This window comes from Lolium perenne, chromosome 5 (genome assembly GCF_019359855.2).
Source record: "Lolium perenne isolate Kyuss_39 chromosome 5, Kyuss_2.0, whole genome shotgun sequence".
Lineage (NCBI taxonomy): Eukaryota > Viridiplantae > Streptophyta > Magnoliopsida > Poales > Poaceae > Lolium > Lolium perenne.
Genome location: NC_067248.2, coordinates 134,768,263 through 134,840,351, shown reverse-complemented (window position 1 = coordinate 134,840,351; position 72,089 = coordinate 134,768,263). Strand labels below are relative to the sequence as shown.

Genomic DNA, 72,089 nt, shown 5'->3' with positions numbered 1-72,089 from the left:
GCCCTAGTGACAAGCATTAAGCATAACAAGTTGCAACAATATCATAAAAGTACCATCTACGGATACTAGGCACTATGCCCTAACAATCTTATGCTATTACATGACTAATCTCATCCAATCCCTACCATCCCCTTCAGCCTACAGCGGGGGAATTACTCACACATGGATGGGGAAAACATGGCTGGTCGATGGAGAGGCGTCGGTGGTGATGATGGCGATGATCTCCTCCAATTCCCCGTCCCGGCGGAGTGCCAGAACGGAGTTTCTGGTCCCGAGACGGAGTTTCGCGACGGCGGTGGTGTTCTGGATGTCTTTTGGAGATTTCGTCTAACCCCCGTGCGTTTTTAGGTCGAAGCCCTTAAGTAGTCCAGAGGGGGGCACCTGGGGCTGCCCGAGGCGTCGCCACCATAGGGCGGCGCGGCCCAGGGGCTCACCGCGCCGCCTTATGGGGTTGGCGCCTCGTGCCCCCCCTTCTGGTCTTCTGGCTCCGTCCCTCTTCTATGAAAATAGGCCCATTGGAATTAATCTCGGGGATTTTCCTGAAAGTTGAGTTTCTGCACAAAAACGAGACACCAGGGCAATTCTGCTGAAAACAGCGTTAGTCCGTGTTAGTTGTATCCAAAATACACAAATTAGAGGCAAAACAATAGCAAGTGTTCGGGAAAGTAGATACGTTTTGGACGTATCAGCGGCAAAGGAGGCAAGGGCAAGAACAAGGAAAAGGATGAGGACGGTTCCGAGGTGATGGACGAGGAAGATGCTTCGCCGGATCCCAAAGAGGGCTCCGTAGCTAATAAGTCCAATCCCTTCGTCAAAAAGAGTGTCGGAGCTTACCACACCTTCCTCGGAAGTCCGACGGTCTGGGCTAATAAATCAGCCCTCCGGATCCTGAATGCTACAGTTCCGGCTGTGTCGCAGTACATCAAGTGGTCGGAAAGTCCCTGCACATTCGACAGGGCGGACCACCCGACCATCATCCCAAAAGAATGCTATGCCCTGGTTGTGAGTCCCCGCATAGATGGGTTTGACTTCTCCAAGTGCCTTATGGATGGTGGAGCCAGCCTGAATATCATGTACCTAGAGACTCTGGAGAAGATGCAGTGTAATATCCCAGGTTTAGAGGCAAGAAAAAGAGAGAACACGAGAGTGTGCATTGCATTCATGCATAGAAAATCTGGGGGATTTTCGCGCGTTCATCTAAAACCCAAAGTGATCGAGGTTTCTCTTGTGTCGATGGAATTGATGTGTGTCATCCACACAAGTGCGATAAATTTTGACATGACCTTTGTTGATTTATTATGTTTTCGAGGGAAATAGTTTGAATTCAAATTCAAATACGGAAGACAGAATTCAAACAAGATCTTGAATTGGAATTTGAATTCTAAACAATTATATAAATACAAAGTAAATATAAATATAAATGAGAAACAAATATCACAAATAACAATTTACATAAGTATTATTACAACACCTATCAAAATATTACAAGTTACACCAGAAATATGAGAATACAAAATGGAACTAAAAGAAGATAATAAAAAGAAAACCCTAAACTAATCTTGCTCTTCTCCAATTCCCCAACATCTTCTTTTCCTGCAAAAGTAGACAAAAACAAAAGAGGGTTGTTGATTGGTTAGAATGTATGCATCTCCTGAGGAGATGCAAATTTAATGTTGGAGCTAGTACTTAGGAAACCTGGGAACTAGTCCAGATTTCCTAATATTCACTGGAATCATCAAGTTAAGTAAGTAGGCAACACTTTAGAAGGCAACAGGAGACAATCAGAGAACATTTATTCCCATTCCATCGAAGGCATCAACGAGGCATCATCATTTCAGGCAGCTAATCATCATATCTTTAGGCAACAATGACAAATAATTGATAGTCAGCTAAGCAGACAAAAGGCAACAATTTATCAAGTGACTAATGTCAAATTAGCACTAGCTCCTTATAGAAAATTAAGCCACAATCTTTTCCATTTAAATTTGGATTCTATATTGACATGAAATGGTCAATATGAACCAAGCCAAACTATTTAGAAACCATCAGGGGAAGCCCACATGAATTATACACTTGGATGTAACAAAAATAAATGGCCAGTACAAGATAAGGACAACCTGACATTGCTTGCACAGGGAAGAAGAGAAGATCAACTTTGTAGCATACACTAGGTGGCAGGAGCACTCACACAAGCAGCTTACACCACACATGCATAGCATGTGCTGTCAACCATTCCATAGCAGTATAAAGGCCAAACACCAGTAGCTGCACTGGTGGTATTTCTCACACACCAGCTGCACTAGTATCTCAACGAGTAACCATCAGATATCATCAAGAAAACAGTTGATCCACAAGAACACCACCAGCCACTATAACAACATGTAGCAGATCAAGAAGCTAGGAGGAGGAGGCTACAACAAGTAGGTTCAATCAGATTCTGAGGAACAAGCATGCCACAAGAAGAAGATCAATCCACAGTCCAGAAGGTCAAGATCTACACAAACAGTAGGTTGATCCATCAACCTAATAAAAGCATGTGTTCTTAGCCTTTGCATCCTGGGGAAAAATAAAAGGGTAATATGCATAGGAAGCAGATCCATCTACCCTTCCACTAAATTTTCATCTAGGAGGATTGGAAGGATTTATTTATCTCAGTATTGCATAGAGGTGCTATGCAAGAATCATCACAGAGAATAACAAGCCACATAAAAGCATCTGTTCTTATCCAAGAATTTGCCTCAGCCTTTGCATCATCGGCAAGGCTACAAGATCAAGCATATAATCTGTTCTTATCAGTTTATATTTAGAACCAGAGAAGCCATCTATGAGGGCAGCTAGATTCATAAATACAAGCCAGCCATCAAGTAAATAATTAAGCACAAGTATCTGTGTATATCAAGCATACATTATATAGTAAATATATGCCTGGGTGAAGGAATCATCCAAACAGGGGCATCATCAATATATAGCAACTGGTAGAGCAGTCCATCAACTTGATACATGAAATTACTTGGGGTCCAGAAAATGAATTCCAGGCCAATCAAGTAGTGCATAGACACAATCAAGCAATATTAAACAAGCAAATAAGCTCAACAGCAAGCCAGCAATTAAGTACTGTTGGGAAATCAATAGTACATGTTCCATGCATATATAAGCCACTAAGAAGTAAACAAGGGTATCACTAAATTGCCTTAGTCAACAAGCATCAAGTATTACCCTAGCAGTAGCAAAGCCAATAGCAGGTAACAAGCTCACATAAACCACAAATAATTTAATAATAGCATAATATAGATGGCCAGCAGCCAATTGATTTAAGCCAACAAACTGGAGCACTTAATGTGTACCAAGATCAAACCAGTAGCAAACATATTTGCATCTGATATGGAGTTTCAGTATAGTAAGTATTCAGTTCCGACAGCAACGCAAACCAGCAAAGTATATAGATATAACAAGCAGTCAATTAAGCACTCCAACAGTGTAGACCCGAGCTTTAACAGCTCCAGCTATAGTCTGTAGTAACAGCTAAGAGCTTTGCCAACTAGACCAAGCAGCAATATTGCAACACATATCACTATGACCAAAGACAGGGGAGTAAGGAATGATTTAGCTCACAGCAATGTAGAGAAGTAGATGCAGTAGGCGACGCCGGGGTTGCGTCGGTGACACCGTCCAACCGGCGTCGGGGACGAATTTGTCACCACACCACCAGACCACCACCATCACGAGCAGTACATCACTGACACCGTCTCACGATCCATACCAACCACAACACCGCACCACCATTACATACCCACCGCAGTATAAAATAACTAGAAGAGGTTAACAGTGGCAGAGAGGAGGAGGCGGCAGGGGTTTGCTAGAGATAAAGGAGGGCGACCACGAGGTGGCGCTAGAGCAGCACCAGCACGCAGGGCGCCGGAGTTGCAGCTACTGCTGCCATCCCGCCAGCGCCTGGGAGCGTCGCTATCGGAGACAAGTGAGGGGAGTAGAGGGCATCCAGACAATGGAGGGCTGAGGAGGAAGACTTCACCGGAATCTCGCTGGCAGACGGCAGCGCTAGGAGCGGCCGGCGATGGCCGGACATACAGGAGGCGGAGTTAGGGTTCCCGGGTCGTGGGCGAGCGACCGAGGCCAGGGGGAATAAAATCGAACGGGGGATCTGGTAGAGCTCGTCAAGGGAAGTAAGTGCCCCATCGCGGCGGCGTTGGAGTTGGCCGAGAGCGGCCAGGAAGCGGCGGCGGAGCCTGGCAGGTGCGAGAGGAACAGAGAGGAACGAGAGAGGGGAGAAGAGTGCTGGGGGTCGGTGGCCAAACGGGCTCGGTCCACTCGACCTAACCCGACCAGGTTGGGGCCGGACCTGGTTGACCAGGCCTTGGGCCAAATCATTGGGACATTTGGTCCAATATTTTTCCTTTTCTTCTTTATTTCCTTTTCTATAAGATTTTATCATTTAACAACAAATAAATAAAAGTGAGTAACAGACAATTACCTCTATAATAATATATAACAAATCATTTAAAAACTGAAGGAACAATAATTTGGAGTTTCCTCTAAATTTTAAAAAAGAGTAATTTTAAATCTTAAGCAATTAAAACCTAAAAACTACGCATATAATTTCTTGTTTCAATTCTTCACATGAAGAAAATATTAAATAATACTTCACCTTAAGATGCCATATAAAACGACAATTGTTTCTTAATGGTTATGTTTAATCACATGAAAATTCTAATTGACCATTACTTCAATTAAAACCCTAAACCCTAATAGTATTTATCATATTTAAGTCTTTTGAAAATAATATAGTGTTAAATCCATTATTACTTCTATCTCCAATTTAATAATAATCTCTACCAATTATCATGTTAATAATGAAATCGAAATTTAGAAACCCTAATTCTAATATAAACAATAATCTTGGTCCCATCATTTTATGTGATCATCCTAAAATAGTTCCAATCCTAAAACCCTAGGGGTTTAGCCCATGTGAACATAGCCACTTATTATTTACATGTAAGACCTTAATAAACAACCAAGGAGTGCATACTCATGATCCACTAAAATAAAACTAGGTACAATTCACATGAGACCATCATTTCATGTCTTTATTTCTGGTTAACACCTATATGATCCACTAGTGCCACCTAGATATAAACCCTAGCTTGATACCACATGTTAGCACTATTGATCACCATTCCTATATACCACACCATTGGAATCCTCCTAAACCATCAAACCCTAGAAGAACCATGGAGATCAATCCTAGTACCAATAACTTGTGTAGTAATATATATCACATGCTCCTATTCCACTGAACCCTATTCAGGAAGTGATAAACCATCTAGTTTAGAAGGCATTAATCATTACTTAGTGAAGCAAATGTGAAGCCATAGTAAACCCTAACTTATAGCAACACGTTGACCATCATTCTTTGATATGATACCCATAATTAACCATAGTAATAAATTTGCTAATACTTGTTATATATAGACCAGTTCTATTTAACAACCCAACTAGTTCCTATTAGTGAACTAAATGAATCCAATAATAAACCCTAGAAAGCCATAGCTCCTATGTATAGTAGTTCATATTCTTATTTAATCTGTTCTTCAAAAGTTATTCTTTTGAAGTACAAATGTTAATCAAACCATAGAAGCCATAGTTATTATTTGAAATACTTGCTAGTTCTTAATTAACATGTTCTTCAAAAGTTATTCTTTTGAAGTATAGTATAAATAATCATCAACCATGACCTTTAGAACTTAAAATTGACCACTGTTCTTTACATATTGTTCCACCACTATTCTTTATGTATGTACTTGTTATGATGTCTTATATCACTTGATTATGATGCTAATATAACCAAACCCTAATAAGAACCTTGTTTGAGAATCATTCTAAAAGTGCAACACACCCTAAAGAAATCTTTACAACTCATCAATCTTAAATCATCGGGATCAGGTTACGCTCGGGACGATTGCATCTCATACTATGCATTATAGCATCTTTGACAGTTCTTTAAACATTGTCCTTACCGGACGATGATGGTATTTCAGAATTTGGAGTTATCACGTATCGAAGCTTTTGCCTGCATAATCTTGCAGTCAAGAAAGGCAAGTTCATCGCTTGCTCATGTCATTTGATTATTTGTATCAAACTATATGCAAAGTACTATACTTATCACTCATGCATTGAAAAGCAAAGTATTATTTTACAATTATGAATATGACTATGTGGTGGGCAATGGAACCATGGTATGTGTTGATATGGTGGAGGTTCCATTGCATGGGTACTACTCATCTAGGATTAATTACCAATGCCGTCCAGTGATTCTAGCGTCGTACAAACCGCGTTAACCATGAGATCTATAATGGCTCTGGGGAAGTGATACGTCTCCAACGTATCCATAATTTCTGTTGTTCCATGCTTATTTTATGACAATACTTACATGTTTTGCTTGCACTTTATAATGTTTTTATGCGTTTTCCGGAACTAACCTATTAACAAGATGCCACAGTGCCAGTTCCTGTTTTCTGCTGTTTTTGGTTCCAGAAAGGCTGTTCGGGCAATATTCTCGGAATTGGACGAAATCAACGCCAAACATCCTATTTTTCCCGGAAGCATCCAGAACACCGAAGAAGAGTCGGAGGAGAGCCAGGGGGCCACCAGGAGGGTGGGCCGCGCGGGCCAGCCCCAGGCCGCACCCCCCTATGAGGAGGCCACCCTGTCGACCCTCCTGCGCCGCCTCTTCGCCTATATAACCCCTTTCGACCTAAAAACACAGTACCAATTGACGAAACTCCAGAAAGACTCCAGGGGCGCCGCCGCCATCACGAAACTCCAATTCGGGGGACAGAAGTCTCTGTTCCGGCACCCTGCCGGGACGGGGAAGTGCCCCCGGAAGCCATCTCCATCGACGCCACCGCCTCCATCATGCTCCGTGAGTAGTTCCCCCATGGACTACGGGTTCTAGCAGTAGCTAGTTGGTATTCTCTCCTCCATGTACTTCAATACAATGATCTCATGAGCTGCCTTACATGATTGAGATTCATCTGATGTAATCGGTGTTGTGTTTGTTGGGATCCGATGGATGATACATTATGATTAGTCTATCTATAAAGTTTGTGAAGTTATTGTTGCTGCAATCTTGTTATTCTTAATGCTTGTCACTAGGGCCCGAGTGGCATGATCTTAGATTTGAGCTCTATAATTATTGCTTAGATTGTATCTACAAGTTGTATGCACATGTCACTGTCCGGAACCAAAGGCCACGAAGTGACAGAAATCGGGACAACCGGAGGGGATGGCGGTGATGTGAGGGACACATGTTTTCACGGAGTGTTAATGCTTTGCTCCGGTACTCTATTAAAAGGAGTACCTTAATATCCAGTAGATTCCCTTGAGGCCCGGCTGCCACCGGCTGGTAGGACAAAAGATGTTGTGCAAGTTTCTCATTGCGAGCACGTACGACTATATACGGAAAACATGCCTACATAATTAATAATCTTGATGTTCTTTCTTAATGCTTTGATTCCTATCAATTGCCCAACTGTAATTTGTTCACCCAACACTTGTCACTTATTAGAGAGTTACCACTAGTGTAGATCGCTGGGAACCCCGGTCCATCTCTCATCATTACATACTTGTTCTACATGTCATTGGAAGTAGTATCAACTATTTTCTGGTGCCATTGCTCTCATATTGCTATTACTGCTGTTGTGTTACTTTTACTACTGCTCTCATATTACTGCTACTTTCACATCACCCCTGTTGCTAGTGCTTTTCCAGGTGCAGCTGAATTGACAACTCAGTTGTTAAGGCTTATAAGTATTCTTTACCTCCCCTTGTGTCGAATCAATAAATTTGGGTTATACTACCCTCGAAGACTGCCGCGATCCCCTATACTTGTGGGTTATCAAGACTGTTTTCTGGCGCCATTGCCGGGGAGGCATAGCTCTACTCATAAGTTCACCTGGGGAGTACACTCTACCTCTCTCTCTGTTTTTATTTTGTTTTATTTTGTTTTATTTTGTTTTGCTTAGTTTACTTTTGCTTAGTTTCTTTTCGTCTTGTTTTACTTTTCTCATATACCCAAAAATCCATAAAAATTTGAAAAATCTAAAAATTAAAAACTGTTGTTATGGGAGAACCTACAACCTACTTGGAGCTCATAGAATGTTATAATAATTATAGGAAATCAAGAGCGGGTGAAGTAATGAGTGCTATGATAGAAAAAGTGAATACAATTGCTAAAATCTTGCTTAAACGCCATGATATAAACTGTTGCTCTCAACATGATACTAAACATCTTAAATTTCAATGTGGCTTTAGTGAGGAATTTTTAATTAAGAACTATAATCGGAATTGCTATATTCATTATGGGTTCGAAGAGGTAGAACAATTTGTCGTATTTATGGGAGCTTCTGAGATCGAATCCTTCATGGTTGAGAATTATGAAACTTGTGTTGTTTGTAAGGACCTTAAAGATTATGTCTCTTCTATCCTTAATTGTTGCATAGAATGCTTCAGTGATAATCCTTATATCATTGATTATAAAGAGAGACTCATTAATGCACAAGAATGCACTCACAATTTGCAGGAACCTGTGGAAGAAGAAACTGATGAACCTGAAAGCTCATTGGATGAAAAAGAGGAGGAAATTGATGAACCTGAAAGCTCATTGGATGAAAAAGAAGAGGAGAGTGATGAACAAAAGGAGGAAGAATGGATTAGCTACCCATGCCAACCTTCTAATGAGAGTAACTCTTTATCTCTTACACTATTTGATTGTCCTCCATGCTTACCGAAAGAGGTTGAATGTTATGTTCCTGTGGATTCTCTTGAATATTTCCCTATGAGTAAAACTTGTGAGAATAATTACGCTACTGTTATCTATGATAATGCATGCTACTTTGATAAATCTTATGATAATGCTTTGTTTGTGCCTGATGTCGAAATGCATGGTACTAAAGAATTTTGCTTGGCAAATGTTTATGATAAAGCTCTAGATGATGGTCCTATGTTACTTGATAATATTAATTGTACTACTAATGAAAATGGGATTGGAGAATTCTTGACTTATTCTATGAGTCCCATATCTCTTGAGATTGATCAATCATCATGTTATGTTATTGATAAAAGTGAGTTTGAAAGTTTTAATCCCGCTATTCTTGAACTTGATAAAAATTATATGTTTGGAAATCATGAAAAGTATGCTGCATGTGCTAGTTATATTGTTGAGTTTGTTCATGAAGCTACTGAAAACTATTATGAGAGAGGGAAATATGGTTGTAGAAATTTGCATGGTACTAAAACACCTCTCTATGTGCTCAAAATTTTGAAGTTGCACTTATTTTATCTTCCTATGCTTGTTACTTTGCTCTTCATGAACTTGTTTATTTACAAGATTCATTTTCATAGGAAGCATGTTAGGCTTAAATTTGTTTTGAATTTGCTTTTTAATGCTCTCTTTTGCTTCAACTCTTATTTCTTGCGAGTGCATCATTAAAGCTATTTGAGCCCATCTTAATGGCTATAAAGAAAGAACTTCTTGGGAGATAACCCATGTGTTATTTTGCTACAGTACTTTGTTTTATATTTGTGTCTTGGAAGTTGTTTACTACTGTAGCAACCTCTCCTTATCTTAGTTTTGTGTTTTGTTGTGCCAAGTGAAGCCTCTAATCGAAGGTTGATACTAGATTTGGATTTCTGCGCAGAAACAGATTTCTATCTGTCACGAATCTGGGCTGTTTTCTCTGTAGGTAACTCAGAAAAATATGCCAATTTACGTGCGTGTTCCTCCGATATGTACGCAACTTTCATTTGTTTTGAGTTTTCTGATTTGAGCAACGGAAGTATTTCTTTAAAATTCGTCTTTACTGGCTGTTCTGTTTTGGCAGATTCTGTCTCTGTTTTTTTTTTGCATTGTCTCTTGTGGACTTTAAGCAAGGCTTTCTACACGTGGAGAGCTGTAGCTAATGTTTTATTGAGTTCTTGCAATGTGTCACTACAGGACCAAGGTGGATTCAAATTTTTTGAGTACTAACCCCTCTAATGAAGTTTATGAGAAGTTTGGTGTGAAGGAAGTTTTCAAGGGTCAAGAGAGGAGGATGATATATGATCAAGAAGAGTGAAAAGTCTAAGCTTGGGGATGCCCCCGTGGTTCATCCCTGCATATTTCAAGAGGACTCAAGCTTCTAAGCTTGGGGATGCCCAAGGCATCCCCTTCTTCATCAACTTATCAGGTCACTTCTATTGAAACTATATTTTTATTCAGTCACATCATATGTGCTTTACTTGGAGCGTCTGTGTGTTTATTTTTGTTTGTTTGTGTTTGAATAAGATCGGATCCTAGCAATCCTTGTTTGGGAGAGAGACACGCTCCGCTTTTTCATATGAACACTTGTTCTTCGTTTTACTTTTAATGTTCAATGATAAAAGTTGGAAGCTACAATACTTATGGTTATTTGGTTGGAAACAGAAAATGCCTCATAATGTCTTGGATAATTTGACACTTGGCAATTTTTTTGAGCTCTCAAGTAGATCATGATTAAGTTTTTTCATGTAGTTTAAACCTATTAGTGGAGAACTACTGTAGAGCTTGTTAAAATTGGTTTGCATGATTGGTCTCTCTTAAGGTCTAGATATTTTCTGGTAAAAGTGTTTGAGCAACAAGGAAGACAGTGTAGAGTATTATAATGCTTGCAATATGTTCTTATGTGAGTTTTGTTGTACCGGTTCATACTTGTGTTTGCTTCAAACAACCTTGCTAGCCCAAAGCCTTGTACTGAGAGGGAATGCTTCTCGTGCATCCAAAACCTTGAGCCAAAACATATGCCATGTGTGTCCACCATACCTACCTACTATGTGGTATTTCCTGCCATTCCAAAGTAAATTGCTTGAGTGCTACCTTTAAACAATTCAAAATTTATCACCTCTGATTTGTGTTAATTTTTTATAGCTCATGAGGAAGTATGTGGTGTTTATCTTTCAATCTTGTTGGGCAACTTTCACCAATGGACTAGTGGCTTCATCCGCTTATCCAATAATTTTGCAAAAAGAGCTGGCAATGGGATTCCCAGTCCCAAATTAATTAAACTAAATAGACACTCCTCCATGGTATGTGATTGTTGGACGGCACCCAAAGGATTCGGTTAGCCATGGCTTGAGAAAGCAAAGGTTGGGGGGAGTGTCATCATAATAAAACTAAAATAAAAAGGCACTCCTTCATGGTATGAGATTGTTGGCAGGCACCCGAGGATTCGGTTAGCCATGGTTTGTGAAAGAAAGGTTGGAAGGAGTGCCACCCAAAAATAAAAATAATTCATGGGAGCCGCTCTTTGAAGGCTTGTCTGGCAAGGGGGTTAGAGTGCCCACTACCATTCGTTGACAACAACAAGCACCTCTCAAAATTTTACTTTTTATGCTCTCTTTATGTTTTCAAAACCAAAGCTCTAGCACAAATATAGCAATCAATGCTTCCCTCTGCGAAGGGCCATTCTTTTACTTTATGTTGAGTCAGTTTACCTACTTCCTTCCACCTTGGAAGCAAACACTTGTGTTAACTGTGCATTGATTCTTACATACTTGCATATTTGCATTCATCATATTACTTTGTGTTGACAATTATCCATGAGATATGCATGTTGAAAGTTGAAAGCAACCGCTGAAACTTATATCTTCCTTTGTGTTGCTTCGATGCCTTTACTTTGAATTTATTGCTTTATGAGTTAACTCTTGTGCAAGACTTTTGATACTTGTCTTGAAAGTACTCTTCATGAAAAGTTTTGCTATATGTTATCTATTTGTTAGCAACTATAGATTATTGCCTTGAGTCACTTCATTCATTTCATATGCTTTGTAATAGTATGATCAAGGTTATGTAAGTAGCATGTCACTACAGAAATTATTCTTTTTATCGTTTACCTGCTCGGGACGAGCAGGAACTAAGCTTGGGGATGCTGATACGTCTCCAACGTATCCATAATTTCTGTTGTTCCATGCTTGTTTTATGACAATACTTACATGTTTTGCTTGCACTTTATAATGTTTTTATGCGTTTTCCGGAACTAACCTAACAAGATGCCACAGTGCCAGTTCCTGTTTTCTGCTGTTTTTGGTTCCAGAAAGGCTGTTCGGGCAATATTCTCGGAATTGGACGAAATCAACGCCAAACATCCTATTTTTCCCGAAAGCATCCAGAACACCGAAGAAGAGTCGGAGGAGAGCCAGGGGGCCACCAGGAGGGTGGGCCGCGCGGGCCAGCCCCATGCCGCGCCCCCCTATGAGGAGGCCACCCTGTCGACCCTCCTGTGCCGCCTCTTCGCCTATATAACCCCTTTCGACCTAAAAACACAGTACCAATTGACGAAACTCCAGAAAAACTCCAGGGGCGCCGCCGCCATCGCGAAACTCCAATTCGGGGGACAGAAGTCTCTGTTCCGGCACCCTGCCGGGACTGGGAAGTGCCCCCGAAAGCCATCTCCATCGACGCCACCGCCTCCATCATGCTCCGTGAGTAGTTCCCCCATGGACTACATGTTCTAGCAGTAGCTAGTTGGTATTCTCTCCTCCATGTACTTCAATACAATGATCTCATGAGCTGCCTTACATGATTGAGATTCATCTAATGTAATCGGTGTTGTGTTTGTTGGGATCCGATGGATGATACATTATGATTAGTCTATCTATAAAGTTTGTGAAGTTATTGTTGCTGCAATCTTGTTATTCTTAATGCTTGTCACTAGGGCCCGAGTGGCATGATCTTAGATTTGAGCTCTATAATTATTGCTTAGATTGTATCTACAAGTTGTATGCACATGTCACTGTCCGGAACCAAAGGCCCCGAAGTGACAGAAATCGGGACAACCGGAGGGGATGGCGGTGATGTGAGGGACACATGTTTTCACGGAGTGTTAATGCTTTGCTCCGGTACTCTATTAAAAGGAGTACCTTAATATCCAGTAGATTCCCTTGAGGCCCGGCTGCCACCGGCTGGTAGGACAAAAGATGTTGTGCAAGTTTCTCACTGCGAGCATGTACGACTATATACGGAAAACATGCCTACATAATTAATAATCTTGATGTTCTTTCTTAATGCTTTGATTCCTATCAATTGCCCAACTGTAATTTGTTCACCCAACACTTGTCACTTATTGGAGAGTTACCACTAGTGTAGATCGCTGGGAACCCCGGTCCATCTCTCATCATTACATACTTGTTCTACATGTCATTGGAAGTAGTATCAACTATTTTCTGGTGCCATTGCTCTCATATTGCTATTACTGCTGCTGTGTTACTTTTACTACTGCTCTCATATTACTGCTACTTTCACATCACCCCTGTTGCTAGTGCTTTTCCAGGTGCAGCTGAATTGACAACTCAGTTGTTAAGGCTTATAAGTATTCTTTACCTCCCCTTGTGTCGAATCAATAAATTTGGGTTATACTACCCTCGAAGACTGCCGCGATCCCCTATACTTGTGGGTTATCAGGAAGCCAGCCGTATCTTTTCCCTTCTGCACGCCAACGGACTGGAAGAGCCGGCGGGGTGTTGGAGGCACTGCCGTAGGTTGGGATGGCCTTTTAAATCCCCATCCATTAGTGATGATGGCTCTACGATCTATGATGGATTGTCCAAAGTACACCGTGAGTAAAGCCGTATTATCGGGAGAAGTCTACTGGGGGTGTGCGGGTGGACAAAAGGGTGGGTTTGCAGTCGCGGAGAAGGCGGTGTGGGCTTGGATCTTACACCTGGCCTCACACCAAAGGAAGTGTGGACGAGCATGCTACTCGGTTGGCAACAAGGATAAGTTCTCTTATGGGAAAAGTAACGCACCTCTGCAGAGGATACTGAATTGTGACTGTCACTCCCTGTTCCGGGAAGGGAACTGCGAACGCGGCAGGAAAGGAACTCCACGAAGTTCTGGTTAACCTGTGAAGACTGATGGGCATAGTTTTCAGAATAAAATAAACCTTTTGAAGAAATGTTTATGAAAACTTGCATTGGCCTATGACTTTCTGGTCTATGGCTGTAGCTAGTGCATGATACACTTATTTCCTAATATGAACTTGCTGAGTACGCTCGTACTCATTCTATCCCATTTGAACCCCCTTCTTAGATCAAGGCACCGAAGGAGAAACTACCGTGGAACTCGAAGACAAAGGAGTCAACTGTAACAAGATGAAGAATCCAATCAAAGAAGTCAATGGAGTCAACTTCTGCACCAACTATAATGGAAACCTAGAATAGTAATAGAAGGGAACCTTTCCCTAATCCTAGCACCTAAGTAGCTAGATTTCTATAGCAAGCCAAGTAGCTCTTGAACTTAAGTTAGCAATAAGATAGACTACGAGTCGTTCTTCTGGAGCTTTATTTGAAGTTTTACCTCACTGTAAAGTAGGAGGTTGTGTTGATCTTATGTAAACAGTTCGTGTGTACTTCTATAGACATACCTTGGACTCGCATATGTTTATGTTGTACCACTCTGAGAGATGTAATATGAGTGGAACGGTGTTTCACTTGTATTATGTCAACGACTTGTGTACTACACCATGCAGTGGTACGCTGGGTCATCACATGCAGCTTACCAAGTAACAGCTCAAGCACAACACCACTGAGTTCCATGGTGTGGTTCCGGGTAAAAAAGCAAATTCTCTTGGCAACATCAGACTTCTCATAGCCTTCGGCGTTGTTAATAATTTCTGCGAAGAGATGATCACGTTTGAGGTTGTGCCCTTCAAGAGCTCCTACCACGTCATATTTGGCAGGCCCACCTACCACAAGTTCCACGCAAGGGCATGCTACATCTACAACAAGCTCAAGATTTTGGGTCCTAACGGTATGATTACCGTATCCAAAGATTACAAGAAAGCTCGAGAGTGCGAGCTGGGCGAAGCCGCTTTTGCAGAATCTGTGATATCTGAAGAGGAGCTGCAAGGCTACAAAGCCACGGTGGATCCAAAGGAGATGCATACCACCAGGAAGCAGATCTTCGAACAAAAAAACTCGTTCTAGGCCGTGATAGACACCAAGAAGGTCGATCTCAAGGTAGGAGATAGTTCCAAGCATGTGTCGGTCGGAGCCAGCCTGGACCCCAAATAGGAAGAGGCACTTGTTGAGTTCCTCCGAGCTAACATGGATATCTTTGCATGGCAACCTGCTGACATGTCCGGAGTACCAAGGGAACTCACCGAGCACTACCTCAACATAAATCCGGGTGCCAAACCAGTGAAGCAAGCTATGCGACGCTTTGGAGACAAGAAGCGTCACGCCATAGGGATAGAATTAGCAAAGTTACTAGAGGCAGGTTTTGTAGTAGAAGTTATCCATACTGATTGGGTCGCAAACCCTGTCCTTGTACCCAAAAAATCCTGAAATACTAAGAATATGCATCGATTACTCCGGCTTGAATAAGCATTGTCCAAAGGATCCGTCCCCCTTGTCGCGCATTGACCAAGTCATTGATTCAACGGCAGGGGCGGAACTTATGTGTTTTCTTGATGCATATTCCGGGTATCACCAGATCCAGATGAAGAAGTCCGACCAAAAGGTGACCTCGTTCATCACACCGTTTGGCACTTACTGCTACGTTACCATGCCTTTTGGTTTGAAAAATGCAGGTGCCACCTACCAGCGTACGATGCAACGGTGCTTGAAGGACTAGATTGGTCGGAACGTACACGCATACGTCGATGACATCGCGGTTATGACCCGGAAAGGATCCGATCTGATCAGCGACCTCACAGAAACCGTTGAAAATCTCCGACGGTACAAGATGATGTTGAATCCGCTAAAGTGCGTCTTTGGTGTTCCAGCCGGAAAACTCCTTGGCTTCATCGTGTCTCACAGAGGCATCGAAGTAAACCCGGAGAAAATCAAGGCAATCATGTGCATCAAAAGGCCAACTTGTCTCAAAGATGTGCAACGAATAACTGGTTGTGTTGCCGCAATTAGTAGGTTTGTTAGCCGTCTTGGCGAGTAGGCACTACCTCTTTACAAACTTCTGAAGAAAACAGACAAGTTTGTTTGGGACGACGCAGCAGATGCAACACTTCAGGGGTTGAAGGACATACTTACTTCCCCACCTATCTTGGAAGCTCCGGATGAGTCAGAGCCTATGCTCCTCTATTTGGCAGCTCCGGATGAGTCAGAGCCTATGCTCCTCTATCTGGCAGCCTCCAACAAGGTCATCAGTCTTGTTATCGTGGTGGAGCGAAAGGAAGAAGGTCATGAATACGGAGTCCAAAGGCCAGTCTATTACATTAGCGAGGTACTGACGGAATCAAAACAATGATACCCTCACTTTCAGAAGCTAGCCAACAGCGTGTTCCTAGGCAGCCGGAAGCTGAGACACTACTTTCAAGAGCATCCCATGACAGTTTTGAGCAAAGCTCCATTGTCAACCATTCTTAACAACTCAGACACAACAGGACGCATAGCAAAGTGGGGCATAGAACTATCTGCCTTCGACATCAATTACAAAGCCAGAACCTCAATCAAGTCCCAAATATTGGCGGATTTCGTCACTGATTGGACCGAGGCTCCAGATGGCGAACCCGAGCCGGAACCCGAAACTTGGGCCATGCACTTTGACGGATCGAAGCAACATTAAGGTTCGGGGGCTAGTGTTACACTGAAATCCCCCACAGGAGAAGAACTGCAGTACGTCCTGCAGATTTACTTTGAAGCTACAAATAACATGGCGGAATACGAGGCTCTAATACGCGGCCTGCGCATCACTAAGGAAATGGGATCAAACACATCATATGCTGTGGAGATTCCGACTTGGTGGCACAACAAGTAGCCGGAACCTGGAACGCCAGAAACTCCATCATGACGGCTTACAGAGACGAAGTTGATGAGATCGCCAGGTGCTTCCTCGGATATGAAGTCAAGTACGTCAGGAGAGATGATAACACAACGGTAGATATGTTGTCCAAGCTCGGTTCCGGCAGGAAACCCATTCCGTCCGAAATTTTCCTTGAGCATCTACGGATACCCTCGGTGAAGGGCGCTAACCCAGAAAATCCAGAGGTGGCAGTGTCTCCGGCTAAGGAGGTGATGGTAGTCACTCCGGCTTGGGCCAAACCTTTACTGGATTACCTCATTGACCGTAAAAAGTTGCCGAAAGACGAAGTCCTCGCACGATAGGTCGTCAGACAAGCAAGATCCTACACAATAGTTGATGGACAGCTCTACAGATGAAGCGCAAACGGGGTAATTCTGAAGTGCGTCTCAAATCAAGATGGCATCGAAATCCTCAGAGAGATCCATGCGGGTGATTGCGGGCATCATGCCGCTCCCAGATCCCTCGTTGCAAAAGCTTTCCGACAATGTTTTTCCTGGCTCACAGCAAAACAAGATGCTGAGAAAATTGTGAAAACCTGCTGAGGTTGTCAGTACTACGCTACTGAACCAAATGCTCCAGCCCAGGAGCTGAAGACCATCCCTATCACTTGGCCGTTTGCGGTCTGGGGGCACGACATGGTCGGAAAATTGAAGAAATCATCTCCTAGCTATTTTGAGTACCTCTCGGTCGCTATTGACAAGTTCAGTAAGTGGATCGAGGTAAAGCCAGTGAGAAAAGCCGATGGTGCTACGGCACTAAAACTCATCTATAGCCTCGTAGTGAGATACGACATCCCACGCAGCATAATCACAGACAATGGCACGAACTTCGCTCAAGGAGAACTAAAGGATTATTGCAACGACGTAGGAATCCAGCTTGACCTTGCATTTGTGGCGCACCCACAGTCCTATGGGCAGGTCAAGCGAGCCAATGGCCTCATACTAGCCGGAGTTAAACCTCGCCTTGAAGAACCGCAGCGTCGTGCAGCTGGAGCTTGGGCTGAGGAGTTAGATTCTATTTTGTGGAGCTTATGAACTACCCCTAACAGATCAACTGGATTTACCCCTTTCTTCCTAGTATACGGATCTGAAGATGTGCTTCCCTCCGGCATCATCCACGACTCCCCACGAATTTCCGCTTACAATGAAGAAACTGCTGACGAGGCTAGACAGTTATCTGTGGACCCCATCGAAGAAGCTCGGAAGTTAGCTGACCAACGTTCCACCATCTAATAGCAGAAACTCCGACGCTATCACAGCCGTCGAGTTCGAAACCGCTCGTTCAAGGAAGGTGACTTGGTCCTCCACCTTCGATAGGTGAAATAGCATAAGTTGCAATCTCCATGGGAAGGACCCTTCGTCATCAACAAAGTGCTGCACAATGGATCTTACTATCTCGTCGATTTCCGCGAGTTAAAGGATAAGCCTGCCAATTGGCACCGGAAACGCAAGTGAGAGGATCCGGATGACATATACGATGAAACAGGCCGCCCTTGGAATATAGCACAGCTACGTCCTTTCCACACTTAGCAATTTTCGCATTACATACTTTGTAATAGTTATGATACATGATCAATGAAATAAGGCATATGGTTCACTCTTTGAGTCTTTTACCTCCTTTAGTTATTCATTTTTGGATCGTGTATGTTTTTCCGACTAAAACCGCAGAGCTGGATGTTTCCGCCTAGACGTGTATAAAAGTTGTGATTTTCAAAATCGTCCTTGGGACGTAAGTTTAAGTTTTCTGGTGGATGAATTTTTCGTTGCGAACTTATGGATTCCTGGTAGTGACTTCCGGCACCTTGGCTGGGGGCTTGTTTCTGCGGTTATTGACAGATTGCCATTGGGCTTCGTCACCGATGGCGAGCATTTCCGGCTAAAGGTTTTCCGGCTCGAGGAAAGTCAAATGAGCAAGCCAGAAAATTTAGAAGCTAGCACTTGCTTTCAAATAACGAAACACACATATAATATTAAACGGATAGCAGGATAAGTTTTTTCTGCCCATGCGCTTGTTTCACCCTAGCTACTTAAGAATATTTAAGTGATATTACAAACCCTCGATGGGGCCAAAATGATGCATTGTTTTTCCGCAGGAATAAGTCTTTACTTCTCCTTGACCGGAGAAGACCGAGCTTCATCGTCAATTCGTGGTTTGTCTATCTCCGCTTCTTTAGCCGGAGAAGAAACCACCTCGTCGTCACTATCTTCAGCCCGTTTTTCCGGAGAAGAGGCGCCTGTATCGTTTCCCTTGGACTTGTTCTTTTCTTTGCAGCTAGTCCAGGTGAACTCTTCAGATCCGGCTGGCCTGGCCTCTGCCTCGCGCTGCTTCTCCCGCTCCGCCTCGAGAGGCTCGCCTTCAGGAAGCACGACCTTGTCGTAGAATTCCTCATGGCGAATGCGCCGAGCGATCCTTGTATCATAACCACTGCATGCGTCCAGAAGGGCATTTGCATCCGCATCCGGAGGAATTCCAGTAGTGGCCATATTGATGTCGAGAGTTGGAGCATGCGCTAGGCACATGGACAAGGACATCTGGGCAGCGCCTCGGGCGGAAGAAGATTGGCGATCGACAACCAGTTCTGGCAGAAGATCCATCCTTTGAATAAGCTCGCGGACGTTGCAGGTTCGACTATCTTTAATCGCCAAATTATGGTAGATTTTGCAGCAATTTGAGATTAAGTCCTTGCAATCGTCTCCGGCTAGCTGGATGAGATCATCGCGTGGAAATAGTTCACACTGGGTTTCATCATACCCAAGTGGATCTATAAAAATCAAAAAGTTAAACAGGTTGAGACATCGTTCAAAGGTACGGAGAACTGTTATGGTGGAAAGTTCCGGATAGTTACCCATGATATCAGCGTTGAGCAGGTCCCAACCTTGCTCCACTGTCTTCATATAGAACCGGAGGTGCTTGACCTCTTCTTGAATCTTTTTCAAGGTGTCGCTGTCCTTTCTCCTTTTTTCCACCAGAACAACATTCTCGAATGAACTCAGAATTCTTCTCAGCTAGTTGTTTCTCAACAAGCTCTCGTTTTTTCTCTGCCTCCCTCCAGCTTAGACTCCAGGTCTTTATAAGCGGAGCGCAGGGCCTCAAGTTCTGAGGAAGCAGTGGCTAGGGAGGTTGATGCACCTGTTTAAATAACAAAATCAGTTCAAAGTCGGAACTCTAGAATAATTCCAGGTTGGTCGGAAACGTACCTTGTGCCTCCGACAACTGTCTTTCTAGCTCCACAATCTTGTCCTTGGCGTCATTAAGTTGATCCGCCTGCCCAAGGGTTATGCGGCGCTGCAGAGATATGTTCTTGTGAAGCTCTGATACGTCTCCAACGTATCTATAATTTCTGATGTTCCATGCTTGTTTTATGACAATACCTACATGTTTTATACATACTTTATGATGATTTTATGCGTTTTCCGGAACTAACCTATTGATGAGATACCGAAGTGCCAGTTCCTGTTTTCTGCTGTTTTTGGTTTCAAAAATCCTAGTAAGGAAATATTCTCGGAATTGGACGAAATCAACGCCCAGCATCCTAGAATCCCACGAAGCTTCCAGAACACCCGAGAGCCACCAGAGGGGAGCCCTGGGGGCCCCACACACTAGGCTGGCGCGGCCAGGGTGTGGGCCGCGCCCCCCTATTGTGTCGTCGCCTCGTCAGCCCTCCGACTCCGCCTCTTTGCCTATATAAAGGTCCCTGACCTAAATCTTCGATACGGAAATGCCACGGTACGAGAAACCTTCCAGAGCCGCCGCCATCGCGAAGCCAAGATCTGGGGGACAGGACTCTCTGTTCCGGCACGCTGCTGGGACGGGGAAGTGCCCCCGGAAGGCTTCTCCATCGACACCGCTGCCATCTCCACCGCCATCTTCATCACCGCTGCTGTCTCCCATGAGGAGGGAGTAGTTCTCCATCGAGGCTAAGGGGCTGTACCGATAGCTATGTGGTTAATCTCTCTCCTATGTACTTCAATACAATGATCTCATGAGCTGCCTTACATGATTGAGATTCATATGAGTTTTGTATCACAATTCATCTATGTGCTACTCTAGTGATGTTATTAAGGTAGTCTATTCCTCCTCCATGATGTAATGTTGACAGTGTGTGCATCATGAAGTACTTGGTATATGCTATGATTGTGATCTCTTGTAGATTATGAAGTTAACTATTACTATGATGGTATTGATGTGATCTATTCCTCCTTTCATAGTCTGTCGGTGACGGTGTGCATGCTATGTTAGTACTTGGTATAGTTGTGTTGATCTATCATGCACTCTAAGGTTATTTAAACATGAATATCGAATATTGTGGAGCTTGTTAACTCCGGCATTGAGGGTTCGTGTAATCCTACACAATTAGTGGTGTTCATCATCCAACAAGAGAGTGTAGAGTATAGCATTTATCTATTTATTCTGTTATGTGATCAATGTTGAGAGTGTCCACTAGTGAAAGTATAATCCCTAGGCCTTGTTCCCAAATACTGCAATCATCGCTTGTTTACTGTTCTACTGCATCTGTACTGCCCGCAATATTCCCACCATCATCCACACGCCAGTTGTAGCAGCAAGCTATTTTCTGGTGTCGTTACTACTGCTCATATTCATTCATACCACCTGTATTTCACTATCTCTTCGCCGAACTAGTGCACCTATACATCTGACAAGTGTATTGGGTGTGTTGGGGACACAAGAGACTTCTTGCATTGTGATCGCAGGGTTGCTTGAGAGGGATATCTTTGACCTCTTCCTCCCTGAGTTCGATAAACCTTGGGTGATCCACTTAAGGGAAAATTTGCTGCTGTTCTACAAACCTCTGCTCTTGGAGGCCCAACACTGTCTACAGGAAAAGGAGTGTGCATAGACATCAAGCTATTTTCTGGCGCCGTTGCCGGGGAGGAAAGGTAAAAGGCACTCACACTCCGGATCTCGGCTACTAAGCTATTTTCCGGCGCCGTTGTAAGTGCTCGAAGCTATTTCCTTTAGATCCTGCAATTGCATCTTTTTGTTTCTTGTTTATCACTAGTTAGGCATAATGGAAAGCAACAATGAGCTTTTAAAACTATTTCCTGAGTTAAAACATGGATGGTTTGATGCGAAAATTAAAAAACCCATGGAACATATTAGTATGAACACTTTGAACACCATTGTTGCTAATGATATGGAAAATTCTAAGCTTGGGGAAGCTCGCTTTGATGAGCATGATCTTTTTAGTCCCCCAAGCATTGAGGAGAAAATTTACTTTGATGATACTTTGCCTCCTATTTATGATGATTATAATGATAGTAGTCTTTTGGTGCCGCCTGTTATGGAGGATAAATTTGATTATGATTATAATATGCCTCCTATATTTGATGATGAGAATAATAACAATAATAGCTACTTTGTTGAATTCGCTCCCACTATTACTAATAAAATTGATTATGCTATTGTGGAGAGTAATAATTTTATGCATGAGACTCATGATAAGAATGCTTTATGTGATAGTTATATTGTTGAGTTTGCTCATGATGCTACTGAAAGTTATTATGAGAGAGGAAAATATGGTTGTAGAAATTTTCATGTTACTAAAACACCTCTCTATGTGCTGAAATTTTTGAAGCTACACTTGTTCTATCTTCCTATGCTTGTTACTTTGCTCTTCATGAACTTGTCTATTTACAAGATTCATTTTCATAGGAAGCATGTTAGACTTAAATGTGTTTTGAATTTGCTTTGTTGATGCTCTCTTTTGCCTCAACTCTTATTTCTTGCGAGTGCATCATTAAAACTGCTGAGCCCATCTTAATGGCTATAAAGAAAGAACTTCTTGGGAGATAACCCATGTGTTTATTTTTGAAAGTGCATGGAGCCCCCATGCGTGGTTTTGGTAATTAATGACAATCCCTATGGACTAATGTTTGCATTGAGTTATATTTGTAGGAGTTGTCCATAGGCAATTGTTGAACCATTTGTTGGCTTCAAGGTTGCAATAAGAAGAATTTTATGAAGGATATCAAGTGTCAAGTATGTCTTGAAGATGAAGATGAAGTGAGCCCTCAAGTTACTTCAAGACATCAATATGATGAAGAATGAAGAATGAAGTGCAAGTTCAAGATGAGCCAACTCGAAGAGTTCATAAGCTTGAAGCTTGCCATGGAGAAATGAAGTGCAAGTTCAAGATGAGCCATCTCGAAGAGATCCTTTGCTTGAGTCTTGCCATCCATATGGTGATCATGGATATGTGAAGATGCGCCGAAGAAGAAGATCTCCCATTGTGGATTATGGGGGAGCAATCCACATGATGGTCATGGTTATGTGAAGATGCGCCGAAGAAGAAGCTCTCCCATGGTGGATTATGGGGGAGCAATCCACAAGACTTCGTCAAGCAAGCACAAGCAAGAAAGGCGTTCCATCTTGTTGAGGTCAAGATCATCGTCATCAAGCTCAAGTGGAATGCGCAAGTATAAGGTTTGCTCTTGATAGGGTTTCTTTCTCACCGGTCTCATAGTGTAGTCGGAGACCGGTTTATAGTTTAGTTGCCGTACTATCAAGAGGGCTCTCGAGTGAGTAACTCGATCGTATCGTTCGGAGAGAGCTCAAACCTTTGCATCCTTGCATCATCTTTCTCGGTTGTTATTTGGACCTTATCCATGTGATGTTTTAGAGCTTGTGCTTATTCTCATGACAAACTCTAGTTCATCGAAAACGGATTTCGCATAGATCACTTGTTGCGTTTTCGAGTTTGGTTCATCATCTTTCTTGGTTTTATTTGGATCTTATCCATGTGATGTTTTAGAGCTTGTGCTTATTCTCATGACAAGCTCTAGTTCATTGAGAATGGTTTTTGCATGGGCAACTTGTTGCATTTTCGAGATTGGAGGTTTTACCGGTATGTCTTTTTTAGATAGGTCAAACCTTTCATCATTTGTTTCTATCCTCTCTTGTTGTACTATGATGGTTTCCTGCATGATCTTGTAGAGCTTGTTCCTAGCTTCAAAACAAGCCCAAGATCATCAAAATCGGAGTCCGGATGCTAAAGTTATGCCCGTTTTAGTTTTGGTGTTTCTGCAGTTTTTAGGGGGGCGGATAATCCGGCCCGAAGGCCAATTCCGGGCAAATATCCGGCCCGAGTCCAGGGGCGATTTCGGGGGGCGGATAATCCGGCCCGGGGGCGGATTTTCTGGCCTGGGAGGCCCCAAACGGTCATATTTCGTTGGGAGGGGGTATATAAGACCCCCTTCTTCCTCCTTGGGCTGGTTGGTTCACTTTCTCTCTCTCCCCTCCATTGTTATACTTCAAAGCTTGCCCTAGTTCTTGATTCCTCCCATGATTCTTGTATATTCTTGAGGGAAAAGAGAGAGGAGATCTAGATCTACATTTCTACCAATCAAATCCACCTCTTTGTGAGTGGAACTCTCTAGATCTTGATCTTGGTGTTCTTTGTGAATTCATTTGTTCTTCCTCTCTTATTCCCCCAATAGCTTTTGTAGCTTTGTTGGAATTTGAGAGAGAAGGACTTGAGCATCTTTGTGGTGTTCTTGCCATTGCATTTGGTGCATCGGTTTGAGTTCTCCACGGTGATTCGTGGAGGTGAAAGCAAGAGAGTTGTTACTCTTGGGTTCTTGGAACCCTAGACGGATTCTAGGCCTTTGTGGCATCTTTGTGGTGTTCTTGGGGACTCCAATTAAGTTGTGGAGAATCTTCAAGGGCAAGGCCTTTGTGGCATCTTAGTGGTGTTCTTGGGGACTCCAATTAAGTTGTGGAGATTCTTCAAGGGCAAGGCCTTTGTGGCAATTTGTTGGGAGCCTCCAATTAAGTTGTGGAGATAGCCCCAAGCTTTGTGCGGGTTCGGTAACCTCCCTAAGGTTACATAGTGGATCGAGGACATCCCTCTTGGTGGGAATTCTCGAGGAGAATACGGTGGCCCTCGTGCTTTTGGAGTGACTTGTCCTCCACACCGCTCCAACGGAGAGTAGCACTCGCAAGAGTGTGAACTTCGGGCTACATCGTCGTCTTTCGCGTGCCTCGGTTATCTCTATACCCGAGCTCTTTACTTATGCACTTTACCTTGTGATAGCCATCGTGCTTGAAGTTATATATATCTTGCTATCACATACTTGCTTGTATTGCTTAGCATTAGTTGTTGGTGCACATAGGTGAACCATAGTATATAAGCTTTGGGCTTGACTAAGTAAACGCTAGTTTTATTCCGCATTTGTTAAGCCCATCTCGTAAAAGTTTTAAATCGCCTATTCACCCCCCCTCTAGGCGACATCTGTGTCCTTTCAATTTTGCTACAACAACTTTGTTTTATATTTGTGTCTTGGAAGTTGTTATAACTGTAGCAACCTCTCCTTATCTTAATTTTGTTGCATTGTTGTGCCAAGTAAAGTCTTTGATAGTAAGGTTCATACTAGATTTGGATTACTGCGCAGAAACAGATTTCTTGCTGTCACAAATTTGGGTCAAATTCTCTGTAGGTAACTCAGAAAATTCTGCCAATTTACGTGAGTGATCCTCAGATATGTACGCAACTTTCATTAAATTTGAGCATTTTCATTTGAGCAAGTCTGGTGCCTCTTAGAAATTCGTCTTTACGGACTGTTCTGTTTTGACAGATTCTGCCTTTTATTTCGCATTGCCTCTTTTGCTATGTTGGATGGATTTCTTTGTTCCATTAACTTCCAGTAGCTTTGAGCAATGTCCAGAAGTGTTAAGAATGATTGTGTCACCTCTGAACATGTGAGTTTTTGATTATGCACTAACCCTCTAATGAGTTTGTTTTGAGTTTGGTGTGGAGGAAGTTTTCAAGGGTCAAGAGAGGAGGATGATACAATATGATCAAGAAGAGTGAAAGCTCTAAGCTTGGGGATGCCCCGGTGGTTCATCCCTGCATATTTCAAGAAGACTCAAGCATCTAAGCTTGGGGATGCCCAAGGCATCCCCTTCTTCATCGACAAAATTATCAGGTCACTTCTCTTGAAACTATATTTTTATTCGGTCACATCCTATGTACTTTACTTGGAGCGTCTGTTTGTTTTTATTTTTGTTTTTGTTTGAATAAATGCTTGTGTGGGAGAGAGACACGCTCCGCTGGTTCATATGAACACATGTGTTCTTAGCTTCTAATTTTCATGGCGAAGGTCGAAACTGCTTCGTTAATTGTTATATGGTTGGAAACGGGAAATGCTACATGTGGTAATTGGTATAATGTCTTGAACAATGTGATACTTGGAAATTGTTGTGCTCATGATTAAGCTCTTGCATCATATACTTTTCACCTATTAGTGAAGAAATACATAGAGCTTGCTGAAATTTGGTTTGCATGATTGGTCTCTCTAAGGTCTAGATATTTTCTGGTAAAGGGTTTGAGCAACAAGGATGACGGTGTAGAGTCTTATAATGCTTGCAATATGTTTTTATGTGAGTTTTGCCGTACCGGTTCATACTTGTGTTTGTTTCAAATAGCCTTGCTAGCCTAAGCCTTGTATTGAGAGGGAATACTTCTCGTGCATCCAAATTCTTGAGCCAATAACTATGCCAATTGTGTCCACCATACCTACCTACTACATGGTATTTCTCCGCCATTCCAAAGTAAATTGCTTGAGTGCTATCTTTAAACACTTCAAAAGTTATTATCTCTTTTTTGTGTCAATGTTTTATAGCTCATGAGGAAGTATGTGGTGTTTATCTTTCAATTTTGTTGGGCAACTTTCACCAATGGACTAGTGGCTTCATCCGCTTATCCAATAATTCTGCAAAAAGAGCTAGCAATGGGGTTCCCAGCCCCAATTAATTAACTTTCATGAAAAAAATAGACACTCCTCCATGGTATGTGATTGTTGGACGACACCCGAGGATTCGGTTAGCCATGGCTTGAGCAAGCAAAGGTGGGGAGGAGTGTCATCTAAATAAAACTAAAGTAAAAAGGTACTCCTTCATGGTATGAGATTGTTGGCAGGCACCCGAGGATTCGGTTAGCCATGGTTTGTGAAAGAAAGGTTGGAAGGAGTGCCACCCAAAAATAAAAATGTTTCATGGGAGCCGCTCTTTGAAGGTTTGTCTGGCAAGGGGGTTAGAGTGCCCATTACCATTCGTTGACAACAACAAACACCTCTCAAAACTTTACTTTTATGCTCTCTTTATGTTTTCAAAATAAAAGCTCTAGCACAAATATAGCAATCAATGCTTCCCTCTGTGAAGGGCCATTCTTTTACTTTTATGATGAGTCAGTTTACCTATTTCCTCCCACCTCAAGAAGCAAACACTTGTGTTAACTGTGCATTGATTCTTACATACTTGCATATTTGCATTCATCATATTACTTTATGTTGACCACTATCCATGAGATATACATGTTACAAGTTGAAAGAAACCGCTGAAACTTAATCTTCCTTTGTGTTGCTTCAATGCCTTTACTATGAATTTATTGCTTTATGAGTTAACTCTTATGCAAGACTTATTGATGCTTGTCTTGAAAGTACTATTCATGAAAAGTCTTTGCTATATGATTCAGTTGTTTAACCATTGTCTCTACCATTGCTTTGAATCGCTGCATTCATCTCATATGCTTTACAATAGTATGATCAAGATTATGTTGGTAGCATGTCACTTCAGAAATTATCTTTTATCGTTTACCTACTCGAGGACGAGTAAGAACTAAGCTTGGGGATGCTGATACGTCTCCAACGTATCTATAATTTCTGATGTTCCATGCTTGTTTTATGACAATACCTACATGTTTTATACATACTTTATGATGATTTTATGCGTTTTCCGGAACTAACCTATTGACGAGATGCCGAAGTGCCAGTTCCTGTTTTCTGCTGTTTTTGGTTTCAGAAATCCTAGTAAGGAAATATTCTCGGAATTGGACGAAATCAACGCCCAACATCTTAGAATCCCACGAAGCTTCCAGAACACCCGAGAGCCACCAGAGGGGAGCCCTGGGGGCCCCACACACCAGGCTGGCGCGGCCAGGGTGTGGGCCGCGCCCCCCTATTGTGTCATCGCCTCGTCAGCCCTCCGACTCCGCCTCTTCGCCTATATAAAGGTCCCTGACCTAAATCTTCGATACAGAAAACCCACGGTACGAGAAACCTTCCAGAGCCGCCGCCATCGCGAAGCCAAGATCTGGGGGGGCATGACTCTCTGTTCCGGCACGCCGCCGGGACGGGGAAGTGCCCCCGGAAGGCTTCTCCATCGACACCGCTGCCATCTCCACCGCCATCTTCATCACCGCTGCTGTCTCCCATGAGGAGGGAGTAGTTCTCCATCGAGGCTAAGGGGCTGTACCGGTAGCTATGTGGTTAATCTCTCTCCTATGTACTTCAATACAATGATCTCATGAGCTGCCTTACATGATTGAGATTCATATGAGTTTTGTATCACAATTCATCTATGTGCTACTCTAGTGATGTTATTAAAGTAGTCTATTCCTCCTCCATGATGTAATGTTGACAGTGTGTGCATCATGAAGTACTTGGTATATGCTATGATTGTGATCTCTTGTAGATTATGAAGTTAACTATTACTATGATGGTATTGATGTGATCTATTCCTCCTTTCATAGTCTGTCGGTGACGGTGTGCATGCTATGTTAGTACTTGGTATAGTTGTGTTGATCTATCATGCACTCTAAGGTTATTTAAACATGAATATCAAATATTGTGGAGCTTGTTAACTCCGGCATTGAGGGTTCGTGTAATCCTACACAATTAGTGGTGTTCATCATCCAACAAGAGAGTGTAGAGTATAGCATTTATCTATTTATTCTGTTATGTGATCAACGTTGAGAGTGTCCACTAGTGAAAGTATAATCCCTAGACCTTGTTCCCAAATACTGCAATCATCGCTTGTTTACTGTTCTACTGCATCTGTACCGCCCGCAATATTCCCACCATCATCCACACGCCAGTTGTAGCAGCAAGCTATTTTCTGGTGCCGTTACTACTGCTCATATTCATTCATACCACCTGTATTTCACTATCTCTTCGCCGAACTAGTGCACCTATACATCTGACAAGTGTATTGGGTGTGTTGGGGACACAAGAGACTTCTTGCATTGTGATCGCAGGGTTGCTTGAGAGGGATATCTTTGACCTCTTCCTCCCTGAGTTCGATAAACCTTGGGTGATCCACTTAAGGGAAAATTTGCTGCTGTTCTACAAACCTCTGCTCTTGGAGGCCCAACACTGTCTACAGGAAAAGGAGTGTGCGTAGACATCAAGCTCATAGTGCAGCGCTTGTTGTTCCTGCGGTGGTGCAAAATAAGGATAAGTTCCGATAATTCATAGTTAAGTGTAGATCTCTACGAAGCATCATTGCCGGAAATTTTCCACCATGACGCTTGGGGGCTACCACGCCACTTTAAATTTTCTCAGTATAGTTTACTCAAAGTATCAAGGTGCTAACTATTACTAGTTTCCGCCTAGACACTTGGGGGCTACTGGGGAACATCATTTTACCTTGCGCTTGACGAGGAGCTGGTCAAAGAACTCACCGATCTCTTTTTTGTGATTTTGAATCTCGGAAGATTCAATATCAGCTTTACCCCATGCATTGTTTAGCATGGAGTTCAGCAGGTCCTACTCGAGCTCCCACTTCTCGTTCTCCGTGAGCTTGTTAAAGAACTTGTGAGAATATGCTTTTGTAGTAGAGAATAGATCAGAGGGATCACCGAAATTGGTCAGAAATCCGACGACATCATTATCCGTAGCTTCAACCTTATCAGACGAGTTGACTTCCGCCTCCTCTGGACCTTGGACTTGGGGATCCTCCGGAGCAGCTCGCTTTGGAGCAGAGCTACTTCCGCCTCCTTTCTCGCTGCTCACTGGAATGATCTCCACTTGAGCATCGGTGGTAGGATTGGGGGAAGGTTGGGCCCTAGGCGGAGACGGTTGGGGAGCAGGGTTGGAGGTGCTTGGCGGAGCTGGGGTGACAGGGCCAACAGCCGGAGATGTCTTCAGATAATTTGTGATGGGCTTCTGGGTGTTGGCCCGAGTGGTGGTGATCTTCTGGTTCCTGCAACAAGTAAGGAAAAAATATAAGTAAAGGAACTTCACAATCATAAGCGTGTATTTCCGAACACTTACGTGGCTTCGGGGAGAAGCGGGCGTGATCCTTTCCCTGCTGTAGCCAGTAGCTTGATGCGGTCGCGCTCCGCCTTCTTGGAGTCGAGGCGCGGAGGTGGTTTGGTCTTGGCTTTCTTGGCGGAGGCCTCGCCGCTGGCTCCGGCATCAGAGCCGGAAGCTTTGGCGCGGGGACGTTTCGTCGCATGAGGGGCAACCTTTTTCGGAGCTTGCTCATCCCCCTCGTCAATGTCCTCCGGATCCTCCTCCGCCTTTTCAGCAGGCTGGCGGAAAATGCTTCTGAAACTTTCCTCCACCAAAGAATTGAGCTGAAGGGGAAACATGAAAAAAGTTAGAACATTTCAATTGTAAGAAGTAAAAAAGGCTAAGTGTAAGAACGCACCGGAGGACACTTGTTGTTGATGGAGATGTCTCTGTAAATTTCCGAGACCTCTTGGCCACGACCAATCTTCACAAGCGTCCGGATCCTCCTGTTCAGAGAATCCGTTGGCAAGTTGTCTCGGGTCACCCGCAATTCGTCGTCAATCTCGGAGTACTCGTAGATCAGCTTCTTGTTGTACTTGAGTGGCTTGATCCGACGGGTAAACCAGCTCAAGGTCAAGTCCATTCCGGTTAATCCGTCGTGGACTAACTAGGAGATCCTCCGGGCAGCCTTGTCCAGTTCTGGATACTGGGCAAGGGCGGGGATGAAGCTCCAGCTGGCCAATTCCTACGGAGTATTGTTGGCAAAAGTGGGAAGGCCGTCGTGGACGCCCGAAACTGATATGTTCTTCACGTAGAACCATCTGACATTCCAGTACCGGACGGACTCGTGGGAAGGGGGAGCCGGTAACATTCGTTGCAAGCGGAGCACAAATGTCATGCTTCCGCAGTTGACCATGACCTTGTCCTTGGTATCTTTCTCTACTCGGTAGAAGAATTGCCAGAGGCGGATATCTGAACGGATGCCGAGGTGACCCTCGCAGAGAGTCACGAAGTTGGAGAGAAGGAGAAAGGAATTGGGGCATATATTGTTAGGCTGGAGGCCGTACGTGCTAAGCACTGATAAAAAGAACTCGGAGGGAGGAAGAGAAAGGCCGCGCTCCACCCAGGCTTTGGTGAAGACGCGTTCGTCGGAGTCAGGGGTCGGAATGCTTGAGTCCTTTTGGAAACTCCATGAACCCGGAGCAATGAACCCTTCCTTTTCGAAGGCTCTGAGCTCCGAATCAGTGACTTTGCTAGGCCACCACTAACCCTTCTCACCTTCGCGGATCCGGGCCTTCGACGCCTTCTTCTGTTCAGCTTCCGCAACTTTAGTAGCCATCCTAGCTTGCCCTTCTATTTCCGCCTGGATCTCCTCTACTATTGGGATCCGACTGAGAAAATTACTTGAAGAGGCAGAGAAAGGTTGAGCTAATCTGATATCGGAAATGTTGGGCGGAAGGAATGCTATAGGTTCAATGAACTTTGGTTTTGTGCAGTTTGGTTGTGGGGTATTCGGAGAGCTATCGGTAAACTTAGGGGAGCTAGTGGACATATTTCCGGCTGCATGCATATGGTGAAACTTTTAAGTAACCAGAACTAAGCTAAGTCATCTTCTACAAGTCCGGCGAACTTACCGGCAATGGCGTGGCGGTTCCCCGTGACGCCGGCGAAGGAGACGGTCACGGAAGTGATGCGCAGGCCTCCGGCGACACCATGAAATGGTGGGGGAGGCGATTTCCCGATCAACCGTGCGCATCTCAGGTCGAGGAAAGCCTTGGAGCAGCGGCGCTTGAAGTTTTCCGGGGAGCAGATCGCCGGAGTTGAGATTTACCGAGCGGCGCTGGCGCGAGGAGGAAGATGAAGTGGTGATAGCGGTGAAAGAATGGAAGTGACCGTGCGCGCGGGGGTATTTATAGACCTCACGCTGAGATTCGTGAGTTGAATCCTACGGTGGGAACGGAACGGTCGCACCGTTGGATGATCGCCACATGTCCTAGGTTAAAAGCGATGAAATGGACGCAGTGGTGACCTAACTGAGCATTTCCTAAATTTCCGGCTAAAGATTCGCAAATCCAAAAATATAGCGCGGGAAAAACAGAAATTGCGCATGATGTGGGCGAAAAATCTGCTAAGTTACCGTTACAGAAGAACAAATGATTTCCGGTTGAACGAAGTCGGAAACGATGAAGTTTGGAAGCTCTTCGAGATTCTCTTCGGATCCGAACTGAAGTAGGCGGAGGAATTATGAATCTCGGAGAACTTCGGGGGCTACTGTCGTGGGTATACTTTATGGGTATATCAATGACATGGTCTAGATCCGGCAAGCCCGGGTGGCCCATAGATGGTGATGGTGGCATATGGCCCATCGGGCGGTCCAGTTGCTGTTGATAGAAGATGGAAGAAGTCCAGCCCAGGAACAGAAGCCGGATCTCAACCGACCTTGCAGGAAGGTGGATCTGTGATGGCCCATGAAGTATCCAGATCCAATACGACGCATAAGGGGAGGTGGATCCTTGACTTACACGGCAATGTACTATTCCGTAGTTAGGCAACTTGTATTCCGGCTAGGACTCTCCTTGTAAACCCTAAATCCGTGCGCCTTTATAAGCCGGATCCCGGGAGCCCTAGAGCCACAACCACAACTCATTGTAACAACGCGAAAACGCCCAGATAATTCCAGACAAGCAGCAGCAGGCCCTGTCATCGTGCAGGTGTTCTGAAGCTGGGTAAATCGCGTACCACCGTCCCGAGGATACTCCGCCCAATGGCCCCTATTTCTTCTTCCCTCCATGAGGATCTCTCCTCTGGAGTACGGTCGAATAGGGAACGATACACAACTACGGTTAACCATGGGCCTTCAGGCTATGGCATCAGATGGGGGTATCCTTAGTATCGGTTTGTCCTAGTACCTACAACTAGGGGCTCTCCATCATAACCTCCAATTTCGGTTGTTAACGTTGCATGAATTTCACACCCCTAAAAATCCTAGCATATCCTAGCCACGTACCACAAGTCTCCTTCATTCTCGCTTGGCCACTCCTCCTCGCACCGACATGGTCCCCACCTTCGCTTTTCCCCTCCCACCAATCCACCGTTGATAGGAGCTACATGTATCCTTCAACCACTGCCCCAATGCCACCACATGAACTCTTTTTCCCCTTCCCGAGCTAACTGTGTCACTGCTCCTCTAGCTCACTGCCATCTCCTGACCTTTGACTCCGCTGTTCCTCCACCCCCTCACAAAGTCCTTATTTGCAACTCCATCACTCCTCTAGAGCTCTGACGCCCCTCTTAAGCTCAGGGCGGAGCTAACATTATAGCAATGGTGTCAACTGACACTGCGCCAATTAGTTTGGGCAGGAGGAAGTAGTACGTGAATCAAAGGGGAGACTTCAAAGATAATTAATTAATACTCTCCTTAATCCGCCTGATTTGGCTGTCCAGCCTAACAATCCTGTAGGGAGGGAGCATAATTGAGTATACAAATGAAAATTGGGGCTAGTGTTGGAGTTGGAGTTGATTTTGGAGATGAGCAAATAAAGGCTAACTCCAAATGAGATTTATGTGCTCGAAAATATGTGTCATTTTTTGCTCTAACATATGACAACTTAAATATCGATATCATATTGTTGTACTGTACTAATAGCTAGTTGCAACTTCGGAAATACCTCGCATACGACAAAACTGCTACAATTTATGTACGATTAGACTCACATAGAGATTCCCATGATTTGGCCCACTTGCTGACTCAGGCCCATATGAGTCTGGTCGTACCGAAATATCGGACAAAATTTATCGTATGTATAGCATTGCTCTTGCAACTTCATTGACCATACTGCTTATAAACGAACTATTTATAGCAACTTTGAAGTACATGCAATACTAATGCATGTACTGCAAAACAAAATTGAACTGAATGCATGTACTGCAATTAGTTATCTAGTTATTATTGAATAAAAGTAGCAAAAGGTCGCTGTCATGGAGCCCTTTCAATACGCAGATGCGCCTGCAAACAACTATATAAGGACCTTAAACATGCCAACTACTAGTACATGGCCCATCTCATCCCGACATTAATTTTTTTGGACCAACCTTTCTTCACATCACAAGCGAGCTGTCTCTATCATTTCAGAAAAGATGATAGAAAGACCAGAAGTCATCCCAATCAAATGAAACTACACGCTGAAGCAATTTAGATCCCGTACGTCCATACTATATGCATCGGGGAGAGAGATCAGATGTAGGCCTCGTGATTTCGTGAATATGACTACATGAATCCTCGAAGCATGCATTCAACCCGCTATATTAATATAGCAAATACACGATAGAACCACGAGTTTCGAACTGAAAGAAAATGTTGGAGCATCTGCAAACACATGCCTAAAAGAAGAAAAAATTGAGATAGAAGTGGACCAACTAAATGAAGGTGATCCAGAATCGCTATGCCCTCCGGATAAGTTCCACCATGCTTCGAGCACCAGATCATCACATACCAAGCAGCACCTTCAAGAAGGAAAGTAACTGTTGCTGCCCAGACCAGATGGTCCTAGGATTTCCCCCGACACACAGAGGGAGGTGGGCAGAGGTTAGCCACAACGCCCTCCAGGAAGGAATGGGGTGGGCGGCACCGCGCCAGTGTCGAGCGAGCCGACAAGGATTTCTCCCAAAAAAAAAACCCTATCCACGACCCCCGAGCGGTCCTTTGCACTTGAGCCCTACAAGGACTCGGTCTCAATACCACCAAACTCGCCATTCACGAACATGTTCCACTGCATTCATGAAGCCTCCATCATCGTCTCACAACGAATAGCGTCACGAGGCCTGCAAGGTAGAAGCGAAAAGTAGCTTCAATTGGGGTAACAGTACAACGACATGACCTAGCATGCTCGTAAAGCCCCCGCGAGGCAAACCAGTCCCAATAGAGTCTGGCCAGGTCCAGAATATGGGTCCGTAAAGCCTGCCGCCGCACTGCAACTGGCTGACCGCCATCACCGTGAACCCTAGCCCAACCAACCGCACCACCACCTACAAATCACACGGTACAAAGGGCAGACCTGCCTGCCCCCGACCTAGATGGGCCCCACATTGCCCAGATCTGGGCCAGTGCTGACCCGCAACCACCTGCCGATCCGCGCCGACCCGCAGGACCCTGGCCACGCCGACATCGCCCGATCGAAGCCGATCCTCCGCCGCCCAGGGTGCATCACCGCCAGTCGGGAGACCCCGCGCCTCGCTGTCTCGCGCGCGGGTAGAAGCAGGTCGACTGTCGCCGAAACTGCGCGGGCTTTTCCCGGCTGCCCACTCCAGCGGCAGTGGTGGTGATGGGGAGGAGGAGAGGCTCTCGGGTTAGGGTTGGCGGAGTTGCTACACGGGGGACGAAGGACCGAAGCGTCACATGCAAAGAATACTTCTTGACCAGTACACGAATCCTGGCACGTTGGCACCTCCTACACCTTGGCAAGGTCTGTAACCTCCCTCTGCCGCAATGTAGGCTAAAGTTAACAAGAACCTCAACAAAGTGGCGCATGGACCGGCGAAGAACTCCATGAAGCAAAAACATATCTTATTCCAATTGTCTTTATACTAACACTACACTCCAAATTGTAGACCCATTTGCGCCCAAAAATCAACATGTTCTTATTTCGTCAGTTAGTATCTGGTTGTTGCAACCGTGAGGCTCTCCTATGCGCGTAGTCTTTCCAATTGCAAAACAACACGCACGCGAAAATTTATGTTCATCGATACTGACGGCCGGGAGATTAGAAAAAAATCAAGTCAATCGGATCGCTTCCGATGCAGGCTCAGATGCTGTAACTTGCATCGCATGCGTCAACAACCTTTCGCGTGCACGCACGTGTTCAGGCTGGCTGTAAGATCGCAAGGAATCGGACGGCTCGATTGCATAGACGGATCCTCTTAATTAATCCACTAGTATGAAGCAGTTGCTTAGGCTCTAGATCGATTGTTGGTGACTCTAGCCAGTGTACTTTTGACTTGTCGGTGCAGATACCTTATTTATCTTTTAGTTCCATGGAAGGAACCGAAAACATATGGCACAGGGACCGTAGCCTATAATACAATTAGGTTTAGTTTGCCATCGTTTGCAAGATGTCTGGTTGGTGTAGTTGGTTATCACGTTAGTCTCACACACTAAAGGTCCCCAGTTCGAACCTGGGATCAGACAAACTTTTTTGTTTTGAAATTTCGATCAATTGAGTTCCTTTTAATTAGTACCGCAGGAGCATGGATTACGTAAAAATCGGCTGAAAAATCTGTAGCAGCCAATGGTAGTGCTTCGTCTGTTTTGATTGTGGTTCCAGAAGGCTATAAGAAAAGAACACATTGTAAAACCAACACAAAATTGTTTTAAGATGAGCATACACCGGGTCCTTTTACTTTTGTTCAGTTACTTCAGGAAGTATTTAAAAGGTAAACTTCACCTTCTAGTAAAGAACATCATAACAGAGTCCGCAACAGGAAAAAAATAAACAGCAACAGTCCGCCATTGCTCTCCTTCTTTCATCACAAAAGATGGCAGGCTTCCACCGTATCAAGCAGCAAAGTTGCATTTATACAAGAGTACTAGTGACTAGAACGCATGATACTAGATGGTTGATGTCTTGTAGGAGATCACTGCTACCATATGATTTATTATACATGACATGCTTGCATATGCAAGATTTACCGCACATGACTTACATGACAAGACACAATGGCAACGTTTGCAACCACCAGCATAAAAAAATACAGAGACGGTTTACTCTACTCCCTTGCAAAACACTTGGCTAGACCACCACGATATACCATACCAGCGTAATAACCTGAAATACAGAACAATATCGGTAAAAATTAGGCGGCCAAAGGACAGTCTGAGTCGCGACATTCTTGAAGCCATTTTGATCTAAAAAGATCTTGAAGTGAATGTTCAGTTTGTCAGCATTGGATTTGTTCTAGTGCAGATATACCATGTTCAGTTTTCTCAGAATGACACCTCACAGAATCATACATTGTGTCGTACGAGATGGTCCCTAGATCTTTCAGTAAGACAAGTAGCTAAATTTTTCTGCGTGAACGACGAAAGGTAATATTGTCTGTAGTATCTTGGATACATTCTTCTCTAGAGCTGACATGCCTGATAAATTAATCCACTATTATGGAGCGGTTGCTTTGGCTCTAGTAGATTAACTGTTGGTGACACTTTTTGATTTGTCGGTGCAGATATACCTTTTAGTTCCATCGAAGGGACGCAAACATATGGCCCAGAGACCATACCCCGTTCTGCTGTTCCTTCGTGATGCACCCCGGCTTCTTAGAGCTGAAGGCCAATTTCGGTTGCTCTGTTTTGGTCATAATGTTTTTCAACAATAACATTCCTAGTTTACCAATGCTAACACATATGTCTGGTTGGTGTAGTTGGTTATCACGTTAGTCTCACACACTAAAGGTCCCCAGTTCGAACCTGGGATCAGACACAATTTTTTATTTTTACGGAAAACAAATTTGCACTTATTTTGAATAATCGATCAATTGCAATCTTTTTTAATCATTTTTCACGATCAATTGCTATCTTTTACGTGCCCCAAGAGCATGGATTCTGCAAAAAATTGTTCAAATATCTGCAACAGCCAACGGCTAGTGCTTCCTCCGTTTTGATTATGGTTTCAAAATGCTGGGAGAAAAGAACACACTGTAAAACCAACGGAAATTTGTTTTAAGATGAAGATGCACCGGGTCTTTTTTCCTTTGGTTCAGTTATACTTCATGAAACCTCTAAAGTGTAAGCTTCATCTTCTAGTAAGAACACCATAACAGAATCAACAACAGTCTGCCATGCTCTTCTTTTTCACCACAAAAGATGGCAGGCTTCCACTGTATCAAGCAGCAAAGTTGCATTCACAGAAGAGTACTAGTGACTAAGAACACATGATACTAGATGGTTGGTTTCTTATAGAAGATTACTTGTGCATGATTTATACATGACATGCTTGCATATGCAAGATTTACTACACATGACTTGCATGCCAAAAGACACAATGGCAACGTTTGCGACAACCAGCATCCAAAATACAGAGACCGTTTACTCCGCTCCCTTCCAAAACACTCCGCTCAGCGCTAGACCACCACGATATACCATAGAGCAGCGTAATAACCTGAAATAGAGAACAATATCAGTAAAATTAGGTGGCCAAAGGACCGACTGAGTTGCCACATTCTTGAAGCCTTTTTTTTTTATTTAAACAAGTCTTCAAGTGATTGTTTAGTTTGTCAACATCAGATTTATTCAAGTGCAGATATACCGTGTTCAGTTTTGTCAGAATGACACCTCACAGCATCATACATTCTGTCGTACTAAATGATCCCTAGATCTTTCAGCAAGATAAACAGTTTAACTTCTTTTTGTGGGAAAGCAAAATGGTTATGTTGTCTGTAGTATGCAAGATACATTCTTCTCTAGAGCAGACATGCCTTTTAAATTACTTATGTTATTATGTGATAGCCATATAATTACACTTCGTGACTAGAGTCAGAGAAGACACATACTTGTTAAATATGACCACAAAACCTAGAAGAAACAAAGGACAGGTGTGCAGTACAGAGATTATGACAACTTTTACCTTGTTTACTACATCAGTTCATACGTGTCAGGCCAGCATATTTTCTGTCAGAAAGAACCTCGGCACTTTGTAGATCCGCAGAGGCATGCCCTGAGCTTGCAAGCTTGGGGAAATTTGCCCTTAAAGCCAGGAGGAGCCCCTCTTACACCATAATCATAGGTCAGTTCAGTCATGGGAGGAATATGCTTCATCGCGAAGAACATGATATGTGGATAATTATCATCCCCATGGTCATACTGCACAGCCTGCCAAAGGAGATTCGGGGAGCAGCTATGGTTGATAAAACGAGCTACGTTCCCTGCCTCTTTTGCATTTATCACGATAGGGAATTGCTTGAAGTTCTCGGCTGTGGCATCAGTACTCGCTTCTTCAAACAATTCTGCACCTAGATTATATCTTAAAGCCTTATCGTTGGGAAATGACGGGCGAAAGATGTAGTCATCTTCCTCAATATTCGTGTTCATGTTGGTTTCATCAATCACTTCACCAGCATACTCGCAAATGAATGTACCAGCACGGATTGGGTCCCATGATCGGAGACCCCATCCACGGTCTCCAGTCGAGAAAACCTCCAAGTTTAGTTTAACCCCTTTCTGCGCGACCCTGTTTCGACATTCTTGAGAACAATGACAATCAGAAGAGCACTCATAAAGCATCGGAACATGCTTCGCAAGCACCCCGGATGAGCTGTAAGGAAGACCACCACCATTCTGTTGCACACATGAACAGTTAGTGTCACCTGGCAAGCACATGCTAGGGCATTTGCAGTTCTGCACTGGCTTGTTGGTGTAGTTGGTTATCACGTTAGTCTCACACACTAAAGGTCCCCAGTTCGAACCTGGGATCAGACACAATTTTTTATTTTTACGGAAAACAAATTTGCACTTATTTTGAATAATCGATCAATTGCAATCTTTTTTAATCATTTTTCACGATCAATTGCTATCTTTTACGTGCCCCAAGAGCATGGATTCTGCAAAAAATTGTTCAAATATCTGCAACAGCCAACGGCTAGTGCTTCCTCCGTTTTGATTATGGTTTCAAAATGCTGGGAGAAAAGAACACACTGTAAAACCAACGGAAATTTGTTTTAAGATGAAGATGCACCGGGTCTTTTTTCCTTTGGTTCAGTTATACTTCATGAAACCTCTAAAGTGTAAGCTTCATCTTCTAGTAAGAACACCATAACAGAATCAACAACAGTCTGCCATGCTCTTCTTTTTCACCACAAAAGATGGCAGGCTTCCACTGTATCAAGCAGCAAAGTTGCATTCACAGAAGAGTACTAGTGACTAAGAACACATGATACTAGATGGTTGGTTTCTTATAGAAGATTACTTGTGCATGATTTATACATGACATGCTTGCATATGCAAGATTTACTACACATGACTTGCATGCCAAAAGACACAATGGCAACGTTTGCGACAACCAGCATCCAAAATACAGAGACCGTTTACTCCGCTCCCTTCCAAAACACTCCGCTCAGCGCTAGACCACCACGATATACCATAGAGCAGCGTAATAACCTGAAATAGAGAACAATATCAGTAAAATTAGGTGGCCAAAGGACCGACTGAGTTGCCACATTCTTGAAGCCTTTTTTTTTTATTTAAACAAGTCTTCAAGTGATTGTTTAGTTTGTCAACATCAGATTTATTCAAGTGCAGATATACCGTGTTCAGTTTTGTCAGAATGACACCTCACAGCATCATACATTCTGTCGTACTAAATGATCCCTAGATCTTTCAGCAAGATAAACAGTTTAACTTCTTTTTGTGGGAAAGCAAAATGGTTATGTTGTCTGTAGTATGCAAGATACATTCTTCTCTAGAGCAGACATGCCTTTTAAATTACTTATGTTATTATGTGATAGCCATATAATTACACTTCGTGACTAGAGTCAGAGAAGACACATACTTGTTAAATATGACCACAAAACCTAGAAGAAACAAAGGACAGGTGTGCAGTACAGAGATTATGACAACTTTTACCTTGTTTACTACATCAGTTCATACGTGTCAGGCCAGCATATTTTCTGTCAGAAAGAACCTCGGCACTTTGTAGATCCGCAGAGGCATGCCCTGAGCTTGCAAGCTTGGGGAAATTTGCCCTTAAAGCCAGGAGGAGCCCCTCTTACACCATAATCATAGGTCAGTTCAGTCATGGGAGGAATATGCTTCATCGCGAAGAACATGATATGTGGATAATTATCATCCCCATGGTCATACTGCACAGCCTGCCAAAGGAGATTCGGGGAGCAGCTATGGTTGATAAAACGAGCTACGTTCCCTGCCTCTTTTGCATTTATCACGATAGGGAATTGCTTGAAGTTCTCGGCTGTGGCATCAGTACTCGCTTCTTCAAACAATTCTGCACCTAGATTATATCTTAAAGCCTTATCGTTGGGAAATGACGGGCGAAAGATGTAGTCATCTTCCTCAATATTCGTGTTCATGTTGGTTTCATCAATCACTTCACCAGCATACTCGCAAATGAATGTACCAGCACGGATTGGGTCCCATGATCGGAGACCCCATCCACGGTCTCCAGTCGAGAAAACCTCCAAGTTTAGTTTAACCCCTTTCTGCGCGACCCTGTTTCGACATTCTTGAGAACAATGACAATCAGAAGAGCACTCATAAAGCATCGGAACATGCTTCGCAAGCACCCCGGATGAGCTGTAAGGAAGACCACCACCATTCTGTTGCACACATGAACAGTTAGTGTCACCTGGCAAGCACATGCTAGGGCATTTGCAGTTCTGCACTGGCTTGTTCCTACTAAGAGATCTCAAATACTTCACTCCAGTGACATATTCAAAGTGGCTCGGTCTCTTTTCGTCACCGACGTCATTGACAAGGCAGACAGGTAGGTTCTCAACCTCCGATGATAAATCCAACGTTATGGCTTTTTCTCTTGTGGCAGGATTTGCTTTCCACTTCTCTGTCATCTTCCAAACTGAAATTCCATCAGGTTGGCCTGGCTCCCTCCTAAGCTTGTACTTGAAAACACTGAAACCATTCGCCGCGGTGTCCATCCAAGAATCTTCGATGCGGTAAATCCCATCATATATATAAACCTTGCCCGAGTTAATGAATGGATCATCCACACCGCGCACAACCCTGATTTGATTCTTCTTCTTGGCACTGTTCTTGAGAGCAAGGTTTCCTCTCATAAGCTTCTGGTCATGCTTCTTGTACCGGCTATTGCCGCCGTGGCCTGTGTACACCAGAATATCCGTGTCATTTTCATCATTCTCGTATCCACCAGATGAGATAATGTTCACGGCAAGACTCGCATCTTTCCCAACTTGTGTAGCCGGCAGGTAATCGACGCCACCCATTATTGGCACATGCAAACCCAAAATGTTCATTTCCATCCTGTAGAAGAAAATATCTCCAATTTCAACACCCGGGACAGGCCCTATTATCTTCATGTCATTGATCCTCAGGTTGTTTTGATTCATGAGAACACTAGCCTTCAAGTCGGCACGCTTGCTACTATCCTCATTGTCAGCTAACTGCAGCGTATAGCGCCGGAGCGAATCAAACATGTTCATTGTCGCTTCAACTAACTCCCTTGGGCTTTTTGACGAGGAGCGCCAGCAGACAAGCTCCTTGCTGAGGCTCCTCCTTACTGGTCTTTGCTCGATGTCAGTTGCATTGGAGTCTGCAGCTCGCCGAGCCTTCTTGGTTGCCCTCTTCAGTGAAGGTGGTTTTCTCTTGTTGTAACAGGGATTGTAATCTTCATCCGATCCTTCATCTGATGATTCGTCTTCATGTCGCTGCGTGGGGAATTTCACCGAGATTGGTGTGACCTTCAGAGGAATTGTGGACGCCGGTTTATGTCGCGGCGTGGGGAATTTCGCTGAGATTGGTGTGACGTTCAGAGGAATTGTGGACACTGGTTGCGGCGTAGGAAATTTCGATGAGATTGGTGTGACGTTTGGAGGATTTGTGGATATCGGTGATTCCTGAGCAGATGATGCAGGATCTGGCCTAGGATGTTCTGATGAGGAGCAGGACCTGAATATAGGTGTGATGTAGACTACTGGTGGATCGGCTGATACACTTGATACATCATACCCTGGAGGTGTAGGGAACATCGGCGACAGTGATTTTAATGGCTTCAGGTCCAGAGGCTGCTCGTCAGCTTCTGCATCATCTTTCGAGCTCCCGACAATGAACTCCTGGCAGTAGCAAAAAAAAGATGTCACTTAGCTATGGACTTAATAGATGTTGATTTATATATTGAAGAGCAAACATAAGGAACGAAGAATAACATATAAGTCTGTAGATTCAGAAAATGGTATCAACTCCTGAACTGAAAAAACAGGACAACAGTATTATTTCTTATGAAATGAAGCAATCAGAAACAGAAAAGCTGCATATTTTGATCACTAGTTTGTTCGCTGGGTGGAATTAGTATTTATCAGATGGACAGATGGTTGCAGTATGAAAATGGCCTGCTGATGAACGAGTAGGGTTTGTTTGATACTTACACACTTCAAACAAATGTGATAGTAGTTAAGAAAATACTAATTGTTCACTCCGAGTTAAGAAAATACTATTTGTTGACTGTACTCTTGTGAAGAAAAGAGAGGTTCATAAACAAAAACAGTAAATACATCTGCAAATTCAGGTGAAGGTGTCATATTTTGAACTGAAAGGACAGAACCACCATATATACTACCTTGTGAAAGGCAGCAACCGGCAACAGAGCAAAATTACACATTTAAAAAGAAGAAGCGGAGCAAGATACATTCTTGCTCACTGTTGCTTTGGCCGGGTAACCCGCACTTTTGTGTTGAACAGATATATTTATTTTAATTTTTTTGCAAGAAAAGAGATATATTTATGAACTAGACTGGACAGATTGGAGTGGATATATCATATAATCCCACAGAAAACATATTTACTTCAGCATGCTACATTCCATCTTCCTCTCCTCCTCACACATCAACAAAAAATGCAGGCATCGAAAAAAAACAGGGTCATTTTTCAAGTACAGAACTGACGAGGAACTCATCCAGGTCCAGGGCCCCAGGAATCCAGATGAGAATGTCCATTCCTCCACGGAGAAGATCCAAATCCAAAGATAGTACTCAAGAACACCAACCAGAAAAGAAAACCACAAGAACTTGCCAAAAAGATTAGCAGGAACTTACCATGAGGAGAGGACGTCGTCGAAGTGAACCGCTCTCTCGCTCTCTTTCCGGTGAAGCGCTGCCTTGGAGGTCACAAGTGGGGGCAAAAGGCACTCGCTTGTACTGTTGGAGGCTCCCCTCGGTGAAGTCGTCTGAGCTGAGCTCTGAAGGCTACACGTATACTGCCAGGCGGTCATGTCACAATTAAGCTCCGGCAGGCTCACCTCACAGACTGTGCTTTGACTTACACTGCCCACCGTTGGATCAGCCTGGAGATTCGTGCCACTGGATCAACTGGAAAAAGACTTGGCGCGACTATGCCACTGGAATCAACTGGAAAAGACTTGATGCAACTACATGTCGCATGGCAGCTGTACTACTCTAGTCGGTGGCAAGTTATTACTCTTCGATTCCCAAGGCATCATTACCACAGCAGGTGAAAGTCATTTCGCTCCACCAAAAGCTTGTTTTGCCTTCTTCCGAGGGTAAACAACTTAAACCACGGTACCATTTTAATCATCCTCTGCCATTATCTAGTCAGACCATTTCAGCAAACAAAATGACAAAATCAACGAGTGTTGTAGTAATATACAGGTTCGCCTCTTGGGTTGCATCATCAACTCATGTAGCAACAGACTGATGTTGGAAGGAGACAGGTAACCCTCACACCTTGGTTTTGGTTTGCATCATCAACTCAAGTAGTCAAGTAGATGCTACATTTGGAACCAGAGGACCAAACATGGCAAGCTAACTACTGGTACTGCTAAAGTGCTAATGAACCAATGGACGGTGAACATCTACATCGCCCTGAAGCGTTTCACACAGTTGGACATGCAAGAGGCTTTGCTGTGGCTGAAGCTGCTCCCGGTGCTCCTGGTGTCGCTTTGTCCCTGGAAACATCCGCCAAGATCTCGTTTTCCATGGCCTTTCTCTTCTACTCCTACATCGGTAAATTATGGTGAAAATATTTCTGCAGGAGTCATAATCACAGTGACAGTTTCAGAAACTTTGAAAAAAGAATGAGATAGAACAAAAGGTATGAATCTTAGTGGTAAATACTACAAAAGTTTTGCTGGAGTTACTTCAAGAGGCATTGCTTGTGCATTCAATCACCAGAAAGGGTAAAACTGGGCTATAAATCAATGTATTGAACATATGAGCTAACCAATTTTGAGCTATTATTACGATGTAAAAACCACGACGAAGGTCCCTGCGTCAGCCTTGCTAAGCAGTTGTTTCTTCAAATTTGACCATGGCACCAGCTATAGTTTTCTCTCATCTAGGATTGCATAAGTGTATGAAATGCAGACTTTGATGCTATTAACTTAATCACTTTCTTGCACATAATTTACAACTAGCAAGGGAGAAAATCTTGCCAAATAGCACATCATATGGCCTTTATTATCTTTTCATAATGCCACTTGCGTTTACCAAAATAGAGGTTTATCTCCTTCAGGTTTCACCATGCTATACCACCAAAAGATTCTTATGTTGGATCATGTCTCGAAAGTATGATGCTATTTCAGACTAGTCCACATATTTCACCGAGGGGAATGCATGAAAAACAAAATTAAATCTGCTCCTACCATACACCATCAAGAATGTTCAATATAAATGAATTATAAATCAAGAATATTGAGTGTCCAGTCTCTCTCACTAAATATCACGGGTGTCTACGGGTGTCTACGGCACATAACAGGAAAGATGATTTCTTTGCCGAGCTCTTGGGGCAAAAGCCGGCCCAGGGGTGCCGATGGTTAGTTCTTGGCGATTTCAATCAGATTCGGAGGGCGAGAGACAAGAACAAGCGTAATGTTAACCGGGGTCGCATCATTCGCTTTCGGGCCGCACTTCACGCTTGTGAGCTCAAGGAAATACACTTGCAAAATAGAAAATTCACTTGGTCCAACGAGCGGGCAAACCCAACTCTTTGCAAGCTAGACGCCTTCTACTCCAATTACGAGTGGGATCTTCGCTTCGACACGCATATTCTCCATGCCCTCTCTTCCTCTTTGTCGGACCATTGCCTGCTCCTCCTTGCCGATGATAGCGGGCCCCGGAGGCCGCGTTCGTTCAAGTTTGAGAACTTTTGGGTGAGGTTACCCGGGTTCGGTGAATTGGTGCAACACGCTTGGAACGAGCCAACCCCTCACACCGAACCGTGCCATGTTCTCTTCCACAAATTGAGGCATACCGGTTGCGTGCTTGCCAAATGGGGTCGGAGTCGCTTCTCTAACACAAAGGTTTTGATTCATGCGGCCCTTCTTATTATCCTTCATCTTGACTTGGCCCAAGAGAACCGTCTCCTTTCCTCCGATGAGATCGACCTTCGCAAACGGTTGAAAAGAAAGGTCCTCGCCCTCTCGGTGGTAGAAAGGTCGAGGAAAAGACAATGTGCCCGCGTTTCCAACATCAAGGAAGGTGATGCTAACACTAAGTATTTTCATATGCGGGTCAATGCGAGGCGGAGAAAGAACCACATTTTTAGGCTCCATCACAACAACGGTTGGGTTACGGAGCATGAGGCCAAGGAGCAAATCATCCACAACCATCTCCTTGAGACTATGGGTCCGGTGCAACCCCGCTCCCTTGATTTCAATTGGGAGGGCTTGCACTTCACCACACCGGATTTGGATTGCCTTGGGGAACCTTTTTCCGAGGAGGAGATCAAGGAGGCTATTAACCAAATGCCTAGCGACAAGGCCCCGGGCCCGGATGGATTCACCGGCGCTTTCTTCAAGATATGTTGGGATACTATCAAGGTTGATGTTATGAACGTCATCCAACTCTTTGGGAGCCTACACTCGGAAAATTTCCATTGGCTAAATTCCGCGAACATCGCCCTTTTGCCCAAGAAAGATGGGGCCGAGGCTATCTCCGATTTCCGCCCCATTAGCTTGATCCATGCTATTGCCAAGATTATTGCCAAGATGCTTGCTTTGCGCCTTGGACCCCTCATGGATGACCTTGTCTCCAATGCCCAAAGTGCCTTCATAAAGAGAAGAAGCATTCACGACAACTTCTTATATGTCAAAAACCTCGCTACTAGGCTTCACAAGAATAAAACCGCGGCGCTCCTTTTCAAACTTGATATCCGCAAGGCTTTTGACTCTATCCGTTGGGACTACATTATCGACCTTCTCCAACGCCGGGGCTTCCCTCACCGCTTCCGAGAATGGGTTCTCGCGCTTTTCATCACCTCCACCTCACGGGTTCTCCTCAATGGGGTGGCCGGCCCCCCTATTCTTCATGGCCGTGGACTGAGACAAGGGGACCCCCTTTCCCCGCTACTTTTCGTTCTTGGCATTGACCCCTTCTCGTAAATCTTGGAGCATGCGACGACATTGGGGCTCCTTCACAAGCTCCGGGGTAGAGGGTCCATTCTTAGGACTTCGCTTTATGCGGACGACGCGGCAGTGTTCATCGCCCCCTTCAAGGAGGATATCAAAAACTTCGCGGACATCCTTGGCCACTTTGGGTTGGTCACCGGGCTTCATACTAACTTTGAGAAGAGCTCCGTGGTTCCCATTCGTTGCGGGGGCATCGACCTTGATGTTATCCTTGAAGGGGTGCCGGCGGCAAGAACTTCCTTTCCTATGCGGTATCTTGGGTTGCCTCTTTCGGTTCGCTCCTTGAGGAGGGTCGACTTCCAATTTCTTGAGGACAAGTGCGCCAGCAAGCTACCAACTTGGAATGGCAAATTTATTACCACGGCCGGCCGTACCGCCTTGATCAAATCCGTCATCGCCTCTCAAGCCATCTATCACCTTACGCCGCTTATGGTTCCGCCCGAGACTATCAAATTCATCAACAAACTCCAAAGGGCCTTCCTTTGGTCCGCCAAAGATACTACTACCGGTGCCAAGTGCAAGGTAAATTGGGAGCTAGTGTGCCGCCCGAAAAGGTTAGGTGGGCTTGGAATCCTTCATACGGACAAATTTGCTACGGCTCTCCGCCTTTGATGGCCTTGGTTTGAGTGGAAAGACCCCAACAAGATTTGGGTCAAATACGGGAACCCTTGCAACAAGGATGATATGGATATGTTCTACGCCGCCACTTCGATCTCTGTTGGGAATGGGAAGAAAACGCCATTTTGGCATGCCCCTTGGCTTGGCGGGAGAAAGCCAATAGATATCGCTCCGCTCATCTTCAACTCCTCCAAAAGGAAAAATTGGAAGGTTGGGCAAGCCCTCCATGACCGTGCGTGGATCGCCAAGATTGACTTGGGAAGACCTTTTACCGCCGATCACCTTCGCCAATTCATTGAGCTTTGGCCGCTTCTCAACACCGTCACTCTTAGGCACGACATTGACGACGGCATCATTTGGAGGCTCACCCCGCATGGCGGCTACACAACCAAGTCGGCTTACGAGCTGCAATTCTTCGGGTCCACCGCCTCGACCATGGATAAGTACATTTGGAAAGCTTGGGCCCCGCCGAAGGTGAAATTTTTCGCTTGGCTTGCGAATCAAAAACGCATTTGGACGGCGGATAGGCTTGCCAAGCGAGGGTGGCCAAACTGCGGCCTTTGCCCACTGTGCAAACAGGTCACGGAATCGGTGGATCACCTCTTCGTTCATTGCCGCTTTACCGTTCGTCTTTGGACTCGGGTTAAAGATTGGTTGGGCATTCCGGAGTTGACCCCCTCAAATTGGGAGGGGCTTTCGATCGAGGATTGGTGGAGAAGAATGTTGTATGATGCTAGGATCAACCGCAAAGCTATGGCTTCCCTCACTATGTTAGTGTCCTGGGAAGTGTGGTGCGAGCGTAATGCTAGAGTTTTTCGTAACAAGCTTGCGCCTTCGTTTGTTGTGTTTGATAGGATCAAATCCGAGTCGAGGTTGTGGGTCTTAGTGGGGGCTAAGTGCTTGGGTGATTTCATGCCGGGAGAGTAATACCTTTTGTATATGTCGGGGCTTCTAGCCTCTGTAAACTTTAAACTCTTTGCTACTCCTTAATCAATGGAAAGGGGCAAAATCTATTTGCCCCCCGTTTCAAAAAAAAAAGTCTCTCTCAGAAACGTGTATAGGTCAAGGTCACCAGAAAGGTAAAACTAAGTTATAAATCAATTTATTGAGCATGAGCTAACCAACTTTGACCCACTATGATGTAATAACAATGATGGAGATCCCTGCGTCACAAAAATCAGCCTTGCTAATGCAATTGTTCCTTCTAATTTGACCATTACACCAACTATTATTTTTCTCTAATTCGCAAGCGTATGCAATGCAAACTTTGACGCTATTAACTTCATAAATTTCTTGCACATAATTTAACACTAACAAGTGAAAATATCTTGCAAAATAGCACAACATATGGCATTTTTTCATAATGTCCCGTGCATTTATAAAAATAGAGGATTATCTCCTTCAGATTTCATCAGGCTATCCAACCAAAAGATTCTTGGGTTGGATTGTGTCATCCAAAGTATGTTCATACTAGTCCACATATTTCACCAAGGGGAGGACATATGGCAAAATACTATGTAAATCAGATCATGTTCTAAACCATAAGGAATGTTTTATGCAAATCAGTTTAAAAGCAAGGATATTAAGTGCCATGTCTCTTGCAATAATGGGCATCGACACCATTTAGTACCGGGAGATAACTGCTTAATAAGTTGCAGAAAGTAACAACTTAGCAATATTATATTGACTAAGGAATCACTTGGAGTGCAGAGCTGTTCTAATTTCATAGGCTACCTTACGGACTAAATCGTTCTTCTGATACCATGACGCAGTCCGAACGACCACCACCACCAACTAACTAGTACTGTACCATGTTACCGCACAACCGGTAAGAAATAGGATATCTTCCGTTAAAGTTCCTCAGACAGAACGAGCTCTCAGAACTTCTTGTGACAACAAGAACCAAGAGGCATCAGTCATGCCGTGCAATGTCAGCGTACATGGTAGTATGGTTCTACCTCCTAAATAGAGTCAACCCCGTGTGGCGTCAGGTCTCTAAACCTCGGAACAAACCGTGGGCGTCCTTGGTCTGAGCTACAGAGGTCTCCCTTGTATTGGTGAAAAATGCCGCTGAATTTCCCTTCCACGTAGACGAGAATGGTTTGGTAAAGAGAAACACCGCCGCCGCTCCCCCTACGATTCGGCTAGGGTTTACCGGGCCATGGCTATTACCTGCCAGCAGACTGCGGCCGCTGTTGATCGCTGAGAGGCGCAGAATCCGCAGCTCCGCCCCTGGTCTCCCATTCCCCTCGCCTTCTCGCTAGAAAGTGGAAGCTTCTTCGCCCACTTCTCCCATTCCATGTTCGGGAGGGAAGGGAAGGGGATTTGCGTGCAGTGATTCAGTGAAGAGGAAGGGGGAGGACCAGAAGCTCCTCTCTTCGGGCCAATGGTTATTTGGATAGGCCCAATGTTGCCCGCAATGAGCCTCAGCGGGCCTAGTACTGTATCTGGGCCTCGACTCTGTCTGCACGTGGAGCGACGGCCTCCAGGCTCCGGGTGAGCCTAGTAATGGAAACATGTTTTTTTCTTTCTCAGATTGCACTTTGTAGCACGGCCATCACGACGCAAACGGACGCTGAGCGACTATTTGCGTCCGCCGTGACCGAAAATGCGTCTGGGCCCTTCTCCAGCGGGGCGACGCAAAGTGACCGGGCCGTCCGCGGCGATGCAAATCTGGCCCAATATGCGCCAGGTTTGCGTCTGCGCGGACGCTCCACGTTCGCAGCGAGCGTCCTCCTTTTCTTACCCGGTCCCGCAAGTCAGGGACAGGGAAATCGAGCGCTTCGATTTATATCTTTTTCCCCTTCTTTGCTACCTTAGTGCGACGGCACCACCCCAACCCCACCCGCCGCCGTCCCGCCGCAACGGCGTAGTACTCGATGTCAGCTTGGTTCTCGCCGCGCGGGAGAGCAGGATCGTAGTCGGGGTTGGCTCCGGCGCATACCTTCCGCCTGTTTTGGGGCAAAATTTTGTCGGTTGCGCCGCCCGGCAGCGCCGCCCACGACCTGTTCGGTCAATTGCGCCGTTATGTGTCTTACTCCTGTTTTCGGCGCTATTGTGCATGGACATTGATCCACAGTTCGTACCCACGCAGATGCTGGACAAGTTCCGCGCGGAGGTCGTTGACTCCTCTTCCGACGAGGAGTCCGATCAGTCCACGCAGACATTGGCAACTACTGCGGCCTCCATGATCCACGAGTTCAATTCAAACCAGGGGCCGGTGCACCGGGGCTCTGTCAAGGGCCGCTCAAAAAACCTGCCGCGCAACAGAGTGGAAGGGCAGCTCCGGCTCCACAAGGACTACTTCCACCTCACCGATCCGGTGTTCATGGAAAAAATGTTTCGGCGCCGGTACAGGATGTCAAGGGAGGTGTTCATGGTCATTCTACGGGGTGTCCGACACTACGACCCCTACTTCCAATGCAGGCCCGATGCAACAGGTGCGCTAGGCTTCACCTCCTACCAAAAATGCTCCGCGACTATTCGCATGCTATCATATGAAATGGCTGCTGATATATTCGATGAGTATCTTCGAATGAGTGAGAGCACCTGCCTTGAGGCCATGTACAGGTTTTGCCGAGCCGTGATTTCCGTGTTCGGACAACTTTACTGCCTTGAAACTCTTTATTTTGTTGTTTTCAAACATCATAATTCATGTCGACGCGGAAATGCGTCGGGCCGCTGGAGGCACCCCCAGGTGCAAACGGACGCGCGGGAAAAAAACGGTCTTTTTCGCATCCGCCGCGCGATGCAAGCGGACTCACGCGGACACCGATTTGCGTCGCCCCGTTGGAGATGCTCTTATTCAATTTTAGTAGCTACAATTTGAGATATAATTCGAACTTGATACCTCGAGGAAGCAGAAAGAAAGGGGAACAAGGGTGCCGTGCTGGCCAACTCCTTGCTTCATTGGTTCCTTAAGTTTTTTTTTTTTTTGAGAAACATCCGCCCTCTTTATTAAATCAAAGTGCGAGGAATACAAACGCCTTCAGGCGGATTAATAAACCAAACATGTCTACCTACTTGTAGGGATAAAACTAACTGCGCAAGATTATGCGCCTCTTTATTCGATGATCTTCCTTCATGTGAAAACATAGCTTCCACGAATCCCCTTGCTCCAAACTGTATTTCTGAAATTATATGACTATAAACCCCAAGATTGGCTTCATGCAGAGCGTTCACCACCCGCAAGCAATCACTTGCGATCATCATCCTGGGTAATTTGAGGTCTTGCGCCAGGTTGAGGCCTTCCCGGACAGCTAGCGCCTCCAAGATCTCTGGATCAACTAAACCATGAAACAATACAGCTGAGGCACCAAGATACTCTCCCGCCTCCGATCTAGCGACAACAACAACTGATCCGCAACTTCCACTCCTTGACACCCCTGCATCCACATTGAGTTTTGCCATCCCAGGTGGCGGTAGAATCCATCTAGCAGGTTTCGGTTTCTTCATTTGGTCCAGCTCCATAATAAAGCTGTCAATAAAACAGTGTGTGCTGAGCGGGCTTTGAAACGAATCTTCATGAATTGCCTTGCGCCGAGCGTGCCAAATTGCCCACAAAGTAACACACATCCGTGTAAGCTGATTGTGCGTGAGGGTGTCTATCATAGAAAAAAGCCAGGTCCTCGCCTGTGCTTCATTCACCTGACACATATGTTCAAGCAGCTCCTCATCTGTCAAGGCCCAGACGCATCTCGCCATCGTGCACTCAAGCAACGAATGACGCCATGAATCTACTGCCCCACATATACCACAGGAGCTCGACGTTGTAATGTGTCGCCAGCTCAACAAGTCCGCCGTCTGCAATGATTGTCGCGCCAGCCTCCATAAGAAAACCTTCAGTTTGGCTGGAACTTGGATGTGCCACAAGCTTGTCCAACCCTTTTGCACATCCTTCGTGTTCGAGCCCGCAGACGCCCCCTCAATCCAAGCGACTCTTTTCTCTTCAGTTCAGCCAACATCCTGTAAGCCGAGCGTACACTGAAAATACCCCTACTGTCATAGTGCCAGGCCCAAAAATCTGCTTGTACACGCGTACTGAGAGGGATAGCCTGGATCAGCTGTACATCCATTGGTAGAAAATGCTCCTGAAGCAGGTCCCCATTCCATTGCCTCATCGTATGATCAATAAACTCTGAAACGCGCTGGGGTGTTTCTTGATCCGGCGGTGTCCGACAAGCTATAGGCCGTAATGCTCCATCTCTGGGCAGCCAGTTATCAACCCATGCATTAGTAGTCTCCCCCGTCCCGATACGGCGGATCAAACCCGTAGCTAGGACCTCCCTTCCATCTAGAATAGACCTCCATATCTTTGATGGATGAGATCCTAAGTCAGCAGTCATGAAATCTGAGTCTGGGAAGTAGATAGCTTTGAGCATACGAGCACTGAGCGTGTTGGGAGACTGGAGAATTCTCCATCCTTGGCGCGCCAGCAGTGCTAAGTTGAATAACTCAATATCACGGAAACCGAGGCCACCCAAAAACTTCGGTTTTGTCATGTCCTCCCACGACACCCAACATGTCTTCCTCTTGCCATCTTTTGAGCCCCACCAGAAATTCCTTATCAGCGAGTTGATATGTTGACATAAGCCCCGTGGGAGCTTGAAGCAAGCCATCGAGAAAACTGGAATTGCCTGCGCAACTGATTTGATCAAAACATCCTTCCCTCCAGCCGACAAACACAGCTCTATCCAACCTTGAATCCTCTTCCATATACGATCCTTTAGAAATTTAAAGGACCCATTCACTGATCTCCCCACATCAGAGGGCATACCCAAGTACTTTTCACTTAGAGACTCATTCTGAACGTTAAGAATCAGTTTGAGTTCCTGTTTTACTAAATTTGGACAACGCTTACTAAAGAAAATTGATGACTTGTCCAAATTTATCCTCTGTCCCGATGCTCGACAGTAAGCATCCAGTGTGTCCCGAGCATCTCGGGCACTCTCCCCATTTGCCTTAATAAACAGCAGGCTATCATCGGCGAAAGGAAGGTGGTTCACTGCCGGGGCAGTGGGGGCCACTTGTAAACCCTGTAGCGTTGATGATTCACTTCTAGCTTTTAGGAGGCACGACAGGCCCTCTGCTGCTAACAAGAACAAATATGGCGATATTCGGTCACCTTGGCGGATACCCCGAGATGGTTGGAATTCCTCTAACCGTTCTCCATTAAACAAAACTGAGAATGATACCGTAGTAACCATCCTCATGATCATCCTCACCCATGTTCGATGGAAACCAAGTTTTTTCATAATTGCTTCAAGATATTCCCATTCAACACTGTCATAAGCCTTCCTCATGTCGAGTTTTAGAGCACAAAATCTATGTTTGATTGCTTTGTTCCTCTTCATAAAGTGAAGGCACTCATAGGCCGTAATTATATAGTCCGTAATTAATCTGCCCGGCACGAAAGCTGACTGTTCGTCAGATATAATCTCAGGTAACACCACCTTCAGTCTGTTTGATAGGACTTTCGAAGCAATCTTATAAATCACGTTACATAGATTGATAGGCCTAAACTGTCCCAGCTCCTCTGGCTTGTCTACCTTAGGGATTAGGACAAGAAAGGTCTTGTTGAAACCAGTCGGATCATCCTCTCCCCGGAGCACACGAAGCACAATATTCGTCACCTCCTCTCCGCAGAGATCCCGGTGTCTTTGAAAAAAATGTGCCAGAAATCCATCAGGCCCCGGCGCTTTGGTAGGGAACATCTGGAAAAGAGCTACTCTCACTTCCTTCTCGCTGATTGTAGCGATCAGCTCCTTATTCATAGCTTCAGTAACCCGTACTGGTACTGTGTCTAAAACCGCTGCCATGTCCTCCGTTCCCTCAGATTGATATAGGTCTCGGTAGAACTTTGTGGTAGCGTCTGCCATCTCCTTTGGATCTTCCGTCAAATCACCACTCGGTTTCCTCAAGGAGGCAACCTTGTTCTTCCTCTTCCGTTGATTCGCCCGAAGGTGGAAAAAACGTGTATTCTTATCGCCTTCCGCTAGCCACTGCACCCGGGAGCGTTGCCGCCACATCACCTCCTCCCGATGATCTAGTTCCACTAGCCGGTTGACAGTCTTGATTTCCGCATGGGTAGGTCCCACGCGTGTCGGTTCCTCTCGCATCTTCTTCAGTTCATCCCTCAAGATGCGTATTTCTTTCCTGACACCTCCAAACGTACTAGATCCCCACGTCTTCAAAGAGTCTGTGACCGCGCAGATCTTCTCCTGTAGCTCACCAAGTGTCAGTGCTTTCCCGCCTTGGGTCCATGCCTGGCGGAGGAGCGGCTTGAAACCATCATGACGCTCCCACATCACCTCATACCGAAACATTTTGTCCTCCCTCCTTAGCCCACCTAACATCTCTTCCTGCCGCCAAGATAAGAGTATAGGGCAGTGATCGGAGGATGCCGCCGTAAGATGGCGTACTATGGTAAGTGGAAACCTAGCGCTCCACTCTGGTGTTGCCAATGCACGATCAAGTCTTACTCTGCAGTAACTGCCCCCGGCAACCTTCTTCTCATACGTCCAGCTTGTTCCTTGGTAGCCCAAGTCTTGCAAACCGCACACATCAACAACATCGCGGAACCCTGGGATCTGTGCGTAACTCCTCTCCTGCACCCCAACATGTTCATGCCGGTGCAGTACCTCATTAAATCCCCTAGTAGCATCCAGGGTAAAGGCGATGATGACCTGATGAATTTTAGCATGTCCCAAGTCTTAAACCTCTCAGCCGTCTGTGCCTCCCCATAGACACCTGTGAGGCGCCATGGGTCTTTTCCAACCTCTTTCACAATTGCATCAATATGATATTGTGAATAAGGCAAAATCTCGATGGATATGTTATTCTTCCAAAAAAGTCCGAGGCCACCACTGCGGCCCGAGCTACTTACAACAAAGCACTTGTCAAATCTCTCTTTACAAGAAGGAGAGGAAATTGCTGAAGCTCTCAACTGTGAAGTGGCCTCCTTTCCCCAGACTTACTTGGGCCTACCCCTCTCCGACACTAAGCTGCCAAAAGAGGGTTTTCTCCCTTATATCTCCTCGGTAGAAAAAAGAATTGGTTTCTCTTTAGACTTTATCACCCATGGAGGAAGGTTAACTCTAACCAAATCAGTTTTAACAGCCCTGCCTGCATACATTATGTCATGTATCCAGCTCCCTCAATGGGTTATTGACGAACTAGAGAGACTAATGCGAGCTTTTTTCTGGAAGGGTAAAAGTTCAGTTAATGGCAGTGACTGCTTAGTGGCATGGGATTCTATCTGTAGAAGCTTGGAAGAAGGAGGACTTGGTATCAAGAACCTGAAAATTCAAAATCAATGCCTTCTCACTAAGTTTGCTCACCGTTTCTTGACTGAACCCAATTCTCCATGGGCCAGATGGGTTTCAGCCGCTCATCTGCATGATAAGGACTTTGGAGACAGATCAACAAACCACTCTAGAGCCTGGAATCAAATTAATAATTTGATCGAGACTTATAGAAACACTACTTGTGTGCAAATTGGGAATGGAATCACTACCTCCTTGTGGAAGGACAAATGGACAACAACAGGTCCTCTATGCCTTCAGTTCCCGGCTCTCTTCTCACACGCCATCAGGCCGAATATTTCGGTAGCCGACTGTTGGAGGAATGGATCTTGGGTAATCCCTCTGAAACACATAACCTCTGAGAGGGCAGCACAGGAGAAAGAAGTGTTGTTGCTTTTCTTACATTCCTGCGTACTTCAATATACAGAGGGGGGCAAAAGGGGTTGGCGCTTTGATATGTCGGATACTTTCTCCGTTAGAAATCTCTACAGTATCATCAATTGGGGAGGCTTAAGACATGTCAGTATAGACTCGATTTGGACAAGTGCCGCACCCAAAAAATGCAAGCTCTTTGCTTGGCTGCTGAGCAAAGGGAGGATCAAAGTGAGATCAGTTTTGTTACGACAGAATATTGTTAATGATGACAGTTGCCCCTTTGGGTGTGACGCGACGGAGACGGTGGAGCATTTTGCGTTGAACTGTGCACATACTACCCAAATCCTTGCGCTCTTAGGGATTGACCTGGCCGGTCTTACGGATCTCTCTGATATTTTTTATGCTGCCAGGAATAGATGTGCAGGTCCAAAAAAGAAAGCCTGGGATATAGTCATTATTGCAGCTTTGTGGAGCATTTGGCTGTCAAGAAATAGGAAGGTTTTTGATGATCTACAGGTGCCAAACCAGATAGTTGCCCAACAATGCATCGACACATGCAAGTTGTGGTCGGTTAGAGCTAGGAAAGAGGAGAGAGTTGCACTCTCCCTTTGGTCTTCAGGTTGGGCAGCGTGAGAAAGGACATCTGGGAGGTTTCTCGCTTATGTTTTCCTCGTTCTTTTCTTCCTGTATAGTTTCTTCTTTGTACACCCTGGTTTCCTCAGGTTCTGTAACTTTTGAGCTGCCTTAGCTCCTCCTTTTAATAAAATCGTAGGTAGGGGTTTTCCCCTTCCGACTTCCTCAAAAAAAAAAAAAACCCAACGTATGAGCTAAACTCTCCACACGCCTCCTGTGTAATTGGGTTTCGAGGACAAGGAGCAGCGTGGGGGCATGTTTCTTCGCAAGATCGCGAATCTCTCTAACTGTCGCAGCACCGCCCAAACCACGACAGTTAGTACTCATCATACTCATTGGGACCGGCGGGTCTCCTCCTGGGAGCCCGCCAAAGCTGAGTTGTTATTGCATGTAGCAATGCCCACTTGTTTCTTCTGCCTCTCCAACGATTGCTCGCTGGAACCGCGCACCGTCAACAGGCGCGCCTCCGTCGTCCACTTCACCTCCGGCAGCTTGCTTTTTTCCTCCCTGGCCAGAAACACTCCATCCCTCTCCGCCTCGCTCAGTTTAAGGTTCCTGAGCAGTTCAACAACCTCGAAAGCTCGCGGCGTCCCTGGAGATTCCGCCGCCATCAGCAACCCGATCCGATCTCCACCCAGTCTCGCGCGCAACCAAGGCTGGGAAGCTGTACGCGACAGCCCCTGGATCAGCCCGAGTAGCAGCACGGATCAAACGGGAGAAGGGGCGGTTCTAGATTCCTCCGGCGGCAGATCGCCGTCGAAGTCGTCAAACCCTAGTCGCCTAGGTCGCTTCCATCACGCAAGCGTTGCACATCGGTGCGTAGCTTCTGTTTACATCATTGGTTCCTTAAGTAGCTTGTGTCGATGTAGCCATGTTCCATTCCAGGCCGCTGATCCGAACATTGGGCTTGCGGTTCTTGTGGGGCCTTGGTGCCGGGCTACTCCTGAGCTAGCATGTAGTAGTGGTGGAGGGAGAAGCGCTAACATTCCTCCGTTCTTGGAAACCAGCTTGGGACAAGGTGGTGTTGCAGGAAACCGACGTTGGAGATCGAGTAGTTCCTCCCAGGTAGGTGATCCTGGCCACATGATGAGGCTTTGTTCAATGAACTGGTTATCACACTAGATCCAACGAATCTCCAGCCCTTGCACAAGAAATATCAAATATGTCAGGATCTTAAGGCAATTGTGTCAATACCTGAAGCTTTGGTGGAATCACTCATCGAAGTTGTGAGACATGGAAGACTGGGTGCACTTGGCTTGATGGTAATTGCAATTCATATGCGACAATACTCAGATGCTTGATTACTTTGTAGGGACCAAAGTAATCAAAGCTCGTGATTAGAATGAGCTGACACAAAACTATGCGCATATGGCAAAAGTAATCATTACTGATCAGCCTATGCCTTCATCAATTGATTATCTATGTTCAGTGAAGCTTGAGATTAGCATTCATTTTTTCGAAAGGAGGCAACAAACCTCGGCCTCTGCATCGAATAGATTAGCATTCATAACAATAGATTAGCATTCATGACAGAACGTTCCTCTAACCACAACTGCACGTCTGATATTGGTTCTTTGTTCAATGAATCACGCCCCAAATTTGAGGTTGATAACCATACAATATCTTGAATGGAGAATGACCCAAGGTTAAGTGGGAAATTGTGTTATACCAGTGCTCAGCTAAATACAACCACCGGGACCACTTAGTAGGAGTAGAATGGACAAAGCAACAAAGATAAATCTCAAGACACAGATTAACCCTCTCCGTCTGCTCATCAGTCCATGGATGGTTTGCGGTGCTGAGATTCAGATATGTGACAACCAATGCCCATAGTTTAGTCCAAAATATGCTAGTGAAAATTGGATCTCGGTCAGAAATGATGATTGAAAGCATGCTATGTAACTTGTAGATGTGATCCAAAAATGACTGAGCTACCGTCGCAACGCTAAAATGGCGATGAAGTGGAATGATGTGAGCATAGCGAGTGAACTTGTCAACTATCACCAAGATGTAGTTGTATCTTCCAGAACTAGGCAAACCAGAGATAAAATCTATTTTTTGCGAGAAATCCACCGATCTATTAATAATTATCAACAGTAGTACAAATATCCCAAAAAGTAAAGAAAATTACAAATTGGTACTCGGACCACCTAGCAACGACTACAAACACTAGCACGATCGAAGGCGCGCTGCTGTCCTTGCCCCTCCATCACCGGAGTCATGCAAAGCTTGTCATAATAGAGCTTGTTGTAGTAGACAGAGAGGAAATCGTCATGCTAAGGTCCCAAAGGACCAGCGCACCCCGAGCAGCAACCATCGCCAATGATGACAACCGTAGATCGGAAGAGACTGACATGAAACCACAACAACAAACACGAAAACCGACCGGATCCCAGGAGATCCGACGGGCACACAACTCCACGTGCCCTCCATGAGCGCTAGATGCACCACCGGAGCGAGGATAGGGCATGGAGAACCTTATTCTGTCTTCAGGATGTAGTCGCCGCCTCACCATCCCAAAAAAGAGATTAAAAGCAAACTAAATTAAAAACGGAAACTCTCCGCCGGTGAGGTACCATGGTTCGCTACACCTCCAAGGCTCCAAGACCACCGGATGCGGAGCGGACCGGTGGTGTCGCCGACGAGGAGGATGGAACTCTAGTTGGGTTTTGTGGCTTTTTTCCGCCACCTCCTGGTTGTCTCTCTTTGCACGTACCGGTCCTCGTACCTCTTTGATGGGACAACTCCGAGAGATAAAATCCATTCTTATAGTATGCCATGCTTCTGGAGGAACCTTAAGAGGTTGAAGGGGTAGTTGATATGTTCTGGTTTGGCTTGCTGACACACCTTGGCAGCCTTGCACATACTCCATAGTGTGTGTTTTGATGCCGGACCAATGAAATAGAGATTTTATCTTCGGTATATTGGTAGTACCCAGAATGCTCTCCTAAAGAGCTATCATGCAAAACCTTTATAACATCATTTTGAAGAGGAGTCTTAGAGCCCATGAGGGGTGGATCCAACAGGGTGAAAGGATGGGGCTAGGATCACTTTAAGAATTCGGTCCAATAGCCCTACTATACAATACATATTTGATAAAAAATAAAGAAAATAACATATGTAGCCACAGCCCACGAAGCAAAAGACCACGCTAGTCCCATATCGACGTGGTTTCTATCGTGTGTGGCCGCTCTCGCGATCCCCAAACATGCCCTAGCCGCCTACCCATGTACTGCAGTTTCGATCGGAAGTAGCTCATATTTTGGTTTTGATCTAGCAAGGGAACACGATCAGAAGCAACGAGCGAGCAACATCGCATTGCAGATCAGAAGAGAGCAGAGCAATCAAATTAGAGAACACGACACTCGCGCGCATACGCACGGCCGGCCAGCCGCGTACGCAAGTATTTTATTGGGGATTCTCTAATCAGGTCTAGTTCTTTACTTCTCTGTTCTCTCAAGTCTCAAGCTGAAACTTTGATTAGCTTATTCTTATTACAGTACAAAACTAGAACATGGATACATTAGTGATCAAAGTAATTGATTCAATGTAGCTGGTCGATTTTTAATTTTGCATTGTAGATGAAGAGAACTGGGAAAAGAAAGAAGAGGACCGGGGATATTGCTGCTCTTTTCTAGAAGCACAAAGCAAAGAAGTTTGCATCTTCTACCATTGCTACTTCAGATAAACAAACTTCAACTCGACATGATGATGCTTCCACATCACCTCCACCACCACCGCCACCGCCAGCGTAGGACATCAATCGTCTTCCACATGATCCAGGGGAAAAGGTTGGCCATTGCTAGCTATAATGTCAATGATCAAGACAGAGAGCATATATTCTTAAAGGTCCATGCCGATCATATGCACATCGGTTTGAATCAAGGAAAATTGGAGGTAAACACTAGTGGAAAACAGGCCTAATGTCGCGGGTCGTATGACCCTTTTGTCGCGGGCGGCAAGCCGCGACAAGGGAGGCGCGACAAAAGGTCCCCCTTTTGTCGTCCACCACGTGGCAGCCGCGGGGCGCGCAGGGGACAGGCCCTTTTGTCGCGGGTGGTATTACCACCCGCGACAAAAGGCCCTCTACGTGGCGGGCGCACAACGCTGCTGCTTTAGGGTTTGAGAGGTGCAGCACCCCCCCCCCCCCCCCCCCGCCACCGACCGCCTGTTATTTCATTTTTTTCATTCGAAAATAAAAGTTGGATATATTTGTACGCTACTAGAAGTGGTACACGTTCATTCATTATATATATTATATATATAGATCGATCAAACAAATATTGGAAGCAAAAGTCGATTCCCCTTACATGTATATTCCCCTTACATATATATATACAGTTAGCTCACGATCGACAAGCGGTACTAACGACCGTCTATTTGGAGGTAGAGCATCTATTTGGACTAAACAAGCTTTGTTGTTTAGTACTTCTCTAACCAAAAGTCCCGCCAGTTTCTCCGCAATTCCTAGTAGGTGTTCCTTTGGTTGGAGTCTGTCCCGCATGTAGTCGACCTATATACGAAAATGAGATGAGTATGACTATATCAATCTTGATAACGAAATATTGACGATAATAAATAAAGTTGTGAGTGTTATTGCTTACGTTGAATTTATTGTTGTTCTGCCTCTCAGTGGTTAACATGCGAATGGACTCGCAAACGTAGTATCCACATAGATTCGTCCCTTGTGGCTGCTGAGGGCACGGTACAGGAGTAAATGTTAGGTTCTCTGCCCAGGTACTCTGCTTATGATGGTTCTTGAAAGCTGTCCAAGCCCTGCCAGGCAAAAGAATGATTGAATGAGTAGATAATTACTTGATATCTCACGAAAGATATAGCGCGGCGATGAAGGAAATTACACTTGGAGCAACTTCTGCAAGTCACTGAACCCGTCCATGCCTCTACTCAGTGGGTCTCTTACTTCAACTATTCCCTTATCAGGTTGAATGTCTAGTAGAATCCAGTGGAAGCTGCACATGTTATATACGTCAGGAATTACACTTAACATCGAGTAAGAAAAATTGGATGTGCATAATAGATCATTAAGACTCTCACTCGTAGTTGTAAGGAAACAATATTGAATCACAGAAATATTGCTCCCCCAAAAACCTTAGTAGGTTTCCCCCCGTATCTTCGCGGTTATGCTTTACCGTTTCAACATGTATTTTATCTGGGTCCATAAACCCAATATTGATAATATTATTACTTTTGCATTCACTGATCTTCAGTCTGCATAATAGAGAACACATAAGATATAATGAGTATATGCAATGAGAACGAACATGAACTGAATGAAAATGAACTTATATGTAGTTAAAAACTTACAAGCAATAGCAACTCATGAGAGATTTGTCGAGGGCTTCTAAATTGAATAACTGCCAGAGTTCATTCATCTCAATATGGATCTCCTCCTTTCGGTAGTAATATTCCCATGGTATAGTCGCCACGATGTACATTATGTTCTCCTTGCATGCATCAAGGTACCACTGATGCAAATTCCGCATATGTGTTGGCAGTTTATGCAGCTGCTCTGTGCTGACCAAGTCGGCCCCGTAGACAAATTTAGGAGCTATATCAGCAGTGGGTAGTGCAACATCTGCTGCATACATCAATTCCTCCACGGTAACGTCACAGGCAGCCGCTAGCTTTGCAGCTTCTTCCATATCGAAACCACCCTGTTCCTGGTACAGCTTGGGAACATTAAACACTTTGAGTGCTGGGATCGATTGTTTGGGCTGATCTCCGAGGAGGGGAACTTCCTTTCTCTTTTTTCCTTTTGTCGTTTGCTTGGCCTTGAGGGGTGCAGTTGTTGAACTTGACTTCTTCTCGGCTGCACTTCTAGCTGATGATTTGCTCGTGGTAGCAATATCCTTCTTCATACCCTTGTCATCCTTGTTCTTCTTAGCCTTTTCATTCTCGCTCTTGTCATCAATTACCCTCGCAAGGTGGCGTGTATAGTCATCCTTCTTCTCTTGTAAGTCATATTGCGATGGTGTGTTCAGAAAAGAAGTAGCATATGCTATTTGCTTCTCGGTGTATGGCTCTGGCGCTGGAGGTTTTGGCTTATGGAAATGATCATAGTTGTGTTTCGCAACAGCGGCCGCATTTTCCTCGACAGTAAGATCCCAAGGACGGGGGGGAGGAACCTTTGGTACTTTTGGGAGGGGTGACATCTTGCGGATAGGACTCTTGAAACGCTTCCGGGGTGCATTCCGAGTCTTAGTGGGCGGAGGAGGCGGCGCTGGAGATGGAGATGGACTACAGATGTCGTGGTCGACGTCGTACCCATGGGGTGATGGTGGCGACATGTGATCAGTAGGAGGAGGTGATGGTGGCCTGCGATCATCTGGAGGAGGTGATGGTGACCTGCTCGGACGACTGGTACTAGGGGCTACCCAGCCTAGCAGCCTGATGTTCTTCTTTTCCCAGAGAATGATTTCTCCCAGCACCTCTCTGAGTGTAAGCCCCCCATCACCTCCAGGGATTTCGAGCTCCAATGTCTCCCACGACGGTACAACTGAATCCACCCCGACACGAGCATAGCCAGCTGGAATCTCATTGCCATGCCATGTTGCCGGCTCACCTTCAGGTCCAAATGCAGGTAAGACATAGCCGACCACCACCTTAACAGACATGTTCCTGAACACCACATGGAGATCACAAGGTGTTTGCTCCTTGATTCCATCCACGGGGTCGCCAGGACCGCCATCTATCATCCGTGTAGTAGGGGCCTCCGAGTCGGCCACGCTGCTGTCTCCTCGCTGAGATATGCCAGCGGTATTATCTGGCTGGCGCTGTCCTTTTAGTTCATTTATCTCCCGCTGCTGCTGCTGAATCTCCCGCTGCTGCTGGTCAAGTTGGCGTTGGAACTCGGCCATCCGGTCATTCTGCACCTCTAGCTCGCGTTTTTTAGCTCTCGCTCGGCTTCTATAAGTCTCCGCGTCGGCCGGAAACCCAAGCGACCACGGAACACTAGGGCCGAAGCCTCTTGTTCGTCCTCCCTTCTCAGGATTACCGAGGACAAGCGTCAGCAAGTCTTTCTCTCTATCGGGAGCAAACTTTAGTTTTCCCGCCTTTATTTCTGTCGTCACTTTAATCCATTCTTCCCTGGGTACCCTATCCCTGCTGTCACTTTCAACAATGTTCCCTGTCTTCATATCATACTCACAGCCATGCGCGAGGAACCAATTTCGAGCCCTAATGTCCCATCCTTCTCGCGTGGGTTCTGGAGTGATCCCCTTCCGCTCCATCTCAGCCTCTTGTGCATCCCACTTAGGCATGGCTACTTCGTAGCCCCCTCGCCCCGTATGATGGTGATATTTCTTCTCGCTTGCATTCTTCTTGTTTTTCTTGGACAGGTTCACAGCCTCCTCTGATTCTTTGTACTTCACAAATTCTTCCCAATTATGCTCCTGCTTCGCTAGGTAGTTTTCGAATACTGGAGGCTTCTTCTCGGCCTTATAAGCTTTCCATAGCCGGTTCTTATACGCTCGGAAAAGTTCCCCCATCTTCTTAAGAGCCCATTTCTTCACTAGCGCCCTCTGCTTGGCATTCTCAGAGTCCGATCCCAAATTTGGCAAAGTGAAATGTGACATGAGGTCGTCAAAAAGTGTGTTCTTGTACCTATCGGCAACCTGATCTTCGGACACATTCTTGGTCTTGTTCCATTCTCTAACAGTGATCGGGATATGATCTCTAACCACAACTCCGCACTGATTCTTAAATGTCACTCTGACACTCGCGGGTGCCACAGGTTGGCCTTCCGGTGATATAGCTTCAATGTTGAAGTGGTCTTTTTTGCCCAGTCTCTTTGCCGGGCCTCGTTTCTCCAACTTATCTTCGGAGGCCTAAGAGAATAAAAATCAGTTAATTTATATACATATGTACATATAGAATTCCATTAATGCCTCAACTGATCGCATACCTCGTCATTACCGGAGCCGTCGGCTTCTCCATCACCGGAGCCGTCGGCTTCTCCATCACCGGAGCCGCCGGCTTCTCCATGATCACCGGAGCCGTCGGCTTCTCCATCACCGGAGCCGCCGGCTTCTCCATCACCATCGCGGATTATGTTCTCGAAAATGTCTTCCTGTTCCAAGTCCCGTTCGAATCGATCCATTGTTTCTGCAAAAAATTAAATCGATAAGTACATGTTCTAACCCTAACCCTAATCAAACACTAAGCAAACCCTAACCCTAACCAGAGATGGGGTAGGCTCAAGGAGGGGAAGTCTCGGCGTGGAGCAGGGAGAAGAGGGCGCGTCAGGTAGAGGATCTCGACAATGCTCACGTGTTTGCGAGAGGGAGAGGGTGTCGGCGACGCGTGTTTGCGAGAGGGAGAGGGTCTCGGCGGCGCGTGTTTGCGAGAGGGAGAGGGGTGTCGGCGCGTGTTTGCGAGAGGGAGAGTGCGCGTGTTTGCGAGAGGGAGAGGGGTGTCGGCGCGTGTTTGCGAGAGGGAGAGTGTGCGTGTTTGCGAGAGGGAGAGGGGTGTCGGCGCGTGTTTGCGAGAGGGAAAGGGCGCGTGTTTGCGAGAGGGGGAGGGTGTCGGCGACGGGTTTTTTCCAGGGGGGAGGGAGTTGACGTCGGTTGTTTGCGAGAGGGGTCTCGGCGGGTGTTTGCGAGAGGGGTGTCGGCGGTTACAACAAAATTTAAACTACAAATTTTTTACAAAAAAATTAAACTAACTAATTACAACAAAATTTGAACTAACTTATTATCTAACTACAAAATTTGTACAACAAAATTTAAACTAACATACTAAAATGTCTATATACTAAAATACTTACAAAAAAATTAAACTACTAATTATCTAACTACAAAATTTATACAACAAAATTTATACTAACTAACTAATACTAAATTTAAACTAGCAATTTACTAATACAAATTTTAACTAATACATAGAAAACTTACAAAAAACTAATACAAAATTTAAAATAACTAACTATACATATACTAAATTTAAACTAGCTAACTTAATTAACTAATTAACTAACAATATTACAAAAAAGTTAAAAAAAATGGCCAGGGGAGCCCGGCGGCGGCTACCTCGCAGATGGCCGGGCAGCGGCGCGGCCGAGGGCGGCGCGCGCGACAGAGGGAGGTGGTGCGGCCGAGGGAGGCGGCGCGGCGCGGCGGATCGAGGACGGCGCGGCCGAGGGAGGCGGCGCGCGGCAGAGGGAGGTGGCGCGGCCGAGGGCTACCGCGGAGGCGCGCGACGACGGCGCGAAGGACTACCGCGGAGGCGCGCAGCAGCAGAGGGAGGCGAAGAGGCGGCGGCCGGAGGCGAGGAAGATGGCCGCCGGCGGCGGTGAAATTGGGCAGCCTGGCGGCGCAATTTCGCTAAGGGAATGGCCTCCGGGTGTCGCGGGTGGGGGCTCCGCCCGCGGGGTTAGGTATTTATACCTAACCCCTTTTGTCGCGGGTGGTGGCACGACCCGTGATAAAAGGCCCCCCTTTTATCGCGGGTCGTGCCACCACCCGCGATAAAAGGGGGGTCCTTTTATCGCGGGCCGTGGCTCGACCCGCGACAAAAGGGGATAGGAGCTGATCCGTGGCACAGCCCAAACAAACGCTCTGGCCGTTTGAATCCAATGGCCTAGAGCCATTGGATGGTCTGTGCCACGGATCAGCTCATCTCACCCTCTTCACCCCTTTTCTTTTTTTCTATTTTAAATTAATAAAACTATTATTTCAATAACTTTTGAATGGTAACTCAAATACAAATGTTTTATATATGAATATTGATCAGAAAAAGCTAATGAACATGAATATGACATCCATATACCTATTCCACGTGCTGCCGTGCCACACGTGTCGCGTCCCCGTGCCACGTGTCGCGTCCCGTCGACGCCGTCGTGCGACGTGTCGCCACCGCTTCCACGTGCCTCGCCCCGCCGACGCCGGCGTGCGACGTGTAGCCACCACTTACACGTGCCATGCCCCGCGTGCGCTATATAGAGCGACGAGTGCGGGCGCAACCACACGTCACCACCGCCTCCGCTCATTCATCTCCGGGATGCCTCCACGTCGTCGAGGGGCGTCCGGTTTCCGTGGCGTTCGAGTGCGTCCGAGCGGTAGGTTCACCGCCGAGATACGCGCCGGTGGCTTCCGCCTCACCCTCGGCACGTACAACACACCGGAGCTGGCGGCGCGCGCTTACGACGCGGCGGCGTGGCGCTTTCGGCGGCCAGGGCACGACATGAACTTCCCGGATGTTGAATCGCTAGAGGAGGCGGAGTTCCTCGCGCCACCGCCGTGCCTCGTCGACGACGAGGACCGTCGCCGCCACCGCCAGGTGCAGCGCAGGATCGCCATCGCCGAGCGCGACGAGCAGTTGATGCGCCAGTGGAGGGCGCAGTCCCCCGACGCGTTCTTTGCTAACCTTAGGGCACAACGCAGGTCCAACAGGCGCCACCGTCGGGCCGTCGCCGCCTTCGAGCTCGAGAACCCGAATACAACTTGGACCGAAAACGACCCTCGGTGGGATGACATTTGGACGGAGACAACCTCCGACGACGAGTAGAGACTAGACTAGTAATTTATCTATTTTATTGTAATTTCAATAAAGTCGTTGTCGGTTCTATTAGTTTAAATTTAGTTTATAAAGTCGTTGTCGGTTGTTTTTGTTCAATAAAGTGGTTGACACGAAATTTATTACGATTGAACTGAAATTAAAGTACAGAGCTCAACTGAAAAATAAGATACATGGCCAGATTCGAATGTTGGAGCCATTCAATCATAGTCGTGCCTAGCCCTATAATAGTCGCCACTGTAGTCATCATAGTCGCCGACGTCATCGTCGCTAGCATCGGGGTCGCGGTTGTCGAACCTCGGCGGATGACCACGCGTGGGCTGGGATTGAGGGTAGCGCAGGCGGGGGCCACGATAGGCCATGACGCTCTGGAGAGTCCGGCCGCGCCACCACATCCGACGGCCGGCCTCGTTGAAGTTCGAAGGAGGCGGGCTGTCCTCCTCGTACCTGGCAACCGCCCTCTCACGCCGATTGATGAAGAAGCTGTCCCAAGTCGGGCTGTAGTCGGGATGCCACTGGGGATTCCTCCGCTGCTCAGGCGTGAGCTCGAAATAGTAGTGGTTCGTGATGGCCATCTCGCGTGGCACACCTACAGGGATAGGAGGGACCGGTACGCCTCCGACGCTCAGCAACCAGCCGGTCGGGGCGCGGTAGCCGGGCGGGCAGGGGTAGTTCGAGGCGCAAAGCGCCTCCGCCTCCCGGGGTGTTAGACATACGATGGAAGCCATGGGAGAGAGTGATGAGGTTTGCAGATATGAGTCCAAGCCTACATATATATAGTGGAAAAATGGCGGGAATGCGGGAAGAAAATAGGCGGGAACGAAGTGGCGCGCGAAACTTTCATCCCGGGTGGAGGCTCAAACCGGGACAAAAGACTGGGGGAGGCTTATCTAGGAGGGCCTTATCCGGGGGGATGATGTGCGGGTAACCTTTTGTCACGGTTGGTGGCTGCAACCGGGACTAAAGCTGTCGGCAGGATAAGGACGCGTGGGTGGACGCACTGCTCGATGAGATAAAGCATGTAGCGCACGACGCCCTGTCGAAGGAACAAGACAAAGTAGAAGCGGTGCCGTGCCTATAAAAGGAGCATCGATACGCCTTGCCAAGCAGATCAACAAGCCAAGCACAGTTTCATTCCCATGGATGAAGGAAAGGGTTGGGAAATCTCCCGTGGCGCAGCTTCTCGAAGATGTCGTTGGTGCACACGCCCTACGGCATCTTCGGAAGCTGCTCCTCGGAAAAATTTCCCTGCAAGCCCGTGAAAGACTCCCATGAACCTCTCGAAGGGGAAAGGGTTCTCATTATTACATAAATGTAGAGATTGTGTCTTGCAAACTATATATGAAGAATACATTATTACATCGCCATCTAGTGTTGTGATCTTCTACGCCGTAGCCATGGAGAATCTTCATCATTTAGTAAGATGCTTGGGTCAATTTTCACCGTGAAGGGCGGAATTTCTTTAAACTTATTATAATCTTCTGACATGTCTGTCTTGTCATCCACTCCCACGATGTTTCTTTTCCCCGAAAGAACTATGTGGCGCTTTGGCTCCTCGGTTGATGTATTCTTTTGTTGATTTCTTTTTCTTGATTTGCTAGACATGTCCTTCACGTAGAAAACTTGAGCCACCTCGCTGGCTAGGACAAATGGCTCGTCTGTGCACGCAAGATTGTTGGGATCCACTGTTATCATACCGTACTTATCGTCAATATGTATACCGCTGAGCTTCACCCATTTGCACCGAAACAAAGGGACCTTAAAAGTGGGACCATAGTCAAGTTCCCATATCTCCTCTATGTATCCATAATATGTGGTGGTCTGCCCATTCTCGTCTTTTGCATCGAAGCGGACACCGCTGTTTTGGTTGGTGCTCTTTTTATCTTGGTCGATCGTGTAAAATGTATTCCCATTTATCTCGTACCCTTGGAATGTACATATGTTTGAAGATGGTAACCTGGCCAACAAGAACAGCTGCTCCACAACAGATGGGTCATTAATGAGATGTCTTTGCAACCAACTCGCCGAAGGTATTCATGTGTTGACGTGTAATCAAGGACTCGGGCTGGCCCGGGTTTATTTCTCGTAAAGCATTCTTATGTTTCTCGATGTACGGAGCCACCAAGATGGAATTGTATAGAACTGTGTAGTGTGCTTGATTGAAAGAAATCTTGTCCCTGCACACCGTTGCTTTCCTTCCTAGTGTGCCTTTTCCAGTCAGCCTCCCCTCATACCGAGATTCAGGAACACCAATCGGCTTAAGGTCAGGAAGAAATTCAACACAAAACTCAATGACCTCCTCAGTTCCGTAGCCCTTTGAGATACTTCCTTCCGGCCTAGCTCGGTTATGAACATATTTCTTTAAGACTCCCATGAACCTCTCGAAGGGGAACATATTGTGTAGAAATACAGGACCGAGAATTCTAATCTCTTCAACTAGGTGAACGAGGAGGTGCGTCATAATATTGAAGAAGGATGGTGGGAACAACAACTCGAAGGCGACAAGACATTCGACCACATCTTCCTGTAATCCCGACAAAGTTTGGATCCATTACCTTCGAGAAATTGCGTTGAGGAATGCACATATCTTCACAATGGCTAGTCGAACATTTTCGGTAGAAGTCCCCTCAATGCAACCGGAAGCAATTGTGTCATAAGCACGTGATGCCAGTCATGGGACTTCGTGTTCTGGAATTTTTTCTCCTTCATATTTACTATCCCCTTTATATTCGACGAGAAACCAGACGGAACCTTGATACTGAATAGGGCTTCAAAAAAGATCTCCTTCTCTTGTTTGGTAAGAGCGTAGCTGGCAGGCCCTACAAACTGCCCTGGATGATTGCCGTTTCGTCCTTTATGACGTTCCTGGTCCTCCCGTGCTTCTGGTGTATCTTTTGTCTTTCCATACACGCCCAGAAAACCTAGAATATTCACACAAAGATTCTTGGTCAGGTGCATCACGTCAATTGCAGAGCGGACTTCCAGGACTTTCCAATATTCTAGCTCCCAAAAAATTGATTTTTTCTTCCACATGGGCGCGTGTCCGTCAGCGTCTTTCGGAACAGGTCGATCCTGGACCCTTTCCAAAGATAACATTTAAATCCTTGACCATGTCAAATATATCAGCACCACTACGGGGGATAGGCTTCGGACGGCGGTCTGCCTCGCCATCGAAATGCTTGCCTTTTTTCCTTAAGGGATGCTTGCGCGGAAGGAAACGACGATTGAACGGGTACACAACTTTTCTGCTTTTTTCCAAATATTTACTTTCAGTCTCATCTAAACAGTGTGTGCATGCATTGTATCCTTTGTTCGTCTGTCCTGAAATATTACTGAGAGCAGGTCAATCATTGATGGTTACGAATAGCAACGCTCGTAGGTCAAATTCTTGCTTGGTGTGCTCATCCCACACACGTACACCTGGTTTGGCCCACAACTCCAAAAGTTCATCGACTAATGGCCTTAGGTACACATCAATGTCGTTGCCCGGTTGCTTTGGACCTTGGATAAGCACTGGCATCATAATGAACTTCCGCTTCATGCACAACCAAGGAGGAAGGTTGTAGATACATAGAGTCACGGGCCAGTGTCTTTGTTGCAGCTCTCTGCTCCCCAAAGGGATTCATGCCATCTGTACTTAGACCAAAGTATAAGTTCCTTGCCTCACCTGTAAAATCCGGGAACTCTCTCCCGATGTTTCTCCACTGCCGACCATCAGCGGGGTGCCTCAACATCGCGTCTTTCTTACGTTCTTCCATGTGCCATCGCAACAACTTGGCATGCTCTTTGTTTCTGAACAAACGTTTTAACCGTGGTATTATGGGAGCATACCACATCACCTTCGCAGGAACCCTCTTCCTGGGTGGCTCGCCCTCAACATCACCAGGGTCATCTTTTCTGATCTTATACCGCAATGCACCGCATATCGGACATTTATTCAAATTCTCATACCGCGGTAGAGGATACAGTCATTAATGCATGCATGTATCTTCTGCACATCTAATCCTAGAGGGCAGACAAGCTTCTTTGCTTCATATGTACTGACGGGCAATTCGTTATTTCTTGGAAACAGCTTCTTTAATATTATCATCAATTTCTCAAATCCCGAGTCAGTCACACCGACCTCTGCCTTCCATTTCAGCAATTCCAATATGCTACCCAGCTTTCTATGTCCATCTTCACAACCGGGGTACAACAATTTGTGGTGGTCCTCTAACATCTTGTCGAAATGCAACCTCTCCTTATCCGTGGCACAGTCTCTTCTTGCATCAGAAATGGCCCGACGAAGATCATCATCAACAGGATCATCTGATGCCTGTTCTTCACGTCCTTCTTCTTCATTGTCGTACATTGCGGTATCATCGCATTCAGAGAACATAGATCGGTACTGGTCATCGTTATCTTCTTCTTCATCGCCGTCTTCCATCATAACCCCTTCTTCTCCGTGCTTGGTCCAAACATTATAGCTGGACATGAATCCAAACCGAAGCAGGTGGCTCTTAATGTCTCTTGAGCAAGAGTAATCCTTCTCATTCTTACATTTCAGACATGGACAACACATAAAACCTTGCTTCGACTTGTTGGCCTCGGCCACAAGCAGGAAAGAATTCACGCCCTCTCTGAAAGCGGGAGCACA

General features: G+C 45.5%; 1 protein-coding gene and 3 non-coding genes across 6 annotated transcripts; 3 read left to right on the top strand and 1 right to left on the bottom strand.

Moving 5' to 3' along the window:
* The first annotated feature begins 35,987 nt into the window (after nucleotides 1-35,987).
* On the top strand, nucleotides 35,988-36,061 carry TRNAV-CAC (transfer RNA valine (anticodon CAC)). The gene has a single exon. It is a non-coding gene; the product is annotated as a tRNA-Val (tRNA).
* A 1,214-nt stretch (nucleotides 36,062-37,275) lies between these two features.
* On the top strand, nucleotides 37,276-37,349 carry TRNAV-CAC (transfer RNA valine (anticodon CAC)). The gene has a single exon. It is a non-coding gene; the product is annotated as a tRNA-Val (tRNA).
* Nucleotides 37,350-39,269: 1,920 nt separating this feature from the next.
* On the top strand, nucleotides 39,270-39,343 carry TRNAV-CAC (transfer RNA valine (anticodon CAC)). The gene has a single exon. It is a non-coding gene; the product is annotated as a tRNA-Val (tRNA).
* Nucleotides 39,344-39,639: 296 nt separating this feature from the next.
* On the bottom strand, nucleotides 39,640-49,973 carry LOC127299970 (histone-lysine N-methyltransferase, H3 lysine-9 specific SUVH3). 3 transcript variants are annotated; one of them, XM_051330033.2, is made up of 4 exons: nucleotides 49,782-49,973; nucleotides 43,663-44,611; nucleotides 40,487-42,684; nucleotides 39,640-40,021 (listed from the first exon to the last, which is right to left on the bottom strand). In XM_051330033.2, the coding sequence occupies exons 2-3, from the start codon at nucleotides 43,663-43,665 to the stop codon at nucleotides 40,534-40,536; spliced, it is 2,154 nt and encodes a 717-aa protein (XP_051185993.1). In that variant the 5' UTR covers nucleotides 43,666-44,611; nucleotides 49,782-49,973; the 3' UTR covers nucleotides 39,640-40,021; nucleotides 40,487-40,533. The 3 variants fall into 3 exon arrangements, with proteins under 3 accessions (XP_051185993.1, XP_051185991.1, XP_051185994.1); XM_051330031.2 differs by having other exon boundaries at nucleotides 43,663-44,581; XM_051330034.2 differs by having other exon boundaries at nucleotides 43,663-44,575.
* Nucleotides 49,974-72,089: the final 22,116 nt, after the last annotated feature.